The following is a 72,089-nucleotide window of genomic DNA, read 5'->3' on the forward strand; positions in this document are numbered from 1 at the left end:
ATGTCTTAAATTTTAACAGTGATGTATGTCGATCATTTCTTAATAAAACTGGGGAAAAAATGGAGGAAAGATCTGGGATTGATATACAGATGAAAGTGAAGACACTGAAACAAATAAAATCACCTGTTTTCCTATTAACGTATATAAACTTCAGCTTGAAAACAGTGTAGAATTGATGTGGTCCTCAGAGACCAAACATAATCAGTATATTTATAACAACAGTGATAACACATTATAGACATTAAACATTTACATCAACAAATTTCCTTTCCAGAATATCCTGGAACTCTAAAACTACAAATTAGAATCAGCATAAACCCAATTTTCATTAACTATATGCATTAGTTATCAGTCACTTTTTCATGTTCCCCCATTTATTTCACAAATTTTGCAGTTCAAAAGAAAGGTCAAAATTCAACTTTTTAGTTATATGATTTAATATCATGCCATGCTCTTTTCTAACTATATTTTGAAATAATTTAAGATTTAATTGCAAAAACAACTCACAAAATTCCCTTTGTCCTTCACCCAGTTTCTCCTATTGTAGCATTTTACATAACCATCACAATAATCAAACAGTGTAATAACCTCGATACAGCACTGATTACTACTGTGCAGACCTTATTCAAATTTCAGCAGTTTTCCCACTAATGTCCAGGAACAAACCCAGGATCCCATATTGCTTGTTTATCTTTTCAACATGGCTTCATCCTCTTTTGAGCACTTCCTTACCACCTGCTATGTTGTTTTTTTTAAAGAATGATTCAACTGGTTTTTATAAAGCCGATATATATCCATTACAATAAATTCAAGTAATACAGAAAAGTATAAAACACAGTGTAAAAATTATACAAAAATTGTACCGTGAAAAAACAACTATTTTTTTTAATTTTTCTATTTTTCAGCTGCACTGAGTCTTTGTTATTCAGTTCAGTTCAGTCTCTCAGTCATGTCAGACTCTTTGCAACCCCATGGACTACAGCATGCCAGGCTTCCCTGTCCATCACCAACTCCTGGAGCCTACTCAAACTCATGTCCATCAAGTCAGTGATATCATCCAACCATCTCATCCTCTGTCATCCCCTTCTCCTCCCACATTCAATCTTTCCCAGCATCAAGGTCTTTTCTAGGGAGTCAATTCTTCGCATCAGGTGGCCAAACTATTGGAGTTTTAGCTTCAGCATCAGTCCTTCCAATGAATATTCAGGGCTGATTTCCTTTAGGATGGACTGGTTGGATCTCCTTGCAGCCCAAGGGACTCTCAAGAGTCTTCTCCAACACCACAGTTCAAAAGCATCAATTCTTCAGTGCTCAACTTTCTTTATAGTCCAACTCTCACATCCATACATGACTACTGGAAAAACCATAGCCTTGACTAGATGGACCTTTGTTGGCAAAGTAATGTCTCTGCTTTTTAATATGCTGTCTAGGTTGATCGCAGCTTTTCTTCCAAGGAGCAAGCGTCTTTTAATTTCATTGTTGCAGTCACAGTGATTTTGGAATCCCCAAAAATAAAGTCTCTCACTGTTTCCACTGTTTCCCCATCTATTTGCCATGAAGTGATGGGACGGGATGCCATGGTCTTAGTTTACTGCATGCGGGCTTTTCTCTGGTTGCAGAGAGTGGGGGCTACTCTCTAGTTGCGGTGCACATGCTTCAAGGCCCTAACTTTTCATTTTCTATTATATAGTCCAATTTTACTTTTTAAATAAAACTACATGCATTTAATCTATGTATTTTATTTTCTTTATCCCCATTCCTAGATTGTGAGCTAGATGTTAACCTTAAATACTGCTAAAATCTAGCATTTATAGCAATCCTGACATGTATAGGGTATTCAGTAATTATGTGTTGAACAAATGAACAAAAGTCCTATTTTAGGGTAGGACTTATTCTTTGTTTTTAATTGGAGGATAATTGCTTTACAATGTGTGTTGATTTCTGCCATACAAAAACACAAATTAGCCATAGTATATATACATGTATACATATATATATATATATATAAATATACCCCCTCCCTCTTGAGACTTCCACCTGCGCCCCCCCCACCCCACAATTCCATTCCTCTAGGTCATCAGAGAGCACTGGACTGGGCTCCCTGTGTTATATAGCAGCTTCCTACTAGTTATCTATTTTACACATGATAGGGTATATATGTCAATGCTATTCTCTCAATTCATCCCACCCTCTCCTTCCCCAGCTGTGTCCACAATTTCATTTTCTATATTTGCATCTCTATTACTGCCTCACAAATAGGTTCCTCAGTACCATTTTTCTAGATTCCATATATATCCATTAATATATATTTGTTTTTCCCTTTCTGACTAACTTCACTCTGTGTAACAGGCTGTAGGTTCATCCACCTCAGTTCAAATGATTCACATTCATTTCTTTTTATGGCTGAGTAATATTTCATTGTATATATGTACAGGTAAGGTTTATTCTAAATTTTGTTGTGTATAGTATAGCTTTCCTCTTTGTAATATTTTTCATTTACATGTACATCCTATTATTTCTTTGCAAGTACAGAGAATTATTTGTCTGAACTCTTCCTTTGTTTACTTGGAAATGTTCTCTAGTTCTTATTTATATTTATTTTTATTTCTTTGTCTTACTTTTCTTATTTATATTTCTTAGTCTTACTTTCCTTTCTTCTTTATTTTCCCTCTCATGTCAAAGCAGATCTATGGCGAGGGTCTCTTCTGATCACTATTCTTCTCATATATCAGCTGAAAGATAGTCTGTGGAGGAAGGAAAGTAGTGGACGATGTTAGTAAGCTCAGAGTACCACCTCAGAGCTCCTCACCAAATCCATTGTTTTTCTTAACCTGTGACTATGAATCATCACTTAGCCCTTGGCATGTAAGAAGTTGGTATTTGGAAAATGCTGTTTTCTCCACTCTCTTCATCTTGACTCACCTTTGATCATCTCTATGGCTCAGATGGTAAGGAATCTGCCTGCAATGTGGAAGACCTAGGTTCGATCCCTGGGTTGGGAAGATCCCCTGGAGGAGAACAGGGCAACCCACTCCTGTATTCTTGCCTGGAGAATGCCCATGGACAGAGGAGCTTGTCAGGCTACAATCCATGGGGTTGCAAAGAGTCGGACATCACTGAATGACTAAGCACACACATACACACAACTAGGAGAATAGACAATAGATAAAGATCGTGTGTGAGCCTGGTTTCCCCTTGATTTCAACCTGCCATGTTCTATGGTATCAAACTGGGTCTCTATGGGAACATTTCTGCCATGGCTCGCTGTGCCCCCAAATCTCATATCACTTGAAGAATCCTTGGATGGGCATTTCACTGTAGTCTCACTTGCTCTTGACGAAATATCCATCTTGCCCAAGGTCTGAAAATATGTTGTTAGTTCTCTGTTCTTCCCCATTTTTGGTCTAGACTGCACAGCATTTAGCACATTTGCTACATAGTTTGTGGTTTAAAACTGCAGTTATATCCTTATTTTACTGGCAACTAAAATATTGTCTCCATCTTTTATTCTTTTTGAGATTTGGAAGGAAGAGAAGGGGGAGAATAAGTATCTACACACCACAATCTTTAACCAAAGCTCACTTTGTGCTTTTCCCATTGCATTCATCAAATCTATGTCAAGAATGCAGAAGAGGCCCTAAGTATCATTCACCCACCACTTTTGATTTAGACCCAAGTTCTTACAAAGCTTATATACATTTTAATTGCATCCATCACCTTTCTTCTCCATTTCCTCTGCTCTGCTTTTCTCTACCTCAAAATCTCTACAGGTTCTTTTTGTTTGTCTGTTTCTTACCTCCCAGTGTAACCTCAATATTCTCTTTTCCTCCTCTGACAGTGATTTCTTTGTACTCTTTGTGGCAAGAGTTTTCCTGGTCCTTCACCTCTCTAACCTCTCTAAGTTAAGCCCCAAAGTCACCTGGCCCCAAACAAGTAGTGAGTTCACCATCATCACCACCTCTACCATGACAATCACATTAATTGTTGCCTCTGCTTATTGATTGTCTACTTTATGCCAGTAATGCTGCTAAAGCATGTGCATCCATTATCCCAGGCAATCCTTCCAGTAACCCAACAAATTTAATATAGTTACTTGCAACTGAAATGTAGAAATGTGAACAATAATATTTTTCTCAAAACTAGTTCCAGAATTATGCTCAAAGAGACCACTTGTGTTTGGTTCAAGAAAATACTTTGAAAGTTATTCCTGGGGTGGTTGACCTCTTACAATGACAGAAAAGGGGATGGGGACAGAAGTTTAAAAGGAGAAATTGTTGTGTTACTATCAGAAGGAGAAGGAGAAAGAAATGAAGGGAGGGACTTCCCTGGTGGTCCAGTGGCTAAGGCTCTGTGTTCCCAACACAGGGGGCTTGGGTTCAATTCCTCGTCAGGGAACTAGATCCCACATGCCACAACTAAGAGTTTGAATGCCACAACTAAAGATGCCACAGGCCACAATGAACACCAAAGATCCCACATGTCACAACTGAAACCAGGCACAGCCAAATAAATAAATAACAATAAATTATTTTTAAAAATAGGCACTGCTCTTCAAAAAACAGAAAGGATAAAAAGAAAAGAAATGAAAGAAAAAGAGAGAGGGCCCGGAAGTTAGAGACCAGCCTGAGAAAGAGCTGAGACACTCCTGGGACTCTCCCATCTGAAGAATGGGCCCTGCCTCTCTGTACAAGTTGTCTGTGCTTCTCTGGGTCTCTCCTCATTCCCACATCTTCTGTGTACACAATTCCTAGGACAGAGTGGGTGTTCTGCAGTGCTTATGAAAAGTCCTGGGTATCCTACCTTGGGCAATGCCTCAAGAGTCAAATCTGCACCTAATGGGATCAGGGGCTTGAGATACAGAAAATGCATGAAGACAGAACCCCTCAGGAGCTGGAAAATCTTTGAACAAGAGCATTTGAACATTTACTAGGCACAGGATCATGGTGGTGGTGGTGGAAGGAGAGGGATGTATTAAGCCAATTTTTTAAAAAATCATTTTTATCAATTAACAATAGAAAATTTACTAGCCCACATAAAATTATTAACAGTTCCTATTCTCCACGGAAAATTTTAGGTGATAAAATTAATAAAACATTCAAACTTGACTACTTGAATCATATCAATCATTACATACCCTCAGAAAATCTTGATAAGCCAGTTTTTAAGAGAGAGAGGCCACAGGGTCTACTGTTATCTGGGTTGCATGTAGGTAAGGAAAATGAGGCACAGAGAAAGTAAACTAGCTTAAGGACACTTAAACAATGGAGGACCTTCTTGCTGTTTAACAAGCCCAGTTCCTTTCTTCTCAGAATATTTCTGGGGGAATGTTTTTCCCCCAAGATCTGTGCATTGCCAGCTCCTTCTTATCCTTCAGAATTTTACTCAAATCATCTCCTCGGAGCTACTTCCATCCACATCCTGTCAGAAACAGTCTTCACAATACACCCACCACTTTCAATCTTTATCTCCTCATCATGCTTTATTTTTCTGAAGAATAGAAGGTATTACTACTAGATACAGTATTAAATATTTTATTTTTAGTTGGTTAGCTCTAATAGGATGTAAGTTTCAGGAGGCCAGAGATTTTGTCTCTTATTCACCACTGTATCCATGTTCCTTGGTATTGAGTTTAGCACTCAATAAAGTTAGTGCTCAATAAAGATTTGATAAGTGTACCCAATAAGTACATACTCATTGGGTGACTTCTATATGGAGTATATATACTCTATATGGAGTATATATATATATATATATATACACACTATATATATACTCTATATGGAGTATATATATATATACACTCTATATATACTCTATATGGAGTATATATATAGTCTCTTGACTATAGTTTTTGACTGACCAAATGAAAAACACAGTCCACCAGTTTTCAAGCTAGCCATGCAGACCACCTGAACTGAGCCAAATTGCACATTATACCTGTCCTCATGAATGACCACAGCTACTCACTGACTTTGAAAAGAACTTCAAGGAGCTCTGGAAAAGAGCCACCACTACTTCACTCAGGTACTGGTTGTCTCAGAAATGGCCTTTTCCCAGCATGAGTGTTCAGAGCTACCAAGCTGCCATCTCATGGTTCACCCATTGTGTGTAAGGAGACTGAAACTCTGGAGTGGTTAAGAAGAGGGTCTCTAAAATCAGACTGGATTGAATGTCAACTCTATGAGCTAGGTAATAATAGTGCCTTCCCTACAGGGCAGTTGTGAGAAAAAGTTGTCAAGAGCAGTAGGCAAGGGCAGAGACCTGTGTAGAATACTTGGTGAGTGGATCAACTAAATTTAAGTCAGCAAGTACATCTTGGAAGAGGGAATTCCTGACTGAGAGTGTTTTGTTTTGTTTCTGGCCAGAATTTTAAAGGAAAATGAAAGTATGAATTGAAGGAGCAGATGGTAAGTTTGAGGGCCAATTCAGACTGAGAGTGGAAAGCCACCATGGACTTCAGGAAGGAGCTGATCTTTGGGTCGACTGATGTGGGCAAAAGATGAGAGGCCAAGCCAGAAGTCACAGGTTCCTGTCCATACTCATCAGCTGGGCAAACTCAGGCCAGTTTCATTCTACCTGAATGAACCCATTTTCTCATCTGTTAATTGTGATGCTGGTAATCCAAACCTATGGATTTGTGTAAAGTCTAAGTGATTACAAGTAACATTTGTGAAAATACTTATAAACTATTGTGGACAAAGAATGTCCCATGCCAAATCAGTAAACAAAGGATGTTGTAGCCATCAAGTCATCAACCATTGCAGCTGCCCCGACTGTGCATTCTGAGGGGATTCTGGATGAAAAAAAAACAAAAAACAAAAACAAGATACTGGCCTTAGATAGTTAAGGTGCCTGTAAAGGAGAGATTTCAATGAGCCCAGACCCTTGTATCTTCCCATACATAGAACAGTGCTAAATTCATTAATCCAAGATGTCTATTTTTTTCAACAGTAATTTTCTGATGTTCAGACTACTTGGTTTTTAAAATATTGATTTGTTTCTGTATTTATTTAGTTGGCTGGATCAAGTCTGAGTTGCAGCATGTAGGCTTTTAGTTGACGTATTTGGGATCTTTTGCTGTGGTGCAAGGGCTCAGCAGTTACTGTGTACCAGCTCTCTGGAGAAGGCAATGGCACCCCACTCCAGGACTCTTGCCTGGAGAATCCCATGCATGGAGGAGCCTGGTAGGCTGCAGTCCATGGGGTCACACAGCCTCGGACACGACTGAAGTGACTTAGCAGCTGCAGCAGCCAGCTCTCTAGTTGCAGAGCATGGGCTTAGTTGCCCCATGGCATGTGGGATCTCAGTTCCTGGACCAAGGACCAAACCTGTGTCCCCTGCATCAAAGGTGAATTCTTAGCCACTGGACCACCAAGGAATTCCCCAGACAACTGGTTTTTGAACAAAAGCTCTTTTATATTCCGGCACCTCCCTTACCTCTTGGGAAAATCCCTCAGAGCTATCTGAGAAGCTGTCTCTTGGGCTTAAGTCTTCAGTTTGTCCACTGAAGAATGCATAATTCTCAGTTCTTAGGTTGTATATTTTGTTTTCATCGACACTGTAAAGAACTTTCCTGATGCATATACTGATCTGGTCTAGTAATACGGTAACACAGTAAAGAAAAGAGCTCCAGAGTTGGGTTAGAAAGAAGTGGATTTAAATCCCTGCCCTGCCACCTGCTAAAGCTATGCCTTTGAGTTGATTATTTATTCTCTTTGAACTTCACTCTCCCATCTGTGAAAGGAGAGTACTTGTCAAGTTTAGACTACATCCAAAGAGCCTAGCATGTCATGAACCTAGGTGCATGTAAAGCACCTAGCATGTCATTTCCATCATTACCACTGTGGCCAGTGTTAATCTGAGCTCTCAGCACCCGCCAGACGCCATCCTAAAAGATATGGTGCCTGTACATTTAGGTAGGTATTGTTAACCTGACGTTTAGAGGGGTTAAGTAATTTGCCCAAAGTCATGCAGGTAGGAGTGGTGGAGTCAGGTTTAGAATCCAGGCAGTGGAGTTCAGTGCACCAAAGTAGTTATTGATAATTGTTATTGTTCAGTCGCCCAGTCATGTCAGACTCTTTGCTACCCCATGGACTGCAACATGCCAGGCCTCCCTGTTCCTTACCATCTCCCAGAGTTTGCCCAAGTTCATGTTCATTGCATCAGTGATGCCATCCAACCATCTCACTGCCTGATGCCCTTGTCTCCTTCTGCTGTCAATCTTTCCCAGCATCACGGACTTTTCCAATGAGTCATCTGTTCGCATCAGATGACCAAAATACTGGAGTTTCAGCTTCAGCATGTCCTTCCAGTGAATATTCAGGATTGATCTCCCTTAAAATTGACTGGTTTAATCTCCTTGCTGTCCAAGGGACGTTTGGGAGTCTACTACAGCACCACAGTTTGAAGGCAACAATTCGAACATTTTGGTTTTTTAAATATCTATTTGTTTATGTATTTATTTATTTGGCTGTGACAAGTCTTAGTTGCAACACGTAGGACTGAAGGCAGTCTGCCTTCTTTACAGTCTAGCTCTCGTAACCGTATGTGACCACTGGAAAGACCACAGCCTTGACAATGTGGACCCTTGTTGGGAGAGTAATGTCTGCTTTTCAACACACTGTCTAGGTTTGTCATAGCTTTCCTGCCAAGAAGCAGTTGTCTTCTGATTTTATGGCTGCAGTCACCATCCACAGTGATTCTGGAGCCCAAGAAGAGGAAATCTGTCACTACTTCCACCTTTTCCCCTTCTGTTTGCCTTTGTGGTAATGGGGCCGGATGCCATGATCTTAATTTTTTTAATATTTAGTCTTAAGCTGGCTCTTATTGACAATATGTAGTGCAAATCTGCCACTGAAATGGGCCAATTTTTAGAGAGCTCCTTTGTGAAATAACAGAGAAGAACTTTCAGAAGAAATCATGTTTTCCAAGGAATTTGATAATGGACAAGAGAAATCCCTCAGGAAGATCTTTAAATCCTTCTTACTGGCTCTTCCTTTAAAAACAGTTGATTCTGCTAGAGAATAAGAAACTGATGCTACTTCCAAGAAGAAAGGAAGTTGAATTAACAATGTAAACTAAAGCACCTACATCAACATCTGACCTCTCCTCCCATATGTAAAACTCCTGAAGACCACCATGGAAGTGGACTTAAGGAAGGAGATGTTCCTTGGGTGGAGTGACAGGGACAATCCTGATCAGCTTTAGGGTTGTTTGGATCAGTAAGGAATGCCTCTAAGCTTGTCTCTAGGTGATGGAGTAGAATGAAAACCTTGCTTTGCAAGGCTTCAGTTGAAAGGGTGAGACAGTGCAGACAAGCAGAGGTGGTCCTTTCACCTCAAGGAGATCTGCTATTGCATTCTCTCATCTGTATGTGAGACCATCAGTCCACAGGGCAGGAGAAAGTCTCACCCAATGGCTTATACTTCATGCAGCTTCTTCTGGAGGAATCATATGCTTGTTTCTAAATCCCTCATGCCTATCCTCTGGGCCACAGTTCAGACCCCAGTGGGCAGAAAACACCAGAACATCCTTGCAAAAGACTTCTCTAGCATTTGGACAGGGTTAAAAGATTCTAAAGGGTGCTGACTAAAGAAGGTTGACCATCTCTGGCTCTACCAGGATTGAGTCACTAGCTATTGCTGCCATTGACCTTTAACATACCCTGAAAGGAGTTTAGGGAGGAAATTAGGAATGAGACACCCTGTGCTCTGAGAAAACTGGCAGAACAGGCCTTCAGATAGATATTTTCAGGAGAAAGTTTTTATGAACCTGGATTCTTGCATCTTCCCATACTTGAGAAAGCACTAAAGCCATTAGCTAGGATGTCTGTTCCTAATGACTGGCAGCAACCTTCTATTGAGGTATGCTTTGTTGAGTGTGTACCCACTTTGCCAAAATCATGTAAATACTGACCTCCCCCTTACCTCTTTGGAACAGGTTCTCAGAGCTACTGAGCGGCTTTCTCCCAGGCTACAGTCCTCAGTAAGACTTTGTACAGAGACATTTAGACTCAGCTCACGGCTTTCACATTGGGCAGTTTTTTTAAGCAGACAATGTCATTTCATTCCAAGTTTTCTAAGACATTTCTCACTTATGTAAAATATCAGCAGAGGCCTGTAGACGCTTTGTCTGTGAGTTCCATGCACACCATCTCTGAGGAGCTGCCATAACAACACCCCTGAGTCTTTGCTAACTTTGAGGTCACGCAGCACTCTAAACTTTCATTATCTTTTTGAGATCATCTGTCTGTGGGACGGGTCATTAAATTAGTAAAATTTTGGAATGCCACGTGCCCAGAAAATTTCTAGGAAGAATGTAGTCATAAAAATAAAATCACACTATTAAAAAAAAGACAACAAGCAACAACAGAGACAAAAACATAAATTAAGACGATAAAACACATCTACTGGGAATGACTGGGGTGAGGCAGAGAGCCCTTTCTACATGCCAAACTGAAATGTTCTATTAAGTTTTAAGAAATCACATATACAGCAGATATAAATTAAATTAACTGCAAGGCCATAAAATAGAGCAGCTGTTCTCTGTCTCCTCTGATGATAGAACAAGAGAAAGAGGCTGGTCAGAGGTAAGGAAGACTTTCTTCTTGGCGGTGAGCACTGTAAAACATCAAGGGGATAATGAGGAGAGGCAGGAGACCTGGAAAACCATCTTCTCCAATACACATTTAAAAGACACATATTACAGGAATTTTACACACAAGTTGAAGTCCTTTGCCCTTGACCAAGATTTCATAACAGCCCTCCATTTCTCTGTACATTCAGCTATTCCACTCTAAATAAAGTCCTTTCCAAATATGACAAGAATACAAGAGCACATCTAAGACAATTGTGAAAACTAACCAGCAACTGGGAATCCCAAGTGAAAATGATAACCTAGTCCTATTCTGCAGTAGCTTGGCCTAAGGTTGAGGAACTGCATGATTTAGGGGATCTCTGACCCCAGAGGCAGCAAGCTGATGATGAGCAGCTGAGTTAACCAGACACACATAATGCCTAGATCACCCCTGTCTCTACTTGCCAGTCTGACTTTCCCTAAAATGTTGCATTTGTGAAGATGGTCAATCACGTCTGCTTTGCCCACCAACTATGCACCATCACCTCTGGCCTCCACTCCCCAAGGCTTTGGAAGCAGGAAACAGAATGGCAGATAAGAAGAAAGAAAGGATGTGATGTTCCGTATGTGTTTCCATATGTGTCCTAAAACACACTGGAATACAGAGTATCCAGAATAAACAAAACAATCTTGAAGAACAAGGAATAAATTTGGTGGAATCATACTTCCTGATTTCAAAGTTTTACTGTATAGTTATAGTAGCCCATGCTGGCATAAAGGTAGTTATATAGATTAATGGAATAGAATTGTCAGACCAGAAATAAATCCTTACATTAAGGTCCATTGGATTTTGACAGGTATATCAGTGAGCTTTCCTTCAAGAAACAGAACCAACAGGATATATGTATGTGTAAGTTGAGATTTATTTTAAGAAATTGGTTCATGTAATGTGGGAGATGGCAAGTTTGAAATTTGTAGGGCAGGCCAGTAGGCTGAAACTATAGGCAAGATTTCTATGTTACAGTCTTGAGGCAGAATTCCTTCTTCTCCAGGAAACCTCCATTTTTGCTCTTAAGGCTTTCAGCTGATTAGATAAGGCTGAATAACACACAATATCAAAGATACTGTCTTATCAACTTGACGTTAACTGACTGTATATGTTAATCACATCTAAAAATATTTTCAGAGTAACAGCTACACTCACTAGTGTTTGAACAAATGACTCAACACCATAACTGAGCCAAGCTGACCCATAAAATTTAACCATCAAGACAATTATAAGACTATTCTTTCTCCTGAAGGATGTCAAGACAATTTAATAGGGAAAGAATAGTCTTTTCAACAAATGGTGCTGGGGCAACTGGATTTCCACATGTTAAGGTATGAATTTGGACTCTTTCCTCATACCACGTCCAAAGCATAACTCAAAATCCATTGGAGACCTAAATATGAGATCTAAACTATAAAATTCTTAGAAGAAAATATAGAAGTAAATTGTGACCTTGGATTAGGGAATGGTTTGTTAGCTATGACACTAAAATCACAAGTGACAAAAGAAAAAATAAATAAATTTCATTAAGATAAAAACTGTGTTCTGAAGGATACCATCAAGATGATAAAATGGATAACTCATAGAAAGGAGAAAATATTAACAAATGTAAATGTATCTGGCATAAATCTAACAAGGGTCTTATAATCAGAATATATAAAGAACAACTCAATAATGTAAAAACAAATAATCCAATTTAAAAGTGGGCAAAGCTTTGAATAGATATTTCTCCAAAGAAGATGTACAAATGGCCTAGAGCAGGGCCTGTCCATATAGAAGTTAACTTGGTTTCTATTTCTTTGCCCTTCCAAAATTCCCAAAACTCCTTAATCTCCAAAGGTCAAGAGGCGCAAGGTGAGGGCTCCACATCTGCCTGATGAGTTAGTCACTCACTTATCCATTTGTTTGAATCATTCATCCATTTTCTCAATAGATACTTCTTAAACACTTACTATGTGCCAGTCATTCTACTGAATGTGGAGATCCTCAGGGTATCTATGTGCAGAATTTTAAAGCACAGGTAGAAAAGACTTGGGGCTTCCCTGGTGGCTCAGTGGTAAAGAGTCCGCCTGCCAATGCAGGAGACATGGGTTCGATCCCTGGGTCAGGAAGGTCCCTGGAGAAAGAAATGGCAACCCACTCCAGTATTCTTGCCTGGGAAATCCCATGGACAGAGGAGCCTGGCAGGCTACAGTCAATGGGGTCACAAAGAGTTGGACATGACTTAGCGACTAAACAACAACAAAGAAAAGACTAAAGGACAGTCCCCACTCTCAAGGAATTCGCAGAGTTGCTTCATGCCTAGTTGTTCAGTCGTGTCAGACTCTTTGCAACCCCATGGACTGTAGCCTGCCAGGCCTCACTGTCCATAGAATTTTCTAGGCAAGAATACTGGAGTGGGTTGCCATTTCCTCCTCCAGGGGATCTTCCTGACCCAGGGATTGAACACATGCCTCCTGCAGCTCCTGCAATTCTTTATTGCAGGAGAATTGCAGGCGAATTCTTTATGGCTGAGCCATAGGATAGCAATAGTAACAGAGTTGCTTATCAGACCAATAAGCATTTCCAGGAGATGGGGTAAATTTGCCATCTCCTGAGAACAATTCCCATAGCTGTGTTCTATCCCTGCTGGGTTTTCTGATCTCTGTGAACTGTGGCATTTCTGAAGGTCATTTCCGTGGACAGTTTGCTATATCTTTTTGTTCCTTTTCGTTCCCTAAACTAGATTCTTCCTGGGCTCTGGATTCTTAAATGGATTGCAGATGGCTGTATGTATGTTACTGATTTCATATTAGGAGCACTTGTATTGCTTTATGCCATTTCTGGTCATTTTGATTTTTAACATGAATAAAACAATTCCACCTGCTTCTTTCATAAGTGGGGTGTGGAGGCATTCAAAGGATCCCACTAGTGCTGCACAGAAATTGTTCATCGCTGACACATGGGTTCACAACTCACTTTCACAAGGCTAGTCCAGAGTCCCTAAAGACATTCAGTTTATCTTGTAGTTCACTTAAAGTGTATCTTCTGCTCATAGAGAACAAATGACCTTGATACTGCTGGAAGACTGTGTTATTGAATATTTTTAGACTTTGAGTCATTTTAAATCAATTAAATATCAACTTAGATCTGGAACTGATCTCCTGTCTGTTAATTTGCTAATCTGTGCTTCCTTTTGTTCTTACAGCAAATGCAATAGTGAGTTCACTCTGTACCATATTCTGTGCTGGCAGAAGAGAAATAAACACATAAATAAACATGGGCAAAACACAATCTCTATCTCATTGGAAGAAGGAAAAATAGGAAGAGGAGAAGAGGATGTTCTATGGACTTTCCAGTAGATCTTCCCCTCTACCTCCACCATGCCACACAGCATGTGGGATCTTAGTTCCCAGATCAAGGACCAGGGATCAAACCCCTGCCCCTTGTAGTGGAAGTGCAGTCTTAACCACTGGACCACCAGGGAAGTCCATGGACTTCCAATAAGTTAATTCAATTAACCTTAATAACAACTTTATGGGGTAGGTAAATTTTCATCCGTATTTTACAGATGAAATAGTCAGGATTAAGTTTACTTACCCAAGGTCATCTCATTGGTAAGTACTTCACGGCTCTGGAATCCATGAACTATGTCACTGTATTACATTTCCTCAGCTAAAATATAGTTTTCTGTATTAAAATTTCTAAAAAGCACGTAAAATGAACTAAGTGAGCCAGTGGGAGACACAGAGAGGAAGGTTGAGAAGTGTTTCCTAGAGGAGAAGGTATTTGAACATTTTCTTTATCTAGTTTCTGAGTTCCATTCTCCCCTTTTTCCCCATAGACTCACATGACAGACCTCTCTGCCTCACAGAGGCAGCACATAGGAGGGCACAAAGTGACCGGTAGGACAAAATGCTAGAAATCCAAGTGGGCAAGAACAACCCTGAGAACTTGGATCTATCTCTGTGTCCTATCCCTTGGGTGCACTGTGTGTGGGGGGGCACCTAAGACCCCAGGAATAAATACACAAGTTCTGTCTTCATCATTCCTGCAAAAAGAACCCATAGTCAGTGGACAGGAGCTTTAGAGACATTGATTTCAAGTGTAATAAATGGAGTTATTCACTTCAGTGCCTGCTGGACTCCAGTCCAGATTTGGGGAAGGAGGGTGTACAGAGGAGCAGTGCATGGTCCATTTCTGTAGCGATTACTATGTGTACCATGGAGCGACTACCTTCCCCAGCATTTCCTCACATGTGCAGGAAATTTTCAAGCCAGCTTCACATTCAACATCCCTTAAATAAAAGTAATTATGTATTTTACTTGCCTAATTCAAGTCTTAGTTTATGTTTGTTGTGACAGTATAAGCATCAGTATCTCTGTTTTCATTTCATTCTCCAAGAGTCCTAGTTTAGATGATAAATTCTCCAGTCACATGACTTACAAGTATTGGGGAGTATGGTATCCTAGAACGCCTGAGTTAAAATCCTACTTCTGCTACTTATTAGCTCTACAACCTAGACAAATTACCTAAATTTTCCCTTCCCTGGATTCTTCATCTATAAGCTGGGATGCTAATAACAATACATACCCCACAGGATTGCTGTGAAAATTAAATGAATCACTACAAATAAAATTCTTAGAATGGTACCTATCAGAGTAAGGACTGTGCATTTACTATCAGTATTGGCTTGCATTGATTGCTGTATTGATTCGCTGGTTGATTATAATACTTCAGTGCTTCATTATATTCCTTGTCCCTTGTATGAGTTCTGGAGGTAGGAGAGAAATGCATATTGTTTTCCCCAGTTTATATCTCAGGAAACTGAGATTACAAAGGGGTAAACTATGTACTTAACATTAAACAGCTAACAAATGGCAAGGTGGGATTCAAGACCAGGAATTCCAGTATACACAGTCATTGCTCAATGTTCAAGTATGTGTTGCAAAGAATTCTCCTTTGCTAGGAGAAATTTTAGTCTAGACTAGCATTTCTCAACAGAAGGATAGTAAAACCTCCAAGACTGGTGTTGCTGTTTCTGGATGTCAACATCATTAATGGTAGATCTGGGATCTGTTTCCATTGTTTTGTTTGTTTTAATTAGTAAAATAACTTTTAATAAGATAACTTGACCTTTTATTGAAATGGGTCATAGTGCCCACATAAATGTCAAGAGGCCCTGGTGCGTAGCTGATGGGCATCAAGGAAGGATGCTTACAATTTAGCTTTCCTCTGGTGCCCAGCTCAACTCACTAGCCACCTTCAAGATAGGTTTGACAGTCAAACACAGTTTGCTGCTGCTGCTGCTGCTAAGTTGCTTCAGTCATATCTGACTCTGTGCGACCCCATAGACGGCAGCCCACCAGGCTCCCCCATCCCTGGGATTCTCCTGACAAGAATACTGGAGTGGGTTGCCATTGCCTTCTCCAATGCAAAAAACACACTTTACAGTGGTATTTATTTTTGGTCTCATGTTAGTATAACATAATAGATAGTTGGCCAAATACAGAAAGCATAATGAGCTCTCATGTTAAAAACAAGTTAATGAAAGCATAAATGTAATTACTCATGCTATAACTTTGCCTCATGATGCTATTTACTGGATTTGTTCATTGTATTCATCTTTGCAAAATTCTCATCAAGAAGTCTGCACTACTTCACATTAATATACAGATACAGGACTCCAAAGGTTAATGTCAGCAAAACCCAGAGAGACAAGGTGGTTAACAGGATTGAATGCCATAGAGCAGGGTTAGGCAAAATATGGCCTATTCATAACCTGTTTTTGTAGATAAAGTTTTATTGGAACATGCACACATACACAAAAGAAACCTGCAGTACTTTAAAAACCAATTCTGAAAAAAGAAGCTATAGACACCACATCTGATTTAGCTTATCTAGAGGAATACTATTAAGACTGTTATGGCTGAAATGTGTCCCCCCTAATTCTTATGTTGAAGTCTTAACCACATATACCAAAGAATATGGTTGTATTGGGAGACAGGGTTTTTTAAGAGGTAATTAAGATAAGAAGAGGTCATTTCAGTTTTCTTTAGTCTCTCAGTCATGTCCAACTTTTTGTGACCCCATGGAATGTAGCCCACCAGGCTCCTGTGTCCATGGGATTTCCCAGGCAAGAATACTGGGGTGGGTTGCCATTTTCTTATCCAGGGGATCTTCTTGACCTGGGGATCGAATCCACATCTGCACAGGAGGTGGATTCCTTATTGCTAAGCCACCAGGGAAGCCCCAAGATGAGGTCATTAGAGTAAGACCTAATCCAAAACAGCTAGCTACGTCCTTATAAGAAAAGGAAATAAACACAAATGGATACAGGGAGAAACTGTGTGAAGACCCAGTTTAAAGATGACCATTTTAAGCCAAGGAGAGAAGCTTCAGAAGAAATCAACCCTTGCCCATATCATGATCTCAAACTTCCAATCTCCAAACTGGGAGAATATAAATTTTTGTTGTTTAAAACACCCAGTCTGTGATACTTTGGTATGACAGCCCCAGCAAACAAAAACAAGTACATAAAATAATGCAATGTTTACTGTTCCAAGCACTTTGACAATGTTTACAACACATTTTCTCACTGAAACCTCACAACTCCCTGAGGGATGTTATTACTATCTCCTGATTGTTCAGCTGAGAAAACTAAGCACAAGCAAGGTATGTAGCTTGTTCACTATCACACAGCAAGTAAAAAACAGCTGGATTTGAACCCAGGTTGTCTATCTCATAGACCATGCTTGTAATCAGGAGTAAGCCTATTTCTAACAACCACATGTCATTTGCAAAGAAGAATTCACAAATCCCAGCCTGAAAATCTCTCTCTGGTCTTCCTATTTAAAAACAAAATGCAAATTATTAAGAGAAACTAGCTTTTATCATAATAATAGGAAAAATATCTCAAATATGTCATAAAATTTTTGATGACATAAAGTTAAATTTCAATTTTAATATGCTTTTGTGACTTAAATCATGTTTTCTTATATAATCAAACTTCAACTAAAAGATGAGAAAGTAAGAATAAATGAGTTTTAAAAGTTTTATGTATTATACATATATACATAAACATACATATAGTATTAAACAGTGACTAAAAATAACATCATCATAGAAATTTGCACATTATATTTTTGCCAAATAAAAAAATGACATGTGTTGCATCTTTATCACATCCAGATTAAACTCATTCACTTATTCATTCCTTTATTCCACAAATACTTACTGAGCTTTAACTATGTTTTAGGCAATGAACTAGATGATGGGGATAAAAGATAACAAGAAAGACATGCTCCTATCCCTTGTGGAGCTTACAGTCCCAAAGCAAATAAATAAAGGTAAGAAAACCAAGCCAACCATTATAAACCGTGGAAGGACTAAATTAGGATAGAGAGCACACTTGGGAATTTTCCTCTAGATGTGGTAGACAGGAAAATCTTTCTGACAAGTAAACTAACAACTAAAGGAAGAAGTAGAGCTGAACTGAAGGCAAGAGGATTTTGGGTGGGAAATGAGTGTTTTTGAGCAATTGAAGGAAGAGGGAAGAACAGTGAAAGATGAGGTTGGAAAGGTGCTAGTGTCCAGGTCACGTGGGGCCTCAGGGGATTTTGTGAGTAGTTCTGATTACAAGCTCTCAGTGGAAAGCCAAGACAGGCTTTAAGTGGGGACATAATGAGCGGTGTAATGGGATGATGGGTTTTAAGGAACTGCTTCTGTAGCTACGTGGAGATGGATTGCAGGAAGCAAAACACCTGTGGAGAGACCGAGTAAGAGACTCTTGTAATGTTCTAGTTGGTACTGAGTTCACTAAGGAGGTGGCAGCATAGATGAAAAGTAGGTGAATTTGAGATACAGTGCACTGGCAGAGTTCATAGATTTGATACTAGTTTGAATGCGGAAGAGTAGAAGAGGCGGCAAGGGAAAGGAAAGAGTCAAGGATGACTCCCAAAACTACTGGGAGGGTGGTGGTTCCCGTTCCTGAAATGGATGTGGGGGTAGGGGGGTAGGGGTGGTTACAAAAGGATGCAGTAGTGCTGCCAATCCATGACATCAAATCTCAGGCTCCTTCCATCTTCCTGCTTTGCCGTCTTAATGCATGATTTTCATTCTTATGGTCCCAAGATGGAGGCTATACTCCCAGCTCCATATCCATGTTCCTTAGAACAGGAAGATGGACTTCCCCACTGGCCCAGTGGTTAAGAATCTGCCTGCCAATTCAAGTCACAGGGGTTCAATTCCTGCTATGGGAAGATACCACATGCCAAGGAGCAACTAAGCCTGTGTGCCCCAACTACTGAGTCCATGTTCTAGAGACCGAGAGCTGCAACTACTGAAGCCTGTGAACCTAAAAACTGTGTTCAACAACAAAAGGAGCCACTGCAATGGGAAGCCTGCGCATCGCAATGAAGAGTAACCCCCTGCTTGCCACATCTAGAGAAAGCCCATGTGCAGCAACGAAGACCCAGAGCAGCCAAAAATAAATAATCTTTTTTTAAAAAAAAGAAACAAGAAGATGAAAAAGGAAGCAACATGTAAGAAAGAGTGAACTTTATCTGAAAAAAAGAAAACTTTCTCTGACGTTCCCACAAACTTAGGCTTATATCTCCTTGACCAAAATTATATGACAAGTTTAGTCCTTGTTACAAGGGATGCTGGGAAATGTAGCTTTATAACTGCACCGATTAAGCCCTTAATAAAATCAAGCTTCTCTGATTAGGATATTGGGTAGACAACGAGCAGTTTGTGATAGGCCATCATCTGCCTGAGTTAGCCTATGAATCCAAGTAGGCTATAGCACTACTTATTAAATTATTTTTTAATTTAGTTGGATCTTAGTTCCTCATGAGTGAGCACAATGCGTAAATGCTGGCAAATCTCGAGCTGCCCTCCCTAGTCCTGATTTTAAAGGAACTTTTATTTATGAAAAGGAAAACCCAGTCTTCTGTCATTGACTGCCAAGCATCTCCCAATGGCATCCCTTGGTGACAAACTTTTCTCTTTTCATAGTGATTGTGTCACACAGAAGCACTGCCATCAGATTTGGTGTTCTGCCACCAGTATGTTCACACCAAATGTCCTAAGAGGATGACTTAGCCAAGTTGAATGTTAGCACTTTTATCTTACATACTGCCTTAAGGTTCTTGGAAGGTATTATTAGATTTAGCCATAAGACAGTCTCCTCGTCACAGTCACCCAGGCAGTTTAAATGACCCAGGTATACCAGCCAGCCCTTCCCAGTGTGTCTCTGGGATGCTGAAGCCTTTATTCTCTGTGTGTTACAGGGACGCTTATATCCAAACCAAAAAGAGAATTCTCTGGCAGAAAGCAGAGGCCTGTCTAGAAGCTGTAGCCCATTACCCCTGCACAAAGATAGACTGTGCTTTGCTGGAATCTAATCTGGAAACGTTTAATACATTTGCAGCACAAGTGCCAGCTACTTTACTCAAGAGAAGGCGTGGGTTTTTTTCTTTTTTTTTCCTCTTAAAGAGAAACTTCAGACTGAATAGAAATCAACCTTTTCAATATGCCCATCATACCTGATAATGAAAGCATTCTACAGTGAGGGGAAGAACTTTGGCCAAGAAAGAAGAGACCAAAAAAAAAAAAAGGAAGGAACAGGCTTTTATTGTGTTGAATCAGAAACTACTTTCTCTGGAAGAAATTCAGTAAGTGAGTGTCTTGTCAAGTAACTCTAATGAAAACAGGACAATTAAGACAGCAAAAACCATCCCCACATGCTCGAGGTTGGGATTTGTTGAATGTCTAAAGCTATTTTCCAAATGTTTGGGGTTTGGCACGGTCCAGGCTCACGGTTGGGAAGTTTTCCTGAAGGTCTGTCTAAATGCTCCTATTTTTATTCCATTTCCTTGTAGTTAATATCCGGCCAATTCATTGGTTCCAAAGTCTAAATTTGATACATGCTAGATATCGTTAGACTTTGCACGTCCCTGTTCCCCTGCATGTGGTTGACAGAACTCCCAGAGTATTGCTTTCATGCCTGGGTAGGTTTCAGTTCAGGGGCTCCTGGTCTCTCTTTGTCCACCATTTTTTGGGGACTGGGAGACTGTTTCAAGGTTGGAGTGGGGACCATCACATCAGGTATTGCACAAGGATGTGGGAATGTTGGCGGCGAGAAACATCCCTCAAAACCTCAGGGAGATGTGGTCACTGACCTCACCATTTGAAAGAATGGTGTGTGGAGAGGGATTAAACCTATTCATCTGGCCCCAGAGGGCTGGAGCTGGGACCCCAGATACATGTTGGCTTAATACAAGAAAGACGCTCTCATTTAGAGCAACCAGGAAGAGAAAGAGCTGCCTTGCCTTCACCTGAAAGAGATGGGTCCTTATCAGAAGTTTGTAATGGTTCTCCATTAACTTTTGGAGCCTGAAAATGGATTAATGAAGCCATTCAAATATAGACCAAATAGTTGAATTAGAAGACCTAAAAGTCCCTTTCTTTAAAGTTGTATACTACATACATAACACTTAGCATTATGCTTAGTACATAAAAGGTATCCAGTAATGATTTGTTGAATGAACTAACAGGTAATTGAATGAAAACTAACACAATTTTGGCAGTAACACGCATGGTGACAACCTTGAAATATTGGGATAAGTAGTAAGGAAGCTCTGGATGTAGTAAACATGGCCATCCTTTGCCTCTGAGAGGCAAAGCCTGAAGTTTGAAGAAGACAGCCGTCCTGACTCTATTCACTTCTTTATCATTTCTCCAAGCCTTGGTTGAAACTGTCCTTGTGCTCCCATGTCGTGTGAAATCTGAATCTACAGCTGAGAATATGGGGGACACACAGCCTCTAAGCCTGATTAGGCTTAAATGACACTGGTTACTGGGATTAACCAGATAATTAAGTAAAACCATGCCATGTTACAGAGCCCTCTTGAGAGGGTCCTAGGAAGTACATTAACACTCTGTCCAACCCCACTTATTTATTCCATAACCATTTTTGAAGGCCTGCTCATTGCCAGTCCTGTGCACCCTGGGGAAGGGAGGAGATTGTATTAGGTGCGAGTGGGCCCTGCTGGTGAAACAGTCAATCGGGGAAACACAAGGCTGCAGAAGTAGAATGGGCCTCAGCTTTCCAGGAGGTATCAACTACATTTTCGGTTTTTAGAGCTCAAATCATCCTGGTTCAACAACAGCTTCTTCTGAGTCCCCTGGCATGGCCACATGCAGAATACAGGGGGATGAGGAAGAAGAGGAGTCAGGGTCCATTTTTCAGGGTTCATTACCGATGGTGTTGATGATGAGCACAAATTGGGACCCCTTCTGGTTCTTACCTCCTGCAGAGGACCTGAATGCCAACCATCCTCATCACTGCAGTCAACATTCTACATGTGGATCTTCATTAAAAAAATCTGTGTAGGATATACTGTCATCCCTGTTTACAGACCAGGAGAGGCACAGGTTATTAGCACAGCTGGTAAATAGAAGAGCTAGTACCCCAAACCCCCAGAGTTTGACTCTAGAGTTCATAGGTTCCACTGCTACATTACATTGCTCTCACAAAACACAAATTGACTTTGAATATCTGATTCAAGAGTTTCCCTGGTGGCTCAGATAGTAAAGTATACACATGCAATGCAGGATACCCAGGTTCAGTCCCTGGGTTGGGAAGATCTCCTGGAGAAGGAAATGGCTACTCCTCCGGTATCCTTGCCTAGAGGATTCTGTGGATAGTGGAGTCTGATGAGCTACAGTCCATGGGATCGCAGAGTCGGACATGACTGTGGCTGAAAAACACACACATCTGATTCTATTTTTGCATTCTTAAAAAAAACTAAAACTTTTCCTTATTTAATGTAATACCCAGTAGAGCTGAGGTTTTGTTTATTACTATTATCATTATTATCATTCATTATTATTGTCATTGCCTTAGGAATTTCAGATATGATGTCAATTTGCTTTTGGAGCAGACTTTCTATATTTGGAGGGAAAGAACCAGAAAGGGCTCTTTGGTTGCATAAATAAAAAACACGTGCTCTTATTTTTCTTGGAAAAAAAGTGAAGCTATCATAAACCCAGATATAGATTGCAGCCCATCCTATTAAATTCTGTTTTGTAATAGAAATGGAATGTATTTTCAGGATGACTGTATCCTTACAGAACTAGAAAAAAATTTTGGTCCCTTAACATGGACAGGAATTACCTGGCTGGAACAACCCACACAGTATTGTAAAGATTGGATAACCCACAACATGGAGGGCAAACATCACTCTCTGGAGTGTCTCCTAAAGAAAACAGAGTTTCCAGTGTCAGTTGTTCCATGCTAAGAAGGAAGCAGGAGAGCAGGGGAGAGACCTGGAGATATGATCTGGGCTCTGAGCTTCTGGAACAAGGCTAGAAGCTGGGGGTAGGGGAGTGGTGCAGGGGGAGTTCAAAGATTGCAGACTGGCCTGGGAATTCCCAGTGCAACCCCTCATGGTATTAACTATGCTACTTTCTGTTATTCTTGGACTATCCCTAGGCTTTCAGCTAATCTCCTGAACCTGGCTTTAACTATGCTTTGGACATTTGAAAAAAGGACCAGTGCTCACAATAGGAGCCAGAGTTGGCAGTCAATGCCCTGGGAACACACATGGCTATGCAGGAAGGGCTGTGGGCAATGCATGGATGTGTCAGCATGCCCCCTGGAGCCCCAGAACCGGCAAGAGGAGAGGCACCCAGCAAGAAAAGGATAACCCATCTGAGAAAGAAAGAAGCTTCAGCTTTGGGAGTTTGGATATTGAAGGACATTTAGTCACAATTTAAAGAGGTCTGCAAATAAATCTGGTTTATGCTAATATAATTTCCACTCTGAACAATAGCAGAAAAACCAGCTTGATACATAGGAGAAGACATTCATTTTACTAGTCAGGAATAGTTCATTTTACTAGTCAGCTTCCTATAAGGAAGCTTTGTCTTCTCATTCAGGAGAAGCAGACCTCCAATTTAATAATAATAATAATAGTAAATTCTGCCAACAAACAATCCTCAAATGCCAATTTTGATGACCTACCACTTATTACCACATAAAGCTGTCTTATATGGTCAAAGATGAGGGAATCTAATACAACTATGGTATGAGTCGAACAGAGCATTTTCCATTGTGCATTTCATCTTCACTGACTGCAAGCTGGTATAAACAAAGAGGCTGTCTGAGTAATATATTTGCTCACTGCCTATGTGAATACAGTACTCTCAGCACAATGCTGCTTCAGCAAGGCTTGGGCATGTGCTCACTTAATTTCCCCACACCACCATTTTTTTCTATTGCAAAGCTTTCAGGATGCCATGTCATTGTCCTCTGTGCGATGCAAATATGACCAAAAAACAAAATTGCAAATGCTTGCACTGAATGTAGCAATAGCAGCATTTCATCATTATGAAGTCATTACAGACTAAATGTTCGTGTCCTCCATAAAATTCATACATTTGCACTCTAACCCCCAATCTGATGGTATTTGGAGCTGATGCCTATGAGATGATGAGGGTGGGGTCTCTATGATAGGATTAGTGTCCTCTTGAGAAGGTGAGCCCAGAGCTTTCTCTCTCTCCACCAAGTAAGAACACAGTGTCGCTACCTACAGGCCTGTAGAAGCATTCTCACCAGGAACTAAATTGACCACATGTTGATCTTGAACTTGCCAGTCTCCAAAACTGTGAGAAATTTGTGTTGCTTAAGCCACCCAGTCTATAGCAGCTTGTTATGATGGCCCCAACTAACTAAGATGGTGGTCATCCAGATGATTCACTAGAGATTTAATTTTATTAAAAGACTATCACTGAAATGATAACACTCCCACCCCCCACCCCCTGCAACTAAATTCTTGAACAGAATACAGAAATCCTCAGGAATTCATCTGCAGACTCTAGTCTAAGAACCTGATGGGTTGTGTGTGTGGGGGTGGGGGGGTGGGGGTTGGGGAGTGGCAGAGGACTTAGGCTTCCTAGGCTGCTACAGCTTGGGTGTAAGAACAGGACAATGATAACAGCCATGGAGCAGTGGTCTTCTGTCCCTGTCTCTACCTGCACTGGGAGGATTCTAGCCCCTTCTCAAATTCCTTGAAAATAATTCTGGGTATCCGTGGATGTCTCTCCTGGACTCTGAGAACTGGTTCTTACAGCCTTCATGTACTGTTGGCCCTGCCCCCACCTTGGCTGTGGCAACACCTCTGGTCACTAAGAGGAAGAAAAGCATCCGTTCTCTCCTTTGATGTCCACTGAAGCCACCATCTAAGCTGTGTCTGCTTAGTAAGGGCCCCACTGCTCTGTCTGCCTTCACTGCTGTGTCAGTGCCAAAGCTGGAGCCTGAGTGTGAGTGGCTGAGCCGAGAGCACTGAGGTGGTGGGACACGAAAGGGTTTCTGAATTGCTGCCATCAGAGCTGCTGATGCCTTCACCTCTCCATATCCCATGCATGGGATATGCATGGGATGCCCATTAAGGCATAGCTTACCTTGTCTTTCCAGGGCTCTCCAGAACTCTGCCCTGTGATCTTGAGTCTCCCCAGACTCTAACTCTGTCTCCTTCATTCACGGCCCCTCCCTGTGCTGTGGCCTGGACACTCTCAAGGCAACTGCTGGACAACTGTAAGTCTCACCTGATTTGTTTCTCATTTCTTAGGTGTCACTGTCCTTCATTATCTTATATTTAGTGTCTTTAAAAATATTATTCATTTCACTTATCACGTTTTTTTCAAAACTTTTTTTTTACACATGCAGGCAATCTCAGTCATTATTGCTTCATCTTGGCCAGAAGCAGAAACTCCTGAACTGTTTTAGAAAGTAGTAATAATCTATACTCTTAATCACATTGTACAGGCATTGCTGTTGTTTTACATCCTCATGAACTCTTGCTATTTTCAGACTTTCTGATTGTGTTAAAGATTAAATTAGTTCACATAAGGGATTTAATGTGATTCTTCTTACAAAGAATGCAAAATTTAAAAGAGAATGGACAATGTTTAATCTAAAGGAATGAATCTCTCTAATTATGAAATTTTCAGGCAGTAAGGATACTAGGTGGGAGTGGGGTATGCCAGCACCAGGGAAATTTTGTCCTATACTCTTTACCATTAGAGTATTTCTATTTGTTTATTTAAGGTCAGCAAAATTGTTAACTCGTTCAAATTAATAGTTCTGTGACACAGTGGTAACATTTAATGCCTACTATAAATCATAGAAAATCATTGAATTCTGTAAACAAAGAGAACCCTACAGATTCTTGACAAAAATTTCCTACTTAAAGTCCAGAGGAAGACACAAAGATTAAGTGTACACACACACACACACACACACACACACACACACACACACAGGTTGTGCTCGGTCAGAGGAACAACATGAGCTGGCCACTTCAGTCACTTTGTAAGCACTCCTTCCCTCTCTGGAGACTGTGTGACCACTGTAAAAAGCAGTTATAATTATTTCTTTGAAAATGACCATATTCTCCAGAGAAACCCTGAAGGAAGAAATCTAGTTATCTTGAAGTGATTGAATTCTCTTGGTAACAGAGTCTTTTATTTCATTTTAAGAAAGGTTGTTTGCTATTATTCATAATGGACTGCTCATCCTCCCCTCTCCCACCACTGTTTGGAGGGAGAAGCAGTGGAATTCTTCAATTTTTGCTCTGCACCTGGACCTCATCAAATTCTGCAAACACCCAACACTGTGTAGAAACATTTGGTTTAAAAAAAAAAAAAAAAAGAAACAGGCAAAGCTTTGGTAGTAAGCACACTCATTGAACTATAAAAAATGTCTATAATCTTCATTTTATTTCGTTTTTAGTATTTCTCCATCCATAGTCTCCATTCTGAAATAACATTTGTTCTGTGGTTGCTGACGGATGTGATGAAACAGTCCAAAATCTGCATTCCACAGTTCTTTACAACAGACCAAAATAACATTCTTGTTCACGCTAGGATACCCCAGTGTTGGCGTACATTCTGGCCAACTAGCAGAGGGCGAACAGAAAGTATTTAAATTCTTTGGTGCTAGAATATTCTCTTGGTAGTAACAAAATTACTTCCTTCAAGGAAGAAACATAGCTGCTTTATGCTACTTGTCTCCTTGGTCTAACTCAGGGGATACAAGAAGTGGGAGACAGGGTGATCACAGGCATTCATTTCTGGAAATTAAATGTTCTTACTTCCTGGTATATGTGAGCTCTAGGAGTTCACTGGTGAAAATTAAGAAAATGTTTTCCAGTAAAGAACTTTATTTTGGAGGCTGTAAGTTTCAAATTGCCAACAAGGCTTCCACATAATAAGCCCCATTTTGAAGTTTCTCAGATTTTTTAAGACCAGTAAACTACGTCCTTTGTGTACTCCTCAAGAAACTCTTGCAGCCGAAAGCAGTAGCTCAGAGTTGGCTGGCAGTACTGGAGTTGGGTCTCCCACTCACTACTGATTAGACAGGAGGAGCCAGGGAGGGGACCCAGGGGACAGTTGAAGCAACCATTCATTCCTATTCTGGATCCTCCCAAATCCAAAATCAAGAAAGATCTTAAAAATGAATCCTCTAATCATGGCATTTCCTTTCTTCATGAGAATCCAGCACATTCCAAACTTAACTGCAGAGTCCTTTATTAGAATGAAACCATTCATTCTAAAATCTAAAAGAAACATTCTTGTCGAATGGATCTGGGAGCTCAAATATTACTTATGTCTCACAGCTGCTGGAAGGAATAGCTCTAAGTGTATCCTTCCCTTCCTCCTCCATTCAACCAACAACAACCCTGCCTTAGCACTGTCCTAATGATCATTTCCATCATGACCTGCTTTCTGCAGGCTCCATCATCTCTTGTGTGAATATAGGTCCCGGATGCGTTCCCCTACTTCTGGTCTTTCTTGACTCCCAGCAGTGTTGCCAGATTGACCTTTCAGTCCTGCAAACAGCACTGGATTCCTTCTGTGCACAGGGTCTCTTCCTTTGTCTTACAGCTTGGCTTTGTAGGGAGCGCTGAGGGCTGTGCAGACTGAGCCCCAAATCTCCCTCTGTCCACATCACAGGAGCTGCTCTTCATCTATCTCTATTGCCTTTTGCAGCCTGGATGAAAGATTTCATCGAAAAGGAAGCATGTTCCTTGAACAAACAAGCAAAGCAAAAAAACTCTACAAACCCCTGACCTTAAGATAAAACCTCAATTCATTTTCGTGGCATTAGAAGGCCCTCGGCGGAGAGTCCTAACCTTTCCAGGAGCCTCAGCTCCTGTCATTTCTCCTCATAACTTCAGCTCTAAGCTAAGCTAAGCTAAGTCACTTCAGTCGTGTCCGACTCTGTGCGATCCCATAGACGTCAGCCCACCAGGCTCCCCTGTCCCTGGGATTCTCCAGGCAGGAACACTGGAGTGGATTGCCATTTCCTTCTCCGACCTCAGCTCTAAGCCCTCATCAAAGGCATAACCTCTGACATATCAGGGTTCCCATGCCCCTTGTTGGAACTACCTTTCTGAACTCATCTCTCCCATAAAGGACTTGTACACAATCTTGAAGACATGGCTCAATTGTTACTTCCTCATTGAATCTTCCTCAGTTCCCCCAGATTATTATTCCCACCTTCATGCTCCCACAGTATTATGATCCTTTTGTCATCATCATCATCATCATCTACATTTTCACAGTCATTTTATTTTTCTTCCTGGAACCATGTCCCACTGACCTCAGCACTGAGAAAGGCTTTCTTGGCAGGTAGGCATTCTCTAGGTAATTAATGCTCTCATGCTGTATAAAACCAAATATTTCCACCATCAATTTTATTAATGCCTGTACATGAAACCTAAATTCAACCCTTAAAAGCAAATAACCAAACAAAAAAAACAATCTGCTACAATATACTGGAGAAAGAAAAGAACTTTGAGGAGGGGGGAAAATGTGGGGTAATTGAACAAAGCTAAGAATTATAGCTGATTAACTGAGTTCTGAGTTTTGCAAAGATCTGCTATTTGTGCATATGTGGAAACTCCTGGAACTTGCAGGCACCAGGGTGAGCTGCTTTTGGAGGATGAGACTAACACTTTACCCTTCATTTTATGTACAGTTGAGTCTTCACTGTGTGTGTGCTCAGTCCCTCAGTCGTTTCTGACTCTTTTAAGACCCCCTGGACTATAGCCCACTAGGCATCTCTGTCCATGGAATTTTCCAGGCAAGAATACTGTAGTGGGTTGCCATTTCCTCCTCCAGGGGATTTTTCTGACCCAGGGATCGAACCCTTATCTCCTGCATTGCAGGCAGATTCTTTACTACCGAGCCTCCAGGGAAGCCCCCAACTAATTCAGGCTAAAGTGTGAGATAACTTAATTAACGAAATTCTGTATCGTAAGATGCTTTCAAAGTCACTGATCTTTTTTTAACACATTATACTTAGTTTAATAAAAGCACAGGATCATTTCAAAGTACACATTCATCATATACAATAAATTGTTGATTACTTAAGTTTAGTGTTTGTATAATCAATTCCATTATAAACATTGTTTTTCAAATATAAGTCAAAGGGAAACCTCATGACACTCAGTCAGATGATCATAATTCTGTAGTAGGTTCAGATAAATTATTATCATTTCAACATCATGTAATTCATCAGCAATTATGCATTAATGCATTGTATTCCCAAGACCGGAATGAAGAGCTAGGCTAGGGAGGGGCCATTCTGTACTCACTGCATGTTTCCAAATTATTTTCATGGTGAATTTAGCCAGTTTTCCACGGCTGACAAAACTCCAGGCTGGCTTGAGTTTCCTGCTTCCTTCTTTGGCAAGACTACACCAAACCTTTTCAAGAGATGTGTTCTTACTTAGAGGAAAGGAAATAACAGATCCAAGCCATTTTACATGCACCAAATGCCAAGCACCAAACAAAGCAGCTCAACCCTTCAAAGTCTTGATATAGTAACTGTAGCCACTTGAGTAAAAGCTCTGTCTGGAATGGCCAAGTTAAATAAGGCAGAATTAGGGCTAAATTGAACTCCACGTCTAGTCTTTGTAAATCTGCATGAAGAAGTTGTGAACCAAAGAAAATAAATTAAAAGTGTGTAATACTGGTTCATGTCCAGTGGATCTGTGTGTTTTGGTGTTGCTGTGAGAACTGTCTCTTCTCAGTGCACGTTGAGTTTGATTGTGGAGGTGGAACCAAGAAAATGTTGGATTTCAAAAGACAGCACTTCAGAAGATCAAGCACTTGGAATCCTTGCCTCTCAATAAGGAGGAGGGAACAGATTTCATAGATTCCTTGAGAGTCATTGTGACATCAGAGTGGCTCTAAGAAAGGAAACACAAAAGATCCACTACTCCATCTATTACTGGATGTTCATCTTAGTCAAAATAACTGTAAAGAATCTGATGTGTCATAGATCTGACATATTGGTGGGATTTCTGGCCCCAAATAGACGTAAAGAACCTGCCTGCCAATCAGGAGACACAGATTTGATCCCTGAGTTGGGAAGATCCCCTGGAGAAGAAAATGGTAACCCACTCCAGGATTCTTGCCTGGAAAACCCCATGAAAAGAGGAACCTGATGGGCTACAATCCTTGGGGTTGCAAAGAGTCAGATACAACTGAGCAACTGAAAATGCACGTAGAGGGAAGTTACTAAGGTGTAGAAAGTGGGAGGGTTTTATTAGCGTTGAGTCTGATTTTTAGCAACTGTAGTTGGTTGAGTCTTTATAATAAGTGCTGCTTGACCATAGCTGAGGATTGCACACCATCACTGGGCATCACACACATATATAACATAATGTGAAAGTGTCCCCTAGAGTTGTGTAGTGCAGAATCCCTGACCCACAGTAGCATGTGACCCAGCCTCTTTGGCTGCAGTTGGAATCTCTGGACCCCAGGGATGAATGAATGCTTGGCCATGCTGAGCCAATCAGAGCAAACAGGTTCTTTGTTTTTTTTTTTTTGGGAATTTGGAATTTGAATTGACACATTTTCAACAAATTTGTTTCCTTACATGAAGACAAGTAAACTTGCACTTAGTCCTGTCAGTCGTGTCCAATTCTTTCAAGACCACACGGACTGTAGCCCGCCGGTGTCCCCTGCCCAAGAGATTTCCCAGACAAGAATACTGAAGTGGGCTGCCATTTTCTTCTTCAGGGGATCTTCCAGACCCAGGGATCAAACCTGTGTCTCCTGATTGGCAGGCGAGTTCTTTACCACTGAGCCACCAGAGAAGCCTGAGCAAGTAAGTGTTAACCTTCTGGAATAGGGTGTGTATATGTGTTGAGTGGTGGTTGGGAAGGGAGAAGCTTCTATCTGAGGCTGCATATTCTGAAGACAGCAAAGAATGGAGACAATAATTAGAAAGAAGTAGCAGCAGGAGATAGAGATGGGCCTCTGAAGGCTCCTGAAGTCTTCTCTGCTCCTGGTGGCGGACCTTTCTTGAGGCTCACCTACATTTCTGTTTTTGGGCTCCATGAGATATCTATATCCTTAAAACAAAGAGTGATACCAAAACTCACTTAAATTGGTGGTGGTTACCATAACCTAAAAGTCCCAATAAACATACTAAATAAAATAGTATGATAAAATTGAACCTTGTTTCTAGAAGAATCTGCACTTCTTTATAATCAATGCTAGGCTCAGCAAGAACACTATGTAGTTCACCAAATCAGGCTTCATATTTTCAAGCCCTCCTTAAGGACCTTTAAAGGCAGCCAGATTAACTGTAGAATCTGGCTTGATAGTTAACATTTCTTTCTATGGTGAAGTTCTTTAAAGTCAATCTGTGTGCCACTAGATGCAGTTTCAACCTGTGTTTCAGCCTCCTTCTTACTGGTTCTCATCTAAGTGGATTTAGAGAATAAATGACAACCAACCATTCTTGGAATAATAACATTAAGAGCTAGACATAGAAATAGGCAGTCATCTCAAGCTAACTTGATTCAGCCCTCTAATTTGACGAATGAGGAGTGTGAGACCACAGAGGCTTATGTGATTTGCCCAAGGTCATGTGTGGAATTGTGGCAGAGCAGGGACTGGTACCCAGATTATAAGCTTTCATCAGAGACGAATGCTGAAGGGAAAGGCAGTCAATTTTCTGGTTGTTAATTTTAACTTCCCAGTTATATGGTCTGGATGGTTCCTAACTCTGGGACGCTTTCAAGACGCAAAACTCCTTGGCAAATAATCAAATGATTTCTCCATTTAATTACTGAGACAAGAGTACATTGCTAAGTCACAGGGCTTTTAAGATCATCTTGACGATTTTATACTTGTTAGGAAAAAAAGTTTTCTGTTGCCGAGATACCAGTCAAATTTCAGAAATGTATGTGCTACAGGAGGCTAAAGTTGTTTTAAAAAAGAAGACGAGGAAAAGAAAGAAGGAAAAAGCATACATACTTAACTATGTGTTAATGGTGTGCTTGTGAGTCATAATGAAGTCAATTTTCAGCATGACTTATGAGTGTGAATGGTTCTTTTATTGCTATTAAATATAATGTAGGTTTCAGGTAGAGTACAGAAACACAAATATGAGGTCATCTAATCCTGCTAAGTCTATAATACTTCTCTAACATTGCATTATTCAGAGAAAATGCTAAATTCTAGTAGTTAAATATATTATTCTTCTTTGAAAGAAATAGTTGGAGTATTTTGAACTTTTGAACAAGTGAAATCCCCTTTGTTTCAAATCAATATGAATTATTGCATTGAAGACCTTTTAATCAAAGGAAAAGAAGAAAAAATTATTTAACAACAAACAGAATACTAGGTGCAGTGTAAAATAGAAGAGAGAATTACTGCTGTGATCTATATGTGTGTGTGTGTGTGTGTGTGTATGAAGCTGGGTCTTCCGTGCATGGTACCTACCATAAGATAAGTGCTTGAACTAGTGGATCATGGCTCTGATTCAGTATTAAAAGGTGGAATTTCTAGCATGAAGAGAAATGAAAAGAAAAATATTCCGAGTAAGACCTAGCATGGTAGAAAAGAGAGAGAAGAAGAAATAAAGAAACAAAGAAGAAAAATAGGACAGAGGGGAAGGAGGAGAGAAAGGAAGGAAGGTAGGTATGTAAGGGAGAGTGAACAACAGGCCAAAATTAAAAAAAAAAAAAAGAAAAGAAAAGAAACTTACTTTTGCCACCCTGCTAAGAATTTACTGTGAGGTCTCTAGCTACCCACTTCCCTTCTCTGGCACCCTTCAGGAAAGTTGAGTGAGAAAGCCTGAAATCTCTACCAGTTCTACAACTCTATAATTCTATAATATATATCCTGAAAACAAAAAAGATCAGTGTTTTAAGAAAAGCCATTTGATTTAAAGAAGGTGCTATACCAAAATACAGTAGGAATATTGTCCATGATATAGTAAACCATCCACCAGAATTATATGTATTACATTCAACAGACTCCTGGTCAATTTGACCCTGACTTTCAAAATGGATAATAGGAAGTGAATACAGGTCAAAACAATCTGAAGCTTTCCCTTGAGTTGTTTTTCTTTATGAGAAACTCGTGGCAAAGAAATCCTCAGTGATGTACAGCAGTGGGTGTCCAGAGAGAGTGCACTCAAGCTCACTGCTTGATGTGGGGCTCTCCTCTCTTCAGGATACTGACCAGTGCAAGGTCATTGACACTTTCACCTGCTCTAGCCAAGATGCTCACAACTTGTAGCTCAGAGAGCAAGCTGAACTCTCTAGGACCTCCATCCCTTCCATCAGCCCTTCCTTCTATCTCTCTTCCTACCCTTACCCCAAGTCCTCCCCTTCTATAACTCACAGCTCCATCATCCTCCAGGTCTCAGCTCAGTCATTCTCACATCTCAGGAGCCTCCTTGGGACCTTCAAACCTTCCTAGACTTGTCTTCTCTGGACCTGGTATACCGGTCACTTTTGACTGCACACAAAAGTAATCAGCCACAACAAGAAGCACTATTTCTCACCCATCCATTGGCAGGATGGCTGAAGCAATCTATACTCCATGTCTCCTGTGGAGTGAAAGTGATTTACTGGGACCCATTTCCCTCATGGTCATGCATAAACTCAGAAACTCAAGCCCAACCAAAAAATTCCACTCTAAGCCTCTACCTGTGTCCCATTGGCCAAAACAAGGCACGGGGCCAAGCCCAGAATCAAGGACCAGGGAAGTCCATTCCACCTATGACATCACAGAAAGGGTGAATATATAATACTAATGCTACAGGGAAGTGAAGAATTGGAGCCAATCATTCAAGTGCCCCACCTATATTAATAACACCTACTATAGTGTATTACCATTATCTGTGTGAAGTCTTCTCTAGACCGAATCTTCCTAAAAGCAGGGAAAATTACTAGAGCTAATCAATGAATACAGTAAAGTTGCAGGATATAAAATTAACACACAGAAATCCCTTGCATTCCTATACACTAACAATGAGAAAACAGAAAGAGAAATTAAGGAAACAATACCATTCACCATTGCAACAAAAAGAATAAAATACCTAGGAGTATATCTACCTAAAGAAACAAAAGACCTATACATAGAAAACTATAAAACACTGATGAAAGAAATCAAAGAGGACACAAATAGATGGAGAAATATACCGTGTTCATAATTGGAAGAATCAATACTGTGAAAATGAGTTCACTACCCAAAGCAATCTATAGATTCAATGCAATCCCTATCAAGCTACCAATGGTATTCTTCACAGAACCAGAACAAATAATTTCACAATTTGTATGGATATACAAAAAACCTTGAATAGCCAAAGCAATCTTGAGAAAGAAGAATGGAACTGGAGGAATCAACCTGCCTGACTTCAGGCTCTACTACAAAGCCACAGTCATCAAGACAGTATGGTACTGGCACAAAGACAGAAATATAGATCAATGGAACAGAATAGAAAGCCCAGAGATAAATCCACGAACCTATGGACACCTTATCTTCGACAAAGGAGGCAAGAATATACAATGGAAAAAAGACAACCTCTTTAACAAGTGGTGCTGGGAAAACTGGTCAACCACTTGTAAAAGAATGAAACTAGAACACTTTCTAACACCATACACAAAAATAAACTCAAAATGGATTAAAGATCTAAATGTAAGATCAGAAACTATAAAACTCCTAGAGGAGAACATAGGCAAAACACTCTCCGACATAAATCACAGCAGGATTCTCTATGACCCAGCTCCCAGAATATTGGAAATAAAAGCAAAAATAAACAAATGGGGCCTAATGAAACTTAAAAGCTTTTGCACAACAAAGGAAACAATAAGCAAGGTGAAAAGACAGCCTTCAGAATGGGAGAAAATAATAGCAAATGAAGAAACAGACAAAGGATTAATCTCAAAAATATACAAGCACCTCCTGCAGCCCAATTCCAGAAAAATAAATGACCCAATCAAAAAATGGGCTAAAGATCTAACAGACATTTCTCCAAAGAAGACATACAGATGGCTAACAAACACATGAAAAGATGCTCAACATCACTCATTATCAGAGAAATGCAAATCAAAACCTCAGTGAGGTACCATTACACACCAGTCAGAATGGCTGCTATCCAGAAGTCTATAAGCAATAAAGGCTGGAGAGGGTGTGGAGAAAAAGGAACCCTCTTACACTGTTGGTGGGAATGCAAACTAGTACAGCCACTATGGAGAACAGTGTGGAGATTCCTTAAAAAATTGGAAATAGAACTGCCATATGACCCAGCAATCCCACTCCTGGGCATACACACCGAGGAAACCAAATCTGAAAGAGACACATGTACCCCAATGTTCATCACAGCACTGTTTATAATAGCCAGGACATGAAAGCAACCTAGATGCCCATCAGCAGATGAATGGATAAGGAAGCTATGATACATGTACACTATGGAATATTACTCAGCCATTAAAAAGAATTCATTTGAATCAGTTCTAATGAGATGGATGAAACTGGAGCCCATTATACAGAGTGAAGTAAGCCAGAAAGATAAAGACCAATACAGTATACTAACGCATATATATGGAATTTAAAAAGATGGTAACGATAACCCTATATGCAAAAAGAGAAAAAGAGACACAGATGTACAGAACAGACTTTTAGACTCTGTGGGAGAAGGCGAGGGTGGGATGTTCAGAGAGAACAGCATTGAAACAAGTATACTATCAAGGGTGAAACAGATCACCAGCCCAGGTTGGATGCATGAGACGGGTGCTCAGGGCTGGTGCACTGGGAAGACCCAGAGGGATGGGATGGAGAGGGAAGTGGGAGGGGGGGTCAGGATGGGGAACACATGTAAATCCATGGCTGATTCATGTCAGTGTATGGCAAAAACCACTACAATATTGTAAAGTAATTAGCCTCCAATGAATAAAAAAAGCAGGGACTACATTTTTTTTCATCTTCGTATTGATAATATGGTATATAATAGGCACTTGAAAACATTTGCATGAATGAATGAATGGAGATAAGCAATACTATTCCAGGCTCTCTGGTCCTTCACAGTGCCTCTCCCATGGGCCTGCTGAATATCCTTACTCTGGTCACCAAAGTGCAAGTGAAAGTTGCTCAGTTATGTCTGACTACTTGTGACCCCATGGACTATACAGTCCGTGGAATTCTCCAGGTCAGAATACTGGGATGGTTCCCTTCACCAGGGGATCTTCTCAAACCAAGGATCAAACCCAGGTCTCCCACATTGCAGGTGGATTCTTTACCAGCTGAGCCCACCAGGGAAGCCTAAGAAAGCAAAATCAGTTCAGATGGGATCTGGTTCCGGCTGGAGTCAAGAGCAAGGGAAAGGATTTCCCAATTTAAGTCCCTTGACCAACTATGGTCCATGTCCTTGATGGTCATTGGCATCCTCCCTGGAAAGAGTTCTTATTGTGTCTGACCCAGTTGGGTCCTGATGTCCCACCAGATTGCAGAGTTAAGCAGTAGGGCTCTAGAACACAGTTTTAAAAAGTATTTCAGAATCTCATCCGCTACTTGGCAATTTGATTTAGAGCAAATGGAGGAAATGGAAGCATTTCTAAGCAAATACTTCCCTGATTACTTACACATGCAAATTCATGGACTAAATTTAGAGGTGCAATTAAGCATCTAGTTATTTTGGAGTCCACACTTAGAGGCCAAATCAGATGCCCAAAGGAGACACATGGTTGGTTTATTCCTGTGTGTTTGCTTGCATCCTTAACTCTGGGCTCTCACCTGAAAAGAATGCACTGGCTCACAGGTCTCAGGGACACAGGTGTGGGCCTAAAGGAACAAGGTGGCTGAAGGACATGCCAAGTTTTGTGATTTTTAAAGGAGACAGCTGCTCAGAATGACGTGTCTTTGGGCAGAGAAATGAATGGTGATGCCCTCCTCTTAGAAAACTGGAAATGAGGACAGAATAGGCACCATCCTCAGCACAGCTGTCACTCTGGTAAAGAACAATTCGTGGTCCACTAGCCAAAGCCAGTATCGGTTTCCCATGTGGCAATGAGCATTTTACATACTTTCGTGATCCTCATAAAACTGTTAATGCCGCACAATTTTCTGCCAAATGATGTGCTCAGATGCCAATTTTACACATGCAAAGCAGATGAGTGGCTTGGAAAGTTTGTACTCATTGTTACTTTGCAAGCAAATGGCATCACCTCCTCAGCTCCTAGTTACAGTGACCAATGGTTCAACTTTCTTTTTGCCTTGCCTATAATAGCATTATTTGCCTGAGAGTTTCTTCACAGAGCATTCACAGAACACCATTTTCATTACAAGGAGGAATTCTTGATTGGGAACTTGTCCGTGATGGTCAGCACATGCCCATCTATGGGCACTGATGACCCACTTTGGCCTGACTTTCTGCATCAACATTACGGAGAAAGACCTCCTTTGACAGGCACTAAGAGAATGGCCTGTGCTGTCTGCTCTGTTTTCAACTCTCTACCCCAACCTCTTTGGCACCAGGGACTGGTTTTGAGAAGACAATTTTCCACAGACTGAGGCAGGGGGTGGATTTGGGGTGATTTAAGAGCATTACATTTATTGTGCATTTTATTTCTATTATTATTACATCAGCTCCACCTCAGATCATCAGGTGTTAGATCTTGGAGGCTGGGGACCCCTGCTCTATCCCATTTCCCCACAGCTTTCCCTGCTGTAAGCCACCCATGGAGGATAGTTCTATCTCCTAGTCTCTGCTAAGTAGGAAAAGAGGTCTTCTGTGCGGAAAGTGTGGAGTTAAGAGAGTGCAGAGCCCCTATGGTATGTATGGGTGATTGTTTAAATACCACTCAATGAGAAACTACCATATACCAGGTACTGTTCTCATAAACATTAGTGTATTTGCTCCTCAGGAACAACCCTAATGACTCTACAAGATATACATTATTATCTCCATTTTTTTGAATGAGCTGAAGCAGCTTTTTCAGGCCCCAAGTAAATAGAAAATCTGGGATTCAAACCCAAGCCTCTCTAAATGTAAACCCCAGGCTCTTTGCCAATTATTACAGGTTTCCCCTACTACTCTGTGAATACCACAGTTTAGTTCAGTTCAGTCCAGTCACTTAGACATGTCTGACTCTTTGCGACCCCATGGACTGCAGCACACCAGGTTTCCCTGTCCATCACCAACTCCCAGAGCTTACTCAAACTCATGTCCATCAAGTTGGTGGTGCCATCCAACCATCACATCCTTTGTTGTCCCCTTCTCCTCCTGCTTTCAGTCTTTCCCAGCATCAGCATCTTTCCCAATGAGTCAGCTCTTCTCATCAGGTGGCCAAAGTATTGGATCTTCTGCTTCAGCATCAATCCTTCCAACAAGTGTTCAGGACTGATTTCCTTTAGAATTGACTAGTTTGATGTCCTTGCAGTCCAAGGGACTCTCAAGAGTCTTCTCCAACACCACAGTTCAAAACATCAATTCTTTGGTGCTCAGCTTTCTTTATGGTCCAACTCTCACATCCATATGTGAGTACTGGAAAAACCATAGCTTTGACTAGATGGACCTTTGTCAGTAATGTCTTTGCTTTTTAATATGCTGTCTAGGTTAGTCATAGCTTTTCTTCCAAGGAGCAAGCGTCTTTTAATTTCATGGCTGCAGTCACCATCTGCAGTGATTCTGGAGCCCCCCCAAAATAAAGTCTGTCACTGTTTCCATTGTTTCCCCATCTATTTGGCATGGAGTGATAGGACCAGATGCTAGTTTTTTGAATGTTTTAAGTTGAGTTTTAAGTCAACCTTTTCACTCTCTTCTTTCACCTTCATCAAGAGGCTCTTTAGCTCCTCTTTGTCTTCTGCCATAAGGGTGGTGTCATCTACATATCTGAGGTTATTGATATTTCTCCCAGTAACCTTGATTCCAGCTTATGCTTCATCCAGTTCAGCATTTTGCACGATGTACTCTGCATATAAGCAGGTTGAAAATATACAGCCTTAACCTACTCCTTTCCCAATTTGGAAGCAGCCCATTGTTCCATGTCCAGCTCTAAGTATTGCTTCTTGACTTGCATACACATTTCTGAGGAGGAAGGTCAGGTGGTCTGGTATTCCCATCTCTTTAAGAATTTTACACAGTTTGTTGTGATCCACACAGTCAAAGGCTTTAGCATAGTCAATGAAGCAGAAGTAGATGTTTTTCTGGAATTCTCTTGTTTTTTCTATGATCAAATGAATACCAAGAGAAGCCTTATAAGGCCCCAGTCCAGTTCTGAATCAAAATAATACTTGCTAATAATTCCTTCCTTGTAAGACATTTAATTTCTTCATTGTGAAGATCACTGCTCTGGAAAAGCAATATCCTCAGTTTGGTTGGGATATTTTCTGAATGTACATTTTTCATTAAACACCCAAAATCAAGATTGTAGATCCCTGCTTGCTTCTACTTTCTCCCAAGGTAAAATAGTATGGGACTTCCCAGGTGGTTCAGTGGTAAAGCATCTGCCTGACAATGCAGGAAATATGGGTTTGATCCCTGGGTCAGGAGGACCCCCTGGAGAAGGAATGGCAAAGCACTCCAGTGTTCTTCCCTGGGAAATCCCAGGAACAGAGGAGTTTGGAGGGCTATGGTCCATGGGATCTCAAAGAGTTGGACACAACTTAGGGACCGAGCATGCACACAGGCAAAAATAATATGACCATGTTGAAACCTTATGTTCTCTTACCTACTGCATTTTTAGCATGCAGAAGCAAGTACTGTGAGAACCATGGATTGTTATCTCCACATGGTATGGTGCATGAAGCTCAAAAACATCAAACTAGTGTCTTAAATAAGCCTCTAGAGAGTTATTCCTAGTGAGTTGAGAATGAAGCAGAAGGACACAGAATTTGTGACTTTTCAAAACATGTCTTGTTTCAGACAAGAGGATTCTGTGCTCGGTTTGCAGCCACTATCTCTGTGTCTTTTAGAGCATCATTATCTAACACAAGGATTCCTTGGGTTCCCAACATGATGGAACAGTGGGTGGGAGGGGCTGGCCGTATCCCATGGATGTGCCGGGAAGATATACTAAGAGATGGATGATGGAGACTGCTCCCCAGGAGCCTCCAGAGTTGCTAGGAGCCTGTACCCCATGCTTGTCAGGTAAACAGTACACTATGTACTTCCGTCACATTGGGGGAGGGGAGAGGAGAGGAGGAGAGAGTCGGGTGCAAATGTCCAGTGAAAATGGAGATGAAGTGTTTGTGGCTAAAAGAAGCATCCGGATGACTTGGCAAGGATCTGTCAGATCCTTGCCATGCTGCCTTCTGTCAGAGCTCTGCTTTCCCTTTGTCTCCCCCATTCAGGAGTTGGAAACAGGCCTGTCTGGCTGTGACTGTTCTCAGAACCCCTGGAAAGGTTCTAACTCCTAAGACCTTTTGCATTTCTCACATTAACAACTCCTCTTCTTGTCGAAGAGAAGTAGCTGAAACACTTCCTGGGTGAGTGGCTACATGGCTTGGGTCTCTGCTGTCTCCAGTAAATGGAAAGGCTGTAACCCTCCCATATAAATATGTGAGCAGCACAAACATGGTGCACAGCGCTCTGCTTCTGAAGATAATATAAAGAAGTAAATTAACTTAGAGAATGGACTATAGACCAAGGTGGCCAGTGCACAGCTTCTAGAGTTGAAAAAAAATTTTTTCCCCTTTATCCTTGTTACTTTAAGCTTATCTTTTAAGCCCAAATGTTCTGTGCTTCAAAATTTTATGTGTCAAAAAGTTGGTAACTGAAATGCAAACAAGATTAGCTTGAGGCCCTCAGGGACAGTGAAATCAGGTGATATATCTGTTCTACGGCTCCGACCCAAAGTACACCATACTGAGGCTTCTTGGGCTCTGGGTTTTCTCACTTCTGCTTCCAGAAAAATTGTTTTGGGACACTGTCTGCTTCTCATCAGCAACATTTCCATCGTGGGTATTACAAGCTGATAAAAGGAAGTGCTCAGTCTTGCCATCTCCCCTGACACCCACTGGAATTTCTGTTGGCACCAAGGCACTGATGGTGAACATATCTCCAGGGTGTTCAAAGGGAGGATCAGCATGACTGCCATCACCCTTATTTTTTCATCATGAGCCTTTCTAATTAGCTTCTAGCTTTTTCATGAATTTGCACAAGAAGAAAGGCATTGGGAAGAAAAAGCCTTCTGTGGAATATTATTTCTCATTTATTCTCATTCTGAAAAATAAAATCCTGCACAGTCTTCAAGGCCTAGCCTCAAATTTCACCTCCATCATGAAGTCTTCACCAACATTAAAAGTCAGAAGTTTGCTCTTTTTCCCCAGGGTTTCCCCAGCCATTTGAGGGTAACTCACAGCTTTCATTACATTGGGTCTAATCTTTTAGGTCTTAAACTGCGAATCTAGACAGTAAACCGCCTCTAGACTGTAAACCCCTGCTTGGTAATAGGTCCTGTTCTACTCTATATATTGTGCATCCAGCATGATGCCTTACAAGTAATAAGTTTTCAAGACGTTTGCTGAAATGATTGAATCTATGAAAATGTCTTTGAAATATCATTTTCCAGAGGTATTAAAATGAACTGTTTTAGTGCCTCTGAGACTTTATCATGCATCAGGATGACTTGGAGGGCTTATTAAACCCAGACTACATGGGTCCCACTTGCAGAGGTCTGTTGTAACGCTGGGTAATTTGCATTCCCAACAAGTTCTCAGGTGATGCTGATGATTTTGACCCAGAGACACTCTTCGGAGAGTGCCAAACTTTTTTCATGTTTTGATATCTCTGACATCAAGCTATGTCTTAAATTTGTTGGCATGTCAGTTTAATTGACAAATTTTTTTGCAGTAGTATATAAAATAATGGTCTTACAATCAACAGTATCTTACATTAAATGAAATCTAAATAAATCTTCTCTAACAGGTCTGACTCTACATTATAAAGCATAGCAATGAAATGTTTAAAAACTGCAGCCCAATACTAGTTCTAGAGAGCACATACTTAAGATTGTGGTGCTTAATCTTTATAATGGCAACAGAATAAATCATCTTTAGGGCCTTGTGTGAGAGCCATAGAATAACAAATTAGCTCAATCTAGCCAGGAACATTGAGAAAGGTAAGCATTTTCACATAAATTTTTGGTGACTGTGAAGGCCAGTCTCCTCTAAAGTAAAAGTTTCATGAGGTCAGAGTTAATATCTGGTTTTACTCATCATTGTAACCCTAACTCTAAAAAACTTCCTGACACAGCACTCAATAAATATTTGTTGAATAAAAATGTTTATTTTTATAAACCAGCATTTCAGAGTTTCTTAGCTGCTTTAAACAAGATGAATTATTAGATACGTCATGGTTTATTGGTAGAATATTCACCAACCAATGCCTGTACTGTTGACTTTCTTCTAGGCAAACAATAACAACAGAACAAATCAAGAGCTTAACAACCAAGATACCCACTAAATTAAAAGTATTTCGGTTAAGCAAGTGTCCCAAGGTCACAGACCGAGACATGTTGTCCCAGATGCAATCCTTGCAGGGGTGGGCCAGGTTTGCCATCTTCTGGAAATGCTGTTTGTAGGGAAACAGTGGTAGCAGCAGGGAAAGAATTCCTTCTGTGGGGGGTTTTGTCAAGAAGAAGGTTCCAGCCCAGACTGATCACTATTCCCATAACCTTACTGGACTTAAGCCTAAAGAAACTTTGGCATTTAATGTCTGAATCAATAAATATCATCATTTAATCCTTTTCATGAGTTCAGAACCAACTAAGAAGTAGACAGAGGAGTCAAATAGGAAATCTCAACACAGCAGCACCAGTGATAATACTGTTTGGAGGCTGCAGTTTCAGCACAGAACATGAGCTTGGTAAATGAGCCACTTCCCTGAATTAAGCAGACCTACCCACTGTGTCTCAGCTACTGGGTCACCGCCAGCCCTGGACAACTGCCACCTCCACACCAGGGCTACAGCCCGCCCTACTCTGCTCATTTTGTGGCCCAGAAAGCAAACAGCAGACTTTCTGCAGGATCGCAGCTCTGAAACAAGAGAACACAGAAGTAGCAGTATCACATATGTCTTGATTCTGCTGTGTCTCAAATGGGAAGGGGGCCAGATTGTTTCTCTAACAGAGTCTCCCCAACGTGGAAACACAAAACATAGGCAACAAGTGTCCTCTCCTAATGGACCGTCTCTCTTCATATGTCATAGGTGCCTTAAAAATATAGACCTGGCTGGTAGTGTTCAAATAATGTTTCTCAATTTCTGCAAAGCATCATAAAAACTTCAATTTTTAAATCATTCTGATGAATATTCCTTGAATGTGTACTACCACAAAGCACTGTATGGGACTTCCCTGGTGGTCTAGTGGCTAAGACTCCAAGCTCCTGACATAGGGAGCCCAAGTTCAATCCCTGGTCGGGGAACTAGATCCCACGTGCAGCAACTAAGACCCAGTGCAACCAAATAAGTATTAAAAACAAACAAACAAGAAAAACAAGGCACTGTAGTCTTTCCTAGTATAGTCTGTAAGGTTATCCCAGTCAGATGAGCCTATAAGCAAACCATGATGGAAGCATCATGAAGCACCAGGACAAGTTCTCCAGTAATATCCCCAAGGGGCTGCTGCAGTAGTGGACTGTGTGCTGGGAGGGACTTGGCATTTCAGGGCTAATGACACTGGCGGGTATGAGATAGGGATGGGCCAGCATCAAAGAATTAGAGAAAGTGGGGAGAATGACAGATGGCTCCTCCACTTTAACTCTCTCTCCAAACTAATTATCATACATGGACAAAAAGAACAGAAAAAATAATAATAATAATAAAAGAGGGGGAGAAGCTAGTGAGAAAAAAGAAGGAACCAAAGAGACCAGGAAAGAAAGTATCAGTCATTCCCAGGAAAACAGCTGTCTCTGCGACATTGAGATCAGACCTTACTCAGGCCATCTGCTCTATAATGACCTTGTTACAAGGGATCTCCACTCCAGAGGAGGATTGCTTTCTCCAAGTTTCAGTATTTGTCCCTGAGGGGAGACTTTGGTTGTTGGTTTGAAAGGCACAGTCAAAGTTCACATTGGGTCCCCTCCGGCTATCCTGCATTGGCTTTGCCCACCCCACAGCTTGTTGTCTGCATCAGTCTGTGAACTCCTCTTGCTCAGCAGTGGGCCCTCCGAGGGCTCTGCCCAGGGCTTTGAGAGAACACACACCTCTATGTGGTGACCTTGTTTTGATTGTGGTTCTGAAATGAGGTGTGATCTTCTCTGTTGGTGGCAGCACTCTTATTACAGTATCTACCATAGAGGCCTTTGCACTGCTTTGCAACAGAAAATGAGGGAACATTTGGGCAGAAGGGTGCAAAAGTCTAATAAGCACCATCCCCTGACGGAGGAGAACCTTGCTGAAGCAGCTTCTTTGTAAGGGCTCTACTGTTCTTGTGGTTTTCCATCTCTGGGCAAGACACTGTGCTGGCAAATGTCATGTTAGAGCACCCTAAGCCCACACATCTGTGTCATTATGACATGGAAGGGCCTGGAAGCTGGGAACTTATGAAAGCAATGGAAATGGGTGGTAGAAGACGCCTTCGTCCATGGAATGAGAACCATGCATTATTTAGTTAAAGCCAGGCATGATATTTTGAGCAAACTATAAGTCATCAGTGGGTTCCTTGTATGTACCTCCAATTTCCCATCACTAAAAACTGGTGAAATACAAAGACTGTATCCACGCTGTCGTTTTCCTGGAATGCCCAAATCCTATTCTCTCTCCTGTATCTTCCACAAATTTCTTTTCTCACGACAGTCTGATACCTTTGCGTCAGGGCCTTCATTACTATTTGTTAAACATTCTAATTTCAGCGTTTGACATGTTGTGACCTACTTCTCTGAGTCAGGAGCTGCAGAGGGCCAGTTTCCCTTTCGCTGTATGTAGTTTGTCCTACAGCTTTCTGTCTTGGTCTGCCTGAATATTTCCCATATGGTCTGCTGCTTCTGGGTTTTGTTCTGTGATGAGAAGGATATCTTCTGGATGATGTTATGACTAGGAAAGGTCCTACCACCGTACAGGAGCAAGAACAGCGGTCACTGCCTGGTATGTGAGTAGATACCCTTCCTGGTCATAGGTACTCAGCAGAGCACTGATGATTCTTGTCTGTCCTCTCACCTGTGAACTATATGAACTTTAGACAAAATGTAAAGGAAGCACAGAACTAAAGCATTTGTGTTGATCATTAAAAATCATTATGAGAAACTATTAGAAAATACAGCTCCATGTAGGGGCTGAGCATGAACGTGGAACTTCAGAGAAAATTTAGAGGAGTAGCTGAGAACAACGTTAATGCATGGTAAGTGTGAGCCTATCTATCACTCTGGGTGGGTGGGATGTATTCCCAGAGTCCCGTTTTAGAGGAGAGTCAAGCTTTGGGATGGAGAGATGCCAAAAGAGAATATTAGAAATCAGGTAGGTGAACGAGGGAAAGTCTCCAACCTCGAGTGCATGTGTGTCCACAAACAGTTGTAACTATTAGTGGAGTGTGGGAAACAGTGTATTATCTGTGAAAAATGTACTCGCAAATCCAAAAGATCTGTGCACCCCAAGTAGCATAAATGCAGGGATAGCCAAACCTTGGCATATCATAGTCACGTTGCTGAAAACCAAGACAAACAGCAAATGTTAAAAGCATCCAGAATGAAAACACACACACACACACACACATTAAAATGAAGGATGACTTCTCAGAGAAACAATGGTGCCCAGAATACAGAATGCAGTTTTAAAATGTTGAAAGGATAAAACTATCAGCCTAGAATGCTACAAAACTACCCTTCAGTATTAAAGTAGGATAAAAGACATTTCAGAAAGACAAAAACTGAGAGGATTCATCTTTATCAGATCAATACTACAAGAAGTAATTAAGGGAAAAAATGAAAAATAACAGAGTAAACACTTGGGGAAATACCAAGCAATCTTTTCCTTCTATAATGATGTAGATAGATAAATGATATTTCCTCCTAAAATCAGGAACAAGATAGAGAGGTAGATAGGTAGAGCTATGTAGATACATGTGTATATAGACATTCATGTAGATATATATTATATATAAAAGATTATTAACTGAAGCAAAAATAGTACTGTATTGTGGAGTTCATAGCATATTTAGAAGTCATATATAAGAAAACAACATCACAAAGGGTGGGAGGAATCTAAAGGAAATAAGCAGTTGGAAGATTCTTATAGTGATTAAAAGTATATTACTGAAGGTAAATTATGATAATTTAAGGATATATGCTACTAAAACAACTTCAGAAAATTACAGAAATATTACAAAGAGGTAGAATTTAAAAGTCAGTACAGGAGATTAAATGGAATATTTAAAAATAAGTAACTCATCTAAAGAAGGTAGAATAAAGAAACAAAAAGAGCTGGAAGAGAAAAAAAATAGCTTCAAAATACATGAAGCAAAACAGATAGAACATGGTATAAATGGCAGAAAAAGACAAATCTGAGATCATCATCAATGATCTCAGGAGCTGATAGAATATCACTTCCTCAAGAGCTGATAGGAAAAAAAACAGTAAAATTTTAAAAGTTTAAATAACATTATCAACCAACTTGACCTAATTGACATTTATTCTCAACAACAGCAGAATATACATTCATTTTAACTGCACACAGATCATTAACCATTTAGAGAGATGAAATATGCTGAGCCATAGAGCAGGACCCATTAAAATTAAAAGGAATGAAACCAAAGAATACTACATTTTATGACCTTAATGATATTAATACAGAGATCAATAACAGTGAGATATTTGAAAAAAATACCAACTATTTGAAAGGTAAACAATATATATCTAAATAGACTGTGATCAAAAGAGAAATCACAAAAGATATTAGAAAATATTTTGAACTGAATATTTTTCACTGTATTTGCTAATTACTTATTTATCAAGAGAAACTATTCCTTAGCCCAGATATCATAGTTCATAGTTTCATAGTTCAGGAACACAGGAACACATAGTTCAGGAATGCATACAAACATTTGTGCAATATAGGTAAAGAAGTGTTTAGAGGCAAATGTATAGCTTTAGATTTTTCAGGGAAAAAAAAGCAGGGTGTGGAATATGATGTAAGCCTCCACATTAAGAAGCTAGAAAAAGAAGAACAAATTAAACCCAAAGTAGAAAAAAAGAAAAATAATGAAGTGAGAGTAGTAATTGATGAAATAGAAAACTGACAAACTATAAAGTCAGCAAGATTTTTTTTCCTTTTTTTAATGTTTTTTTTTCCCCCCTCAAAAGATTAATAAAACCTCAGACAAGACTGATAAAGTAAAACAGAAAATGCTATTATCATCATTAGCAATGAAAAAAGGAAGCATGTCGACAGGTACTACAATCAAGCAAAAGATAGTTTGGAAATATTATGAACAACTTCGTGTTGATAAATTAAACTATTTAGATGAAATAGAAACATAATTTGAAAAATATAACATACCAAAATAGATACTAAAATGAATAAATATTACTATGTCAATTCAAATAGATGAATTTATTTTAAAAAATCCTTATACAAAGAAAACTTGGGACCCAGGTGATTTTTTTTTTTTTAAACTTTTAGCAATTTTATTCATTTTTCATAGTTTTACAGTATTAGTAAAAACAATGGTCATTATAAATAAATATAAAATGAAAGTTAACAGAAAAATAGCCCCAAGTCTTCCTTGACCCCCCACCAAAAGAACTAGCTAGTATACGGAAAATATCCTTTCACACGTTGTCTTTAGGCATATGCTCACTTTGTGGTAGCGCATGGTTTAGTTGCTAAGTCGTGTCTGACTCTTGAGACCCCATGGACTGTGTAGCCTGCCAGGCTCCTCTGTCCCTGGGATTTCCCATGCAAGAATATTGGAGTGGGTTGCCATGTCCTTTTCCAATAGAGAACCAGGTGATTTTACTAGGGAAACACATCATGATTTAAGAAAGAAATAATACCAATTCAACAAACTCTTTCAAAAATAGAAGAGGATAATTTTTCTCATTTTATAAAGCAAGCGTAATTCCAGTATCAAATACTGATAAGAAATAACAAAAGAAAACTACAGACAATACTCTTCATGAAGTAGATAAAAAATTCTTAGCAAATCATTAGAAAATTAGTCCAGTTATAGACTTTAAAAGAAAATACATCATGACTAAGTGATGTTTTCAAGGAATGCAAGATTGATTTAAAATTGGAAAATTATTCAGTGAAATTAAAGAATAAAGGGAGAAAACTATATGATCATTTCAGTAGATGCATTTGCAAAAAGTTTTTGACAATTCATGAAAAAACTCTGAGAAAATTATGAATAGAAGGAACTTCCTCAAATCACTGAAATACTTCTCTGAAAATCTATAAACAATATAATAGCTAATGATATTTCCTCCCAAGATCAGGAACAAGTCAAAGACATCTACTTTCAACCATTTTTCTGGAGGTTCTAGCCTATGTTAATAAGGCAAAGTAAAAAAAAAATAAAAGTGTACAGATAAAAGGCACAAAGAAAGAAGTAAAATTGCCATTCTTTGCAGATGATATGATTGTTTATGTAGAAAATGCTATGGAGTAGAGAAAACAACTGTGAGAACTAATGAGTGAATTTAGCGGGTCAACATACAAAAATTAATTCTCTTTCTTCATACCAGCAATAAACAATTAGGAAACAAAAATTTTAAAAATAGCATTTGCAATTGTAAAAAAATATCAAATACTAAGAAAAATCTAATAAAAGATATACAATTCCAGTACAATAAAACCTATAAAACATTGATATGATAAATTAAAGAATATCAAACAAAATGGTTATGAATTTGAAGTCCCAATGTTGTTAAGACATTCATTCTCCTCAGATATATTTATGGATTTGATATAATTCTTATTAAAATATCAGCAGCCTTTTTTTAAAGAAATTGACAAGCTGAGTCTGAAACTGATATGGGAATGTCAAAATAATTTTTAAAAAGAATAAATTTAAAAGGCTTGTAATACTTTGTTTCAGGAATTCCCTGGTGGTCCACTGGTTATGATTCCATCTTTTGACTGCAGAAGTCCCACTTTCAATCCCCAGTCAGGGAGCTAAGATACCACAAGCCGTGGGGCATGACCAAAACAAACAAACAAACAAAACTAAATATACTAGATGAATCAAGACATTGTAGTATTGACATTAGAATAGGCAAATAGCGATAGAACAGAATCCAGAAATAGACACACACTCATAACGAGTCAATCAACTTTTGACTAAAAGTCAAAATTATTATCTTGATTACCTAATCAAGATAGTTCAATGAATAAAGGAAGATTTAACAAATGGTGCCAGAACAACTGGATAACCACATGAAAAACAAAAATAAATTTGACTTCTATCTCACCCTGTACAATATCAGTTTGAAATGGACCATAGAACAAAATATAACCTAAAACAAAAAAAATTTCTAATAGAAAATATGAAATGGTATATTTGCAATGTTGGGATAGGCAAAAAATATTTATAAAGACACAAAAAGCATTAACTATTAAAAATAATAACTGCTGCTGCTGCTGCTAAGTCGCTTCAGTCGTGTCCAACTCTGTGCGACCCCATAGACACCAGCCCACCAGGCTCCTGTCCCTGGGATTCTCCAGGCAAGAATACTGGAGTGGGTTGCCATTTCCTTCTAGCTTTCACCAAAATAAAAACGTTTTGCATTTCAAAACACATCATTAAGAAAATAAATAGGAAAACCAGTTACATATATTTGACCAAAGGTTTCTTTCCAGTATATATAAAGAACTCCTCCAAATCAATAACAAGACTATAATATAATTTTTTAAGATGGACAAGAGACTGGAGCAATCACTCCACCAAAGAATATGATAGTATGACCAACAAGCGCATGAAATAGTTCAACATCATTAGTCATCATGATATGCAAATTGCAACCACAATGAGATAATATTTTATACTTATTAAATGTCTAAAATTTAAAATATGACAATACCAAAAGTTGTTGGGGATGTGGAGAAACGAACTCTCAAACATTGCTGGTAGGAATGCAGAGTGGTAAAATCACTTTGGAGAACAGTTTATTAGTTTCTTATAAAATTAACCTCTACATATAACTTATAACTCAGAAAGCTCATACTCTATATTTCTCAAAAGAAATGAAAACATATATCTACAAAGAGATTTATACAAGAATATTCAAAGGAGCTTTATCCATAATAGCTCCAAACTAGAAATAGGCCAAATGTTGACCAAGAGGAAAATAAAGAAACTTATTGTGCTTCTTTATAATTGTGTACATTCAGAAATTGCAATAATAATCAGAAATGAAAGGGGAAAATGACTGATGATGCAACAATATCAATAAATCATAAGACTTGCAGTTATGCTAACTGAAAGAAGCTGACAAAACTGTGGAGACTTCCCTGGTGCTCCAGTGGCTAAGACTCCATGATCCCAAAGCAGGGGGCCCTGGTTCAGTCCTTGGTCAGGGAACTGGATCCTGAATGCCACAACTGAGAGTTCATGTGCCGCAAGGAAGATAGAAGACCCCGTGTGTCACAACTAAGACCCAGTGCAGCCAAACAAATAAATAATTTTTTTAAAAAGAAGCTAACCAAAGGTATGTACTGTATGACTCTATTTTTGTGAAGTGCAAAAATAGGTAAAATTCGTCCATGTAGGAAAAAATACATAAATAGCAGTTATCTCGTTTGGTGTATTCAATTGTCATTATATATTCAATGGTCAAAATTACTGAACAAAATTAACACTTTTTGGTGGATTACGTATAAATGACACCTCAATTTAAAAAAAAACAACTACATTTGGTGGGTATCAACTACATAAATAACTGCATAAAGTGTTCATCCAACAAACATTATCAATAACTTATTATGTGTTAAGCACCATGCTAACCTCTGGGAATAGCAAACTCAATTAGACATGATTCCAACACTGAAGAATGCATGGATTTAGGGGTGGGGAGTCAGACGATTTCAAAATGTTGGACCAGGTGCTTTAATACAGCCATCAACGAGGGCTGAATATGAGGGGACACAGAGCAGTGAGCAAGATATTACAGAACAGGAGAGTGGGCTCTGTTTAACCATGGTGACTGAATCATGGCTTGAGAGAATAAGATGTTGCCTTGTATGTTTTGGCCTTTAGGACTTGAAGTGATAGCAGAAGTAAGGACTCAAAATAATAGTTCCCTAAACCCTGGGCACATACTCAGGAGAGTGGGAGAATGGGAGAATGCAGAGACTTTTTCATCTCAAGGATTAACAGGAAAGGGCCAAACCCCCTGAGTATGAGGTTCAGAGGCAAGCAGGACTCATGAGCCAGGGTCCCTGTGCCACGCTGCAGGGCAGCCCACAAAAAACCCCAGAGGATGTGGCTTGCTGGCCACACCCCTTGGGTCATGACAGCCCTGCCAAAGAATGCAGGGCCCCAACAAAGAATGTCCTTAAAGCCAGTTAGGAGCCTTCCAGGAAAACCACGGCCGGCAATCTACCACGTGCAATGTGTGTGGGTGGGCTCCTTTTTCTCCCTCTCTGCCCTGGCATTCCTGAACTCCCACCAAATCCCAGGGCTGGTCAAAAGGAGGTGCGGGGCCAGTACAATTTGCTTGCTGATGGTGTGGGGGACAAGGCACCTGCTTGAACGTCTCTAAGGACAGCCCTGGGGAGCCTGCCTTCAGGTCTCCTTGCAAAGCTGCAGCTCCTGAAGGACTGGAGGTGGGACTCCACAGATGGAGCACCCAGAGAGAGGTGCTGTGGGAAGCTCCTCCATGCCCATTCCAACCACAGCTGCATTAGCTTTCTATTGCTGCTATGACAAATTACCTCAAACTTCAAGTTCTAAAGCAACACCAACTTGTTATCTTTCTGTTCTGGAAGTTTCAAATCTAAAGTGGACCCATAGGACTGCATTCCTTCTGGAGGTTCCAGGGGAAACCTTGTTTCCTTGCCTTTACAACTTTTAAAGACAGCCTACATTTTTTGGTTCATGGCCCCCTTCTGCCATCCTCAAAGCTAACCTCTTCAAACCTCTTTCTCTCTGTCCCTCTGCTTCTGTCATCACAACACCGTCTCTTTGACTTTGACTCCTTCTGCACACCTCTTATAAAGACCCATGAATTTGCCTCAAGCCCCTTGGCAATCCAGGATAATCTCCCCATCTCAAAATCCTTAATTTGATCACATCTGCAAAGCCTCTTTTGCCTTATAAGGTAACATTCACAGGCTCCAAGGATTAGGATGTGACCATTTTAAGAAGGTCATCATTCAGCCTACTGTTGCAATTCTAAGGGCTTCCAAGGGGGCGCTAGTGGTTAAGAACCTACCTGTCAATGCAGGCGACGCCAGAGATGCAGGTTCAATCCCTGGGTTGGGAAGATCCCCTGGAGTAGGAAATGGCAACCTACTCCAGTATTCTTGCCTGGAACATCCCATGGACAGAGGAGCCTGGCGGGCTACAGTCCACAGGGTCACAAAAGAGTCAGATATGACTTTAGTGACTAGACAACAACAACAGAAAGCAAATAAAATGATCCATTTCTGGGACTTCCCTGGTGGTCCAGTGGTTAGGACTCCATGCTTCCACTGCAAGGTTCCATCCCTAGTTGAAGATCTAAGATCCCACATGCAGCACAACATAGCCAACAAGAACAACAAAAATTACCCATTTCTCCCTGTAAATGAAACTTGCTTTTCCATAGCGTTTTGTTCCTTTTCTTGCATTGTCTTGCTTACTGTTTCTACTTTTCCCTGTTGTTCTCAACCTCAGCAGAGGATGCCTTTCCAAGCAGAACCATTCAACAACCTAAAATCTTCCCTTCATTTTTTGAAACTGTATCTCCAAATAACTCATCACAAATTATTCAAGCATCCTGAAAGGTGAAGTCCAGATATACCACAGCAAAGGAAACAAAAGTGGTAGCTGAAAGAGTATAAATACAACACCGTGGTTTAAAAATAAAATAGAAATCAGCATCCCATAAAACAAGTGAATGAAGAGTTACTTTAACAATATCAACCTGGACAGCACCCATCCCCAGTATTCTTCAGTGAGGTTTATTTTTAAATATTTTAGGGGTGGGGAGTCAGACGATATGAATGTGTATTAAATCAGAATCATTAAATTTTTAGAAGACAGAATCCCTTTCTCTGAGATAATCCTTAAATGGCAATAGCTGATCTGTTTGTGAGTCTGTCTCCATGATAGTTAATATCGCTCTGTTGAGCCTTTTGTTGAAGAATGAACTATGTTCCTGATTTTTATATGCCTCCGACATTGCCAGATCATGTGCTTTGGGGACTCTGGCTCACATGGTATCAATTTTTTTTTTTTTATTACTGCCTTCTCAACAAATGGTTCCTTAGTATTTATTGACATGCATGGCTGTGTTAAAATCTAGATCATAAATAAACGATGTCAAATGAAATTAGGCAAAGCAGAACAGGAGAGGCAGGAAGGTAATGAATCAAATGTTGGAGCCTTAAAACCCAAGATGTTATCCTGATCAGGTGAGTATACCAACACCAGCCCTGCTGGCTACCTCCTGGTGTCTGACAGGTACCCCCTGCCCCCTGCCCAGCCTTGCCTTGTTGCTTGGGCCTCTCCCCCTCCACCTCCACAGCAAGGACCAGAGCAGGACTGCCATGGGTTTGTGTCAAAAATAGTAGAAACGTCTGGTTTTGTGATGAATCATCATCATTAAGAAATAGATTCTTCAGATTTTTATCTTAAATAATGCTTGAAATATATTTAATCATCAGAGGATTGGGTGACAGGTGAACATTTTTAAGATTTTGGAAGGAATGTCTGTGTAGTTTCAAGATTATCAGAGGCTGTTCATCCTCATGCAATACTATCTATTTTCACTTAAATCTTTTCATACTGGTCTCCCTGTAACATGTTTGCATTCCCCCAATGTGTTCTTTCCCAGACCCTGATGCTGGAAAAGACTGAGGGCAGGAAGAGAAGGGGACGACAGAGAATGAAATGGTTGGATGGCATCATCAGCTCAATGGACATGAGGTTGAGCAAACTCCGGGAGACAGCAAAGGACAGGGAAGCCTGGTGTGCTGCAATTCATGGGGTTGCATAGAGTTGGACATGTCTGAGTGACTGAATAACAATGTGTTCTACTCTGAAGGCAGAATTATTGTTTCAAAATGCAAATGTGAGGCCTTCCCTGGTGCTTCAGTGACCAAGATTCTGTGCTCCCAAAGCAGGGGGCCTGAGTTTGATCTCTGATTGGGGGAACTAGATCCCACATACTGCAGCTAAGAGTTCACATGCCACAACTAAAGATCCCATTCACCTCAGAAATGGAAGTTCCTGTGTGTTGCAAATAAGACCTGATGCAACCAAATAAATAAATAAAACAAATATTTTTAAAAATGTAAATCTGGTCAGACCATCCCTTCCACCCCATGTCTCTCTCTCTCTCTCTCTCTCACACACACACACACACACACACACACACACGTGCGCACACACTGTTTACTGTTCACCTAGTTATCTCCACCTCCTCTTCATCTCTCTGACCTCAGTTTATATCAACACTTCCTCCAAGAAGCCTTCTATGATCCCCTAAACTGGGTCAGAATTCCAGACACATGCTCACATTGCCGGATGGTCCATAGTGTCTGGCATAGAGGAGGCATGTGAGAAATATTTTTGCTCTAGTAAGTTAGCAAACAAACTTCTTCACTGATGCTAATTTATCACGAGCAAGTCAGACAGAGGGCTGTGGTTTTGAGCCATGTGAGTGAGTGGGGGAAAGGTGGAAGAGTGATTATTTCCCTGAGGTGGCTGTGAAAGAATGTTAGACGAATTCAAAGGTAGATTTGGATTGGTACAGAGGTTATCTGAGGTGAAAGTCACTCCCTGAACTTGGAATGACCCAAGAAAACATTGAAAGGGGGAGGTGGGGGTGGGGGAAGGTGTCTTTGGCTGTTATCAGCTTAAGAGTTTGCTTAGAAAAAGCAAAGCAATCAAGGGAAGGGAAGGGGAAGCAGAAGCAACTGACATTTGATAAGTTTTTTCATGTATTTCAATCTTGCTCCCAAAGGTTTTAAAGAACACTTACAAAGATGCATGCAATACAGTTAATAACGTGTAACTCAAATAAATGATAAAAAGGAGGAAAACAATTTATATATATGAGATTTCCAAAGAATCTCTGCAGCAAAGTTATAAAGCCATAACCACTTCAGTCATTACCTTAATTTGGAAATATGGAAAATATTTCATTGACTTCTAAAAAAGCTTCCGGCAAAGAATGTGGAAGGCCATATTCACAGATACCATTTATGTGAATATTGCAAGTGTGTTTAAATGTGTTTTAAAAGTATGGAAATGATGTGGAAGGAACACATCAAATATAACTGTGGATACCTCTGGCAAGAGAGAGATGGCATGAAAATTGGGATGTGGAAAGATTTTAATTTTTAATTTTTGCCTTATATATGACCTAACTTTGTGCAATTAGCTTACACCCAGGAGTGGCATTTGTAATTTGAAATAATGATGATGATGATGATAAAGACTCTACAAAGAAGATGATATTATTTAACACTAGAATTTGAGAAATATTCCATTATATATGTACCTAGTCATTCACTGAGATCAATTAACAACAACATTCAAGGACTTTCCTGGGGGTTCAGTGGCTAAAACTCTGGCCTCCCAATGCAGGAGGCTTGGGTTCGACCCCTCGTCAGGGAACTAGATCCCACGTGCTGCAACTAAAGATCCTGCCTGCTACAACTAAGACCTGGTTTAAAAACAACAACATTCACAGCCCTGCTCCTTGTTCAGAATGTTTACACCTATTATTGTAGGGCAACTTCCCAATAGTCCTCTGAAGCAGGCAGGGCCAGGCAAGGTGGACTCATGTTATCATCCCCACTTTAAAAAATTAAGCAGAGGCAGGAGACGAACAAGGCAACCAGTTCTGGCCATGAGATGGAAAGAAGCAGAGTTTGCAAAGGAACCCAGGCCTTCTGACTCTTTTCTTTTGTCCTTGGTTCACAGGGTGACTAGAAGTCTTAGCATTTCCAAGTTGAAATAAAGAAAAATCTTTTGACTTCTGCATTTGATGGCTCATAAAACTGTTTCATTGTAAATACTGTCCTATAACTCCTGAATTATGCTACATAAATGGCTTGAGCATTTCTCATTATTGCAGAAGAGGAAGATTTACTGCTTTCATTTAAAGTCTGAGCACTCTCTAAAGAAAAGTTGCAGTAGCCAAATGTCTTTATTACACTATTACCCTCAGAGCTCATGTCTCGGAAAAGCTTACTGGGTGCAGACAACCGTGTTCAGAAGAGGGCGTTTCTTGATTCAGAGACTTAAGGTGACAAAGCATATAGTTGCCTTACTGATGATAACCCAAATAAATCATATTTCAGCTTAGTTGCCTCTTTAGTAGTCTCTGACAGCTATGTTTACCTTCAAGATAGACACGTGCCTAGCTGGCAGCATTTCATGTATTTCCTGGTGCCTTAGTCAGTCAAGACACTGAACATAGCCTTTCTCCTCCCTGGGGTAGCTTGCCTACAGAAGGACTGCAACCATTGCCCCATTCCTGTACATGCACACCGCCACATCCACATAGAGCTGGGATCTATTTTCCATCCCTGTGAGCTGGGCTGGACTGTGACTTGCTTTGATCAATAGAATGTGATAGAAGTGACACCTTGCCAGTTCCAAGCTTAGTCCTCAGGAGTTGGCAGTTCTATCTTTGCCCTCTTGGGTCCAGCCACTATTTAAGACTAGTATTGAATGATCGAGGCCCCATCGAGAGAGGCCCTGGAGGATGACAGGCCATCTTGGGTGGAGCTCTCACTGAGTGCAGCCTTGTCAGTGGCCCCAACCAACATCATATGTAACAGAAGGACCACCTGACTGAGCCCAGTCAACCCACAAGATAAAGAGAAACATCCACTTATTGTTGTTTTAATAAGTGAGTGTTGAGGTCATTTGTTACTCAGCAATAGAGAATTAAAACATGAAACATTCTCTCTTTTCACTCCCCTGCCTTCCCCTGACCAACTTAGTACATCCCTGACCATCTCTTAAGGCTCCTTTTCTCTAGCATCATTTCTATCTGAGGAAAAAGGAGCATTCGTCTCAGGTCTTCACTCTGAGCTGGGCACTGTGTGAGCCTTTGGCAACAGGGAAATGTCTAAGCATAGGCCCCTCTTCATGTGACCCTTACATCAGTGGTGGAGATGTGTGGAAAAAAAAAATAATAATAACCCTTCTAACTCACACCTGCCCCTCCCAGCCTGTGACCCCACAATTTCCTCAGGGTTAACCCTTGAGTCTCCAAGGCTCATACAAGTGGGCAGTACAGAGAGTAGCCAAGCCAACTATTTTAAGCTCATTCAAAAATGTTACAGTTTCTCTCTATTAGACAATTATAAGGGTATCTGTTATTAGGAAACTAATATACAAAAATTAAATTTTACAAAACAGATAAAGGGATAATTATTCACTTCATAAAATTTGACCTTTCATTTATAGGTAAATTCCTTTAAATTACCTGTTGCCTAATTTATAAGACACTGGGTGGTACAGGGGAAGCATTTTCAACTGGAAAATAGGAAACCTGAACACAAACACTAATTCCATTCCTAAGTGATTATCATTTAGGTAAATCACTTAACTTTTCTATCTCTTTATTTTAAAATATCAAGAATTTTGACTCAATGATCTCTAAAATGCTTTCTAGTCCAGAAGTCTCTGATTATGAGGAGGCTTAAAGAAATGGGGCTTACCTGGTAGCTCAGATGGTAAAGTATCTGCCTGTAATGCAGCAGACCCAGGTTTGATCCCTGGGTTGGAAAGATTCCCTGGAGAAGGAAATGGCTACCCACTCCAATATTCTTGCCTGGAGAATTCCATGGACAGTTGAGTCTGGCAAGCTATAGTCCATGGGGTCGCAAAGAGTCAGACACAATTGAGCTGCTAAAACACACACAAACACACACACACACGTTTAAAGAAATGGGAGTGAGAGAGACAGAAAGTATTATCATAAAATATTAGGCTCCATGGACAAATTGAAGCTAAACTGCAATATAAAGCATCCCTGGGATGAAACCGAAGCCAGGGAAAAGCAGAACAATATCTTTTGAGGCCATTCCCCCTGATTCACTCCTTCACTCCAAAAAGAGGCAGAGACAGAAAATGAAGATTTGAAGAGCAGTCTTGAGACAGAGAGAGGAGGGAGGCTGGCTCCAAGCAGCAGAAGACCTAGAAGCAGGCAGAACTGCCTGCCATTAAGCATATCATCATATGGGACTTCTTAACCACTGGGTTAAGATTCTGAGCTTCCAATGTGGGAACCATGGGTTCAATCCCTAATCAGGGAACTAAGATCCTCCATGTTCTGTGGCAGCACCAAAAAAAAAAAAAAAAAAAAACTGATTTCAAAATTAATGCTAGATGAATCAAGACGTTGTAGTGTTGACATGAGAGTAGACAAATACTTGGTTGTCTCTTACACACTAAACTTTGATCAGTGTCATCTTACCCAGAAACTGTTTCTTAAGTGGTCACACCAAACTCAGTAACCACACCACCACCACCACCCCCACACTCTCCCAGCCTCATCTGCTTGGTTTGTATTAACTATATGTGTATGTTTGCATCTTTCTTCAGTAAATACTTTCCTGGAAGTCAGAGATTGAATTTTTCACTTTTTTTTTTTTACATTTCCTTCTGTGAATCTAGCAAAGTGACAGGAACATATTAGGTGCTGAATAAATATTTGATGCACCAAAATAGTTTCCACTAAAAATGAATTTGCCAAGTCCCAGTGGCCTTCATGCCTGTAGGCCTTCATTTGTTCAACCACAGAACATCTACTAAATATTTATATCCTATTTATCTAGCATCCTTGACCTCTCTGCTATTTAGATATGCTGAAACTTCTTGAAATGCCTCAAATTCAGTTTCACTCAGAAGCATTGTCTCATGTGAACCACAGTGTCTGGTGCAAAATAACTGGTAAAGGTGATCTGATAAGAAGCAAAAGTATGATAGCCCAGGTTCCCATGAATTTACAATCTGATCTTACTAAACACATCTGCAATATTTGACAATACATAATTTTAAAAAACCTTTCAACAAATGCAAATTAATAAAACATAAACTAAATAACTACATGTCTAGAGAACTTGGAGAGAAAAAATATTAGAACTAGGTGAATTTAATGTAAACCAGCTGTAGAAAGTAAGGTTTGTCTTTAATATAAACACTTGGTGAACATGAATGGCTTAAAAAAATACTATTTCAGATTAAATGAATCATATGAGCAAAAACAAGAAGATAAAAGACCTATTGAGAAAACAGCAACCCCATTTCCTTGATGGAACTATGGGATCAGAACTAGGATACGGGAATTGATGCTCAGCATGCTAGTCCTGCAGAAAATAAGTCTATGAAGTTGAAATCAATCTTTAGAGCCAACTGTGCAGAAAATCTCCAAATCAATTCCTTCCTCCTTTCTTTCCCTGGGGTGAGGGTGGAAATTGCTATTTCTCCTATTATGAAGCAAAGACTATTCCCCTATCCCTTGAAATCCAGAATAGTCTTGTCACCTGCTTTGACCAACAGAATCTGATGAAAGTGACACTGGGCTACTTCCACCAGAAGTCTGGAAGCTTCTGTTTTGTTTTGTCTTTTTTCTCCCTTCTCAGAACCGTGTCATAAAGAAAATCAGTCTTCATTATTGAATGAAGGAAGTTCACGTGGAGAGAGATCTGGAAAACAAAACACCACCTTGGAAGGATTGTCCAACCTCCAGATGAATGAAGTTGCTAAGTGACCTCAGCTACACCAGGTAGATCAGAAGAACCACCAGCAAGCGTAGGCTACCAACAGAGTTGTGAGAAATAAATTGCTGTTGTGCTAAGCAACTAAGTTTTGGGCTTATTGTTATGCAGCAATTAATAACTGAAACGTCAGCCCATTTCTTTCATCTCCTCATATCCACCCAACTTCAGACACCCTGTGTCCTCCTGCTGTCTAATAATCATCATAATCATAATCTAATCTGACCTTCATAACTTACTATTATGCCAGACACCACAGTAAGTATTTTACAGGAATGTGCTTATTCACAGAAAACCCTAAGGGATGGTATACTGGGTTGAATGGTGCCCCCTCACAAATATATGTGAACGGTGCCCCCCCCCCAAAATATATCTGAAAACTGTGAATGTGACCTTATTTGGAAAAAGGATCTTCACAGACATAATTAAATGAAGGATTGCAAGATGAGATTTTATCCTGGATTATCTGGGTGGTCCCTCTATCCAATGAACAGACAGAAGAAAGGACAGAAGCAAAGAGAAAGTCATGGGAAGACCAAGGCAGAGAGGTTGGAATGTGCAATCACAAGTCAAAGAATGCTATCGGCCACCAGATGCTGTAAGAAGTAAATGTGGAATCTCTTCGAGAGCCTCTGGAGAAAGCATAGCCTTGCTGACACCTTGATTTCAGACCTCTGATCTCCACAACTGTGAGAGAACACTTTTTTGTTGTTTTAAGCCAAGGTTGCGGTAATTTGTTACAGCAGTTATAGAAAATTAAAACAGATGGATTCTCTTTTTATCCCCATTTTATGGATGAGGAGATTAAGCTACTTAATGAGAAGATTAAAGAATTTGCCCAACATCACATGGTAATAGGCAGAAGGGTCAGGCTTGAATGTAGGCAATCTGCAGGTCTCCTTCACAAGAGTTACCTTGGACCAGTCCTATCTCCTTCCACTCTGTACCTATCTTTCCAGCCTCCTTCTGTCAAAAATGCCCTGCTTGCAGCAAAGTGTCAGGAGAAGGTCCAATATTTAATTCATATAATATCTTATTAATTCTCAATGCCAGTTTTGTGTTTGAATCCTTCAGGGACATGATAGTAATTATATTTTATTGAAAGAAAGAACAGAGTCCACTGGAGTGCAATAAAATAGTGAACCTTTAAGTTTCAACTACAGGCAGATGGTGGAGACATTTGGCAACCAAAAAATTTACCTTTGTGTCTGTTAATTTAATATGTAATAGTAGGTAAGATATGGGAGAAATTTAGAATCCACAAAACTATAAGTTTTTAAAGGGCAATATCCTGATTTAATATACAGGTATTTCTGCTGTAATCCAACAAATACATAGCTGAAAAACCTGAGGTCTACCAAAATTATGCCCAGAAACCTAATGTGATTACGGAAATAGCTAGGGAACTTGTGACCCAAGGATTGACATAGAAGTGAGTTTCCTAGGTTTTCTGTTTACTTCATATATCACAGACATGGAGATGAAGAAGCCAGTAGTCCCAGAAATGCCAGTGAGTGCATACAAAAAAAACCCCTCAAACAAAAGCCTACTCTTTTGAGCCAAAGGACCAGGAAAGGAAAAACCTCAAAAGAGAGAAATTAAAAATGCAATACTACTTACAGTTGTTCAAAAGAGTGAAACACTTCGGTATATAAATATAACAAAACACGCATAGCATTTGTATGCTGAAAACTACTAAATGAAAAGAATCAAACAAGATCTGAATAAATGGAAAGATATATTCTGTTCATGAATTGGAAGTCTCCATTCAGTACAGATGTCAATTCTTCCCAGGCTGATATACAGGTTTAACACAGTTTCTATCAAAATTCCAGCAAGATTTTTGGAGATATACTTAAGATTATTCTAAAATTTATGTTCAAAGTTAAAGCAATCAGAGTAGCTAAAACATTCTTGAAAAAGAAAAAATAGGAGGAATCAGTCTAATCTTAAGCTAAGTAATCATAGCCACAGTAAACAAGACTGTGTGGTGTTGCTAAAGGGACAGACACAGAGATCAATGGAACCTAGTGGAGAACTCAGAAACAGACATGCACAAATATGCCCAACTGATTTTTGAAAGTGTAAAAAAAAAGTTAATGGAGGAAGGAAAGTCTTTTCAAAAAATGGTGCTGGAACGCTTAGCAAAAAAATGAAACTTTATACATTGGCAAAAAAATGAAACTATGACATAAACTTCACACCTTATACAAAAATTAACTCAAGATGGATCACAGGCCTAAATACAAATGTAAAACTATAAAACTTCTATTTAAAAAAACATAGAAAATCTCCAGGATCTAGGGACAGAAAAACAGTTATCATACATGACTCCAAAATGCAGTCCCCAAAACAAGAAATTGAATAATTGAGCTTCGTCAAAATTTAAAATATTCTCTTTACAAAACACTGTTGAGAGATGAAAAAACTACAAAACTACAGATCAGGAGAAAAAAAATCCAATTAAAAAACGGGCAAAAGCTGTGAAAAGTATTTTCACTGAAGACATTCAAATGGCAAATAAGCAGATTAAAAGATATTCAATATCATCAGACATTCAATTCAGTTCAGTCGCTCAGTCGTGTCCAACTCTTTGCAGCTCCATGGACTGCACCACGCCAGGCCTCCCTGTCCATCACCAACTCCCGGAATTTACTCAAACCCATGTCCCTCGAGTCGGTGATGCCATCCAACCATCTCATCCTCTGTCATCCCCTTTTCCTCCTGCCCTCAATCTTTCCCAGCATCAGGGTCTTTTCAAATGAGTCAGTTTTTTGCATCAGGTGACCAAAGTATTGGAGTTTCAGCTTCAACATCAGCCCTTTCAATGAACACCCAGGATTGATCTCCTTTAGGATGGACTGGTTGGATCTCCTTGCAGTCCAAGGGACTCTCAAGAGTCTTCTCAGACACCACGGTTCAAAGCATCAATTCTTTGGTGCTCAGCTTCCTTCACAGTCCAACTCTCACATCCATACATGACCACTGGAAAAACCATAGCTTTAACTAGACGGACCTTTGTTGGCAAAGTAATGTCTCTGCTTTTTAATATGCTATCTAGGTTGGTCATAACTTTCCTTCCAAGGAGTAAATGTTTTTTAATTTCATGGCTGCAGTCACCATCTGCAGTGATTTTGGAGCTCCCAAAAATAAAGTCTGCCACTGTTTCCCCATCTATTTGCCATGAAATGATGGGACCAGATGCTATGATCTTAGTTTTTTGAATGTTGAGTTTTAAGCCAGCTTTTTCACTCTCCTCTTTCACTTTCATCAAGAGGCTCTTTAGTTTTTTTCACTGTCTGTCATAAGGGTGGTGTCACCTGCATATCTGAGGTTATTGATATTTCTCCCAGCAATCTTGATTCCAGCTTGTGTTTCATCCAGCATTAGACATTAGGGAAATTCAAATTAAAACAATAATGAGATACCAATGGACACCTATCAGAATAACTAAAATAAAAAAATATTACAACATCAAATGTCAGCAAGGATGCAGAAAAACTAGATCGCTGATGGGAATGTAAAATGGGACAACCACTTCAGAAAACAATTTAACAGTTAAAAAAAAAAGTCATGCAACTCTCATACAAGCCAGTAATTGCAATCCTAAACACTTATCCCAGAGAAACTGAGCTATTTTCACACAAAATCCTGTACACAAATGTCTATAACAGTTTCATTCATAATAGTTAAAAAGTGGAAGCAACCCAGATGCCTTTCAACTGACTGGTTAAGCAAACTGTGGTATATCCATACCATGGAATACTACTCAGGAATTAAAGGAATGAACTAGTATCTCACACACACAACTTGGATAAATATCCAGAAAATTATGCTGTGTGAAAAAAGCTAATCCCAAAAGACTGCATGCTATATGCATCCATCTTAACATTCTTGTAGTGACAGAATTACAGAAATAAGTAACAGATTAGTGTTCACAGGGATTAAGGGAGTGGGGGAATGAAGTAGGTGTGGCTATAAAAGGGGCCCATGAGAGATCCTTGTGGTGATGGAAAAGCTCTGTATATTCATTCTATCAGCATCAAGATTCCAGCTGAGACAGTGTGTTAGTTTTTGTAGGCTATTACCACTGGGGGTAACTAGGAAAATGGCACAAGGCATCTATTATTTATACAATTGCATGTTAAAAAAAAATACACAAGGATCAAGAACTCTTCCAATATTAAATCCTTCCAAGAAAAACCCTTCCAAGTCAGAGCACGCAGCCAAATATGGGAAGAGCAAACACGCAGTGACTGGGCGCTGTGCACCATACTTGTTGCATTCAGCTCTTACTGTGTCCTTTGTGCTGGAAGTGTTCAGTACTAAAATTTAGTGGCACAAAATATGAGTAAATGTTATTATTTAGTGGCACAAAATGTTAATGTCATATAAACTAACATGACTTCTGTGTTATTCTGATATCATTCTTCTACTTACCACTCATATATCAGCTAATTTGAGTTACAGAAATATGTTCTTTATTTCCAAGTAACTATGCTGGCATCAAGTAGGTAAACAATATGGGGGGGGGGGGGGGCGGGTAGCGTGGAATCCGAATGAATGAATACATGAACTGAAGCCAGAGGTATGTGGATAAAATTGGAAAGTCATGTTTGAAGAAGATTCAGCTAGTGGCTTACTGTAAGCTGTAAAACATAAAGCAGAGACAGAAAACATAAAAGCAATCAAGATTTTTGTTAAAGTCTAATTAGGGATATCAAAGGCCTAAATAGGAGTAAAACTGTAGGACTTTACATGAAAAGGAACCAGGAAAGTTAATGAGGGATTGGATGTAAAAAAAGGCTCTAAATTGGAACTTCCCTGGTGGCCCAGTGACTAAGACTCTGTGCTCCCACTGCAGGGGGCCTGGGTTTGATCCCCGGTCAGGGAATTAGATCCCACATTCTGCAACTAAGACTGGGTGCAGCCAAATAAACAAATATTAAAGAAAAAAAGGCCCTAAGTTTTATTTAGGACACCAGGAAAATCCAAACAGTATTCTTGACAGTAATGAAAAAAACTTTGAAAGGTGACAACTAGAAGAGAATTATCTGAGTTTATTTAATAAGCTAAATACAATGTATAAAGATATTCAAATAACATTGTCCTACAGACAAATAGAGATGTGGGGTTAAAGAAGGGGCATGAGATAAAAGCCACTTAAACAGTGGTATTAGTTGGTGCTAGAGATGAGGAAAAGCTCCCAAAGCAATGATTCATCCATCATCCTAGATATAGGGTGTGTAGGACTGGATTAGGGTCCAGTTCCCCTCCCCAACAAGAAAAGAAAGTTTTGATAGAGTTGAACTCATATGTGAAGATAAAATTACTTCTTCATTTTTTTAAGGTTAGAGGAATAGATAGAGCAAAATGCAACAGAAATTTAAAACATTTCAAATGTAATGCAATTGATGCCAAATTCCCCAACTTTCTCCTCACCAAGTCTCCTGCCTAATTATATGATACAGTTGGAAGCATTGCCAAAGACTTGTTCTAATTTTGCAGTGACAACACTATCTCAGGCTCTGCTTCCTCTCCTCACACCCAAAGTGGTTAACTCTTACTTTTGCAGCTATCCCCTCTCAAAAATAGATCCTTTGAGACCACTACAGCTACTGGAAAATTCCTCATCTAAGTGTAACACCTACTATGGCAAGTCCATCCACACATTCTCTAGATAATTAGTTTCATGGAATTCTGCTCTTGCTGGAACATTCTGCCAATAACTCTAACTTGCCTAGTAAAGAAATAAAGAACAGGTGTTTGTCTTGCCAACACTCTCACCACAAGATTATTTTAACAATTAATAGAAAGCAAAACACAATAGTAGTATCCATATTTTTCTACTTCATCATAGTAACTGATGAGCTGGAAAGATTTCCCAACTGGGCTTCCCTTTGGCTTCTGTAGGATTCCTCTGATGGACTCCTCCTGGTTCCCACCCTCTCCTTTCACCTTCAGTCCTTTTAGGATACAGGTATAGCATTTCTGAGAAAGCCACACATGACGGCTCAGATGATAAAGAATCTGCCTGCAATGTAGGAGACCTGGGTTCATTCCCTCCGTTGGGAAGATTCTCTGAAGAAGGAAAAGGCAACCCACTTCAGTATTCTTGTCTGGGAAATGCCATGGACAGCAGAGGAGCATGGTGGGCTACAGTCCATGGGGTCACAAAGAGTTGGACACCATTGAGTGGCTGACATATGCATATATACATATGTACTCAACTACCTCCAATCCTGAGAAATCTGCTCTTCCAACAACTTAATGGAGGGGCAGGTAGAAAGCCTCCTTTCTTTGATTTGTGTAACCTCAGTGGACACTTCTGTTACACATCACTCCAATTCTCATCTGCTTTTGAAGTGGTCCAGCACTATGGCTTGCCTCTCCTAGATCCACCTCTGGCTACTCACTGCCAGTTCTCCACTTAGATTCCCAGGGGCTCTGTCACCTCCTAGAGGGGATGCTGGACACTGACCTCAACAGAAGGTTACACTCCCCTCTCCTGTCACATCTTTAACCCATTCCATCAACAACACAAGCTTTGTACTTGACCAAGGGTTGGGAGATGGAGACGATAATAATTTTAATACTAAAAATAACCCTACAACTGATTCACTTTGCTGTGAACAAAAACTAACACAACATTGTAAATCAACTATAGTCCAATAAAAAATTTTTTTAAAAGACCCTAAACATCACTGTTCCCGGAGTATATGAAAAAAAGTAAAGATCAAGTTAAATTCTTCACATAAATCCTCTCATTGGGTCAACTGGTTCCCAGCCTTGCTCCCCTGTCCATCCTCAGCAACAGGAAAAGAACATTCTTAAATCCACCATGTTGCAAATTTTTCCCTCCCTCTAAGAGACTTTATCCCTCTATTTAAGGTTAATCTTATTCTAAAATATGATCCTCCAATTCCAATTAGGGAAACCCATAGCTCAAGTAAGATCTCTCCACAAAGGCTGAGTTGTTCAATTTGGAACAACACTTTGAACTTTCAGCCAAACAATATACATGCTCATCCTTCCCAGAACAAGTGTAATCAAAATTCCTTTTAAAGAAAAGAAACACTTCCCTCAAGGCAACAAGATCTTCAGAGCTTGCCCCAGGTCACTAAGGAGGTAGCATTTTCATGCTATTAACAAATATATGAATCCCCCTTTCTCAGTCTCTTGTTCCCAGACCTTATCTAGGCTTTTCACTTTGTAAACCAACCAATCACCCAACCAAGGAGACCATGACAGCACCTTTGAGAACAGTGCCATCAACTTAATTGCTACTCTGTAGCTCTCTTTGTTGTTGTTTAGTTGCTGAGTCATGTCTGACTCTTTGTGACCTCATGGACTGTAGCTTACTAGTTCCTTCTGTCTGTTTCCAGGCAAGAATACTGGAGTGGGCTGCTATGTTCTCCAGAGGATCTTCCTGACTCAGGGATTGAACCCTCTTCTCCTGCACTGGCAGGCGGATTCCTTACCACTGCCCACCAGGGAAGCCCCATAGCTTTCCTTACCTTGGATCAAATCCTATCCTAGCCAAGATTTCCTCCCATTCTAGGACAGTGTTCCTTGGTATTCTTGAGGGATTGGTTCCAGGACCCCCTGAGGAGACCAAGCTCCACAGATGCTGAAGTCCTTTATATAAAATGGTATAGTATTTGCATATAAGATACATCTTCCTGTATACATTATATCATCTCTAGATTACTTGTGATACCTAATACAATGTAAATGTTATATCAATAGATGCCAGGGCAGCAAACGAATATTGCTTTTTGGGGCTGAAATTTTTTCTAAAGTAATTTTGATCCATGGTTAGTTGACTCTGTGGCAGAAGAACAGATGTGGAGAGTCAGCTGAACTGAAATAGGGCAAAGACTATCATGGAGACGAATATTCCACAAAGCCACCTATTTTTTTCTCTGCAGGATTGCTTTTTTCCTTATTTACTGGGATGTTCCTTATTTTACTAGGATGGAGTAAATTTACCTTCCCTGAAAAAATCTTTCTCATTAGTCCTCAAATCTCCTGTCCTCCCTGGGTTGTACCTTGTCCCTCATCAGTGAGAATTTGTGAGAATCTGTTAGTCTACTGGTTACTCCTAGTTACAGTGAAGTTACTTGTGGGATACCCAGGTTTGATCCCTGGATCGAGAAAATCCCCTGGAGAAGGGAATGGCAACCATTCCAGTATTCTTGCTGGAGAATTCCATGGACAGAGGATCCTGGCCAGCTACAGTCCATGGGATCACAAAGTGACTTTCACTTTCACACAAGCTTTTATTAGTATAGGTTTTTCTTTAGTGTGTGTTAGTCACTCAGTCAGGGGATCTTCCCAACCCAGGGATTGAATCCCAGTCTCCTGCATTGCAGGTGGATTCTTTACCATCTGAGCCACCAGGGAAGCCCATAGCTTTTCTTTATTACATTTCTCTAAAATTGAAGTGATTCCATCAAAAGCCATTTGAAATCTTCTGCCAAAGTCATCTTCTGTTTCTCACATTATAAATCCTTAACCTTCTCAATCCACATTCTCTAAATCCCTTTATTAGTTCCCATTTCCTTTTCAGATTTTTACTTCTCATCCTCAGATAACTGATTTCTTCCACCCCCTCTGCTCACATCATTTTTTGTTCCTGGGATTTTTCTTTTCCTGCCCTTTTTGTACTCCACATCTGCACATTTTTTCAAGCCACCTGACCTCTCACGAAAATACCTTCTCACTTCTCATCTGACAAATCAGCTCTCTCAGCTATTAAATTATGGGAAATTTTCCAACAACTCTTACATACTCTAGAACCTATAGTGACAGATTCACTACTGCTGTCAGGAGACAGTTCTCAGGGCTCAAAATAAACACTCCTTAATTGATCAAGAACTTGATGATTATGTTGCAGTGGCATAATATATGCATTATTTCAGCCACCTGATAAACTAGAAATGTACTCCAATGACATTGTTAATTAAACAGCCTTGTGAGATAACCCAAGAATCTAACCACCATTTATAACATTACTTGTTTGTGAAAATGAGGCCTCCATTCTAAATAACCACAAATGAACTTTTGAAACATGAATGTTCCACACCTGGCATCGGTAGACATTGCGTAGTTTGCCATCCACGTGCAAGCTTCATCTAATGCAGGAAGCCACAGCTTTTCTGTTTCAAGGACCCAGAAGAAATGCATTGCTGCACACTGGAGGAAGCCCATTTGTTGATGACAATAACAGTAAAACAATTATTTCTGTACATTTTTACCTTTTAGGCACATCTAATTTTTTAAAACCATCCTTAAGATTTTTAGAGCCAAAAGCACAGATCTGAGCAAAAAGCCAACTATTTGGAGACAAGGAACCTAGATTAAGGGCTGACTCTCCTGTGTACTAGATACCTAACTGGCCAAGTCACTTAATCCTTCTGAGCCTAGTTTCCTTAAGACTAAAGCAACAGAAGTAACAACGCTATTTTCCCTATCAAATGTCATGGCTCTTCAGTAAGGCATGGCATCGGGACTAGTTGTGAGCAGGGGTGGAACTGCTGGGACAAGTAGGGGCTAGGGTGACCACAGAAATTCAAACAAACAAGTAGGGCATAGTAACCAAGGGAATGAAGCAATGCCCAAACATAATGTAGGCAAACACCAGGTTAGAAGGCAGAAGTAGCAGGATGTCCTCACTTGTGGTCAAAATCTGGTGAACAAGACTGAGTGGGTGGTACTCACCATCCTAGGATTCTATTGAGGTCTTTATCAAAGCCAGTTTCACTCCCTTAGGAAGATAATGAAGCAAGTATTTAAAATTATAGGGAGATAGAATGTGAATCCAAGGGAAGTCCAGTTCTATGCAATGAACGGGGCAACAGACACTTGGAAACAGGTGACAAACTATGATGATATTGTAGATTGACTTCATCAGAACCCAAGACAAAGGATCCTGGTGGTCATCCCTGAGACGCCATGCTCGGCAGCAAAAGAATCTTTGAGCATGACACCAAAGCTCACACATTATCAGGGAGAGAAAAAAAATTTTTTTTTCATTTCAAGTCGCTCAGTCGTGTCTGACTCTTTGCGACCCCATGGACTATACAGTCCATGGAATTCTCTAGGTCAGAATACTGGAGTGGGTAACATTTCCCTTCTCCAGGAGATCTTTCCAACCCTGGAATTGAACCCAGGTCTCCCACATTGCGGGAGGATTCTTTACCAGCTGAGCCATAAGGGAAGCCAAGAATACTCGGGTGGGTACCTATCCCTTCTACAGGGGATTTTCCCAACCCAGGAATCCAACCAGGGCCTCCTGCATTGCAGAGGGAATCTTTACCAACCAAGCTATCAGGGAAGCCAAAAATCTGACACTTATAGTTTGTTTCCTCCTGCTGCTTAAGAGAGAGATAAAAAATATCTGATACTTGCAAGCTATTTCCTCCATTTGGAGACCCCTAAAGCAATGGCAACCCACTCCAGTACTCTTGCCTGGAAAATCCCAAGGACGGAGGAGCCTGGTAGGCTGCAGTCCATGGGGTCGCAAAGAGTTGTTCACGACTGAGCAACTTCACTTTCACTTTCCACTTTCATGCATTGAAGAAGGAAATGGCAACCCACTCCAGCGTTCTTGCCTGGAGAATCCCAGGGACAGAGGAGCCTCGTGGGCTGCCGTCTGTGGGGTCGCACCGAGTCGGACATGACTGATGCGACTTAGCTGCAGCAGCAGCCTTCCTACCTGTTTCTTCTCATTCCCTCCTTTTCTTTTAGGAGAATTACGTTGTCTAGGGAAAGGGGTGTCATCTCTAAATTGGTGAGGTAACATATTCTCCTAACCCTCTTATTGAGGGTCTCTGATCCAGGGGCCCCGAGTAGTAGTTGGAAGAAATGGCCTCAGTGGCAGGAGTTTGAGCAACCGTTTGTAACTTAGTCCATAGTACACTGAGAGGGCAGAGGGTGGTTTGACAAGAAACATCGTCCAGTAGAATTAAACTTGACTTTAGCTCAGTTAGTTCCGTGGGTTGGGACTTTGTATGCCTGGTTGGGCATCGGAGCAGGTGAGTTCCTCTCGCTGCCGTGTGACCACAGGCCTCTTCTTTGCTCCTGTCAGTTACTCTGTAAATGCTGGGTGCCAGAGCACCATGGGGGTAAGGCAGATTGGCACCACAGCTGATTCTCAACAAGTGTCAGAAAAATACATGGACCAAGAACTGAATAATGAATTTGTTGTTGGTTAGTTGCCAAGTTATGTCTGACTCTTTGCAATCCCGTGGACGGCAGCACACCAGGCTTCCATGTCCTTCACTATCTATTGGAGTTTGTTCAAAGTCATGTCCATCCAACCATCTCATCCTCTGTCACCCCCTTCTCCTCCTGCCCTCAATCTTTCCCAGCATCAGGGTTTTGTCCAATGAGTCGGCTCTTTGCGTCAGGTGGCCAAAGTATTGAATAATGATTGCCTCAAGTTAAAGTGGCTTCCCTCATAGCTCAGTTGGTAAAGAATCCACCTGGAATGCAGTAGACCCTAGTTCGATTCCTGGGTTGGAAAGATCCGCTGGAGAAGGGATAGGCTACCCACTCCAGGATTCTTGGGCTTTCCTTGTGACTCAGCTGGTAAAGAATCTGCCTGCAATGCACGAGACCTGGGTTCGATCCCTAGGTTGGGAAGATCCCCTGAAGAAGGGAACAGCTACCCACTCCAGTATTCTGGCCTGGAAAATTCCATGGACTGTATAGTCCATGGGGTCACAAAGAGTTGGACATGACTGAGCAACTTTCACTTTCAAGTTAAAGTCCATGAACAAGAGGCGAGGATTCAGACATAGGAGCATTTTGTACCAAGAGGAGCCTGTACTTTTTCTCTCCTGCACAGCAACTTTAAGGACAGTGTCTCATTCCTATTATTAATAATTAAGCCTGCAGACATCCTTGGTCCTGTGCTCTCTTCACTTAGGAAGATAGAATGCAGCCTTCTGAATGCAGAGCTGTGTAGGAAAAGACAAGCTTAGAAAAATTCAATAAAAAATGAAAAGCCACTTGTCGACAAAATTTTGCATTCCTGATTGAAGCCAGTCAAAAGCACTAAACAAAAAATGTGTTAGGCCAAGTGAGTTAATCACTTAGTAAATACTTTAACATCCATGTGGACGTGACTGATGTATCAGTCCTGATATATCTCCCTTGCAATGCATTTAAGGAGGAGCATAATATAGGGTGCAATCTGAGGTGATGTGATCTCGGCTTCCTGGCGATTGTGTGAAGAGTGTGGTCTGGATGGTAAGGTCTGCCCTGCGTGCATGGTGAGTG

General features: G+C 40.3%; 1 long non-coding RNA gene across 1 annotated transcript; it reads left to right on the top strand.

Moving 5' to 3' along the window:
• Nucleotides 1-25,137: 25,137 nt before the first annotated feature.
• LOC133065594 (uncharacterized) lies at nucleotides 25,138-54,308 on the top strand. The gene is made up of 3 exons (XR_009694916.1): nucleotides 25,138-25,205; nucleotides 30,704-30,791; nucleotides 53,894-54,308. It is a non-coding gene; the product is annotated as an uncharacterized LOC133065594 (long non-coding RNA).
• The last annotated feature ends 17,781 nt before the right edge of the window (nucleotides 54,309-72,089 follow it).

The sequence above is a fragment of the Dama dama genome, chromosome 11 (assembly GCF_033118175.1).
Source record: "Dama dama isolate Ldn47 chromosome 11, ASM3311817v1, whole genome shotgun sequence".
Classification (NCBI taxonomy): Eukaryota; Metazoa; Chordata; class Mammalia; order Artiodactyla; family Cervidae; genus Dama; species Dama dama.